A 72089-nucleotide genomic window follows, 5' to 3' on the forward strand; every position below is an offset into this window, starting at 1 on the left:
AGTTTCTGCTTGTAAGCCAGGAGGAGGCGTACAGCCTGATGGTCCGCTTTTCCGAAGTGAGGTCGTGGGATGGAACGGTAGGCATCCAATTATTCCAATTATTCCCAAACACAAAAAAAACTGTAGATGCTGGAAAACCAAAGCTTTGGCCTTCCAATTGTTCTGTTTGCAATCCTCCTGCGCTGCATGGGAAATAGTGAAACTTCCAGTGTTGGAGTTGACTTTGTCTGTAGGAAATGTCTGCAGATACAGTTGGTGGAGCTGGGGCTGTGAAGCATTTGTGATGCTGAACATCAACAATTAAAGATAAAATATCTTGTAGGGTGATGAAATAGGTGACAAATGGCACATACTGTTCATGCTGTACTACATAATAATCAAACACCGCCATTGAGTTATACTCGTTTTTATGAGACGGTGTCTGACGTAACGACGTCAGTGTAAAGTGACTGCTTTTGGTTTGTTTGCAATGGCAGTTGTGGAGACCAAGTCTTTATGTATATTTTAGGCAGAGGTTGATAGATTCTTGATTGTTCGGGGCTTGATGGGATACAGGGCGAAGACAAGAGATTGAATCAACCATGATGAAATGGTGGAGCGAACTGAGTAGACCAAATAGCCTAATTCTGCCCCTGTATTTTTTGATCTTATACTACCCCCAAATCATTTCATCTCCCTGTAACCCCTCCCATATCTGGTTCCACTTTCACCTTCAGTAACTACATCCTCTCCTGTTTCTAATGATCACCTTCCAGCCTCTGTCTCCATCTCCCCTTCTGATCTCCCCCCTCCACCACCACCTAGCTCCATTTGCTCCTTTTTCTCGTTTGTTTTGAACTCTGACCCACCAGCTGCTTCACACCTCTCCATCTCTACTTGGCTCCATTTGGCTATCATTACTACCTATTGCCTGCTAAACTTTGCTATACTCTCTCTCACACCCCTTTATATGGCTATCTCTCCTCTGAACCTTCAGCCTTGATGTAGAATCTTGAGTGGAATAATGAACATCTCTGTAGGGCAAATTCAAATCTCCTGTCAAAACTTGATATAACTGCTATGTAAGAGTTCATGTGCAAAATTAAAACGACAGAATTGAGGATAATGTACAGCCGTGTAAATGATTAGGGTAGCCTCCAACCTGATGGCATGAACATCGACTTCTCTAACTTCCGCTAATGCCCCACCTCCCCCTCGTACCCCATCTGTTACTTATTTTTATACACACATTCTTTCTCTCACTCTCCTTTTTCTCCCTCTGTCCCTCTGAATATACCTCTTGCCCATCCTCTGGGTACCCCCCCCCCTTGACTTTCTTCCCAGACCTCCTGTCCCATGATCCTCTCGTATCCCTTTTGCCTATCACCTGTCCAGCTCTTGGCTCCATCCCTCCACCTCCTGTCTTCTCCTATCATTTTGGATCTCCCCCTCCCCCTCCAACTTTCAAATCCCTTACTCACTCTTCCTTCAGTTAGTCCTGATGAAGGGTCTCGGCCTGAAAGGTCGACTGCACCTCTTCCTAGAGATGCTACCTGGCCTCTCTTTACATTCATCTCTTTTGGAAATTATAACCCATTTTTGACTGTCTTTGAATGCTGAACTTTTAAATTGGAAAATTTAATTTATTTCCTACTTGCTGTTTTGTTTACTGTTAATCTTTAAGTTGCATATGCAGATGTCTCTCTTTTTAACCAATTCCTACTAAAATAAATTGAATTCATCTTTTCAATCTTCCAACACTGGTGCTAAATAATACACTATTTATAAATGTTCTAAAAGGAAATTATCTCCATGCACATTCTCATGGAAAAAAATTGATTTTTTATTCTATTTGGTACAGTTTTCAAAATCTAAATGTAATTCAGGTTTCCAGGGAAAATAGAATTTCTTCTGTGAAAATAAGATATTTTAAGTTTGAAAATAGTGGTTTACAAACTTAATTCAAATATGGCCTTGTTAAAATAATTTGATTAATATTGATGTTTAAATGTAAAGTAATCACAAAGTGAATGTAATATTCCACGAATCAATTTTTAGGTCATGAAGAATCCACATTTTATTGTATTCAACATAACACATAGCTGATTATAGAAACATAGAAACATAGAAAATAGGTGCAGGAGTAGGCCATTCAGCCCTTCAAGCCTGCACCGCCATTTATTATGATCATGGCTGATCATCCAACTCAGAACCCCGCCCCAGCCTTCCCTCCATACCCCCTGACCCCCGTAGCCACAAGGGCCATATCTAACTCCCTGTTAAATATAGCCAATGAACTGGCCTCAACTGTTTCCTGTGGCAGAGAATTCCACAGATTCACCACTCTCTGTGGTGATTATGCCATCATCTGTATAGTATACAAGATCCTTTTCTCGATATACTTTTGATCAAGTTCATACAGGATTTGGTAAAAAAAAAAGTTCTATGAACAAGACTGTTCACAGTAATATGCAAGAGTTTCTGTTGATGTGCCATTTCTAGTTTCCCCAGATTACAATCACAGCTTCAATCTCTCATCAGTCTTATTTGAATATAAACATTGAACAAATGTTTCTTCCCTGCAAAAGTCTGTGGTGAACATGATCATAGTTTAATCTGTAATAGATAAAGATTCACACCACGTCACACTAAGCTGCTAATTAAAGTTAGCTCATCACATTATTAGCCAAAAACATTCCCTTGTTCATTTTAGAGGGTATTCTTGAAAAGCATAATGCTTTATAAAAAGTAGACGAAGCAGCAATATCAATGTAGTAAGATGTTACACCTACATGTAATGGCAACACAAAGTATAAGTCAAATACAAAACTAAAAAATATCTTAAAGTAGCAAATTTAATTTCATCAGCATGGCAATCTTACTTCTATTTACATTGTGCACAGAACTTGAAATATTCATATTTAGACATTCTATTATTTCATTTGTTCTGCTTTTGAAAGATCAAGTGAATCTGCTTTCATGTAACTTTCAGTCGATGCAATCTAGTTCACAGCAAGTTAGAAACTAATTATCCTTGTGTTGCTCTAAAGGCATTTATTCGACTTTGTTGAGTCTACGCTTTAAATTATTTGCTTGTAACTATTTTCTAGTGAAAGTTAAAGGTTGATAATTAAGTTACAGTATAACAAAGGTAAATTCATTTACTATGGCATATCGCGGCAAGTGATGACGTCCCCTCCGGTTTTGCCGCGTCTGGTGTGGAACTTCCGGTTCGGAGAGGGTGAGAAGGCGGGTGCCATGCGTGCAGCATGATCAGGAAGAGCTCCGTGTCCACCCAGAAAGAAGTGTTATAGAAGCAACGCCGTAAGTTCCTATGAAAGTATTTGAAGTAACAATATTAACACGGTAGGGGCGGTCCGGGTGGCACGTGTGTTGGGTTTTCAATTTCAAACGCGGGGTGGGCTCGGGCCCGGCGGTGGTTTGATGCGACCCCTCCCTCCCTACTCGGGGCGGCTGGAGACACTCGCTAAAAGAAGAGAGCGTGAGTGATCTCCAGAATGAAACAGACCCTGTATATATTTGTATTTTTGTTATCAACAGTTTTCACCATATGATGTTAATGTGGAAGAGTGCACAGTAAATGGTTAACCTCACTACGACTCTGTCCTCATTGGCTCCGGTTTAACTTGGTGTTTAGTCAGAGTTTCAACACGCTGCACAAGAACACCACAATCCTCTTATTATTTATGTGTCTTTTTCCAATTATTAAATCTCGGGGTTTCATCATCAATATACAGAGGGAATACCAACAGTCCCAAAACGAATCCTGTGGGATACCAACAAACACCACTGTAAAAGTATACTTCATCATATTTTAACATTTCCATTGTAGCTCATACTATGAAGATAAGGTAGATCGAAATGTAAATTTAATTTGTAGCTATGTGCCACCATGTTTTGTGACTAGACAGATTCATAAATTAAATGTATATCTGTCAAAATGCATAATGATCAAAACACATTCTCTTAAGCACCTTCCATTCCATTCCCTGAGTACAGAATGGCAATTGAAACCGCTAGGAACATAATCAACACCTAATCTTTCTAAATAGATAGTCAAAATAAGGGCTACAAAAACACAACTGACACAGAAACAGAAAATAGGTCAGTGCTTCCTGTAAAGAGAATAAAAGGATCAGTTCCAGAACATTCTAAAAGTTTATGAAAACTCATCTACCTGAGCATCAACTCTGCTTTTGTCCTGTAGATACTGCCTGACCCCTGCTGTACACTTCCACAATTTTACTGTTTTGTTTTAAGGTGCTTCAATATTTAAAGTTTAAAGGTTAGCTTTATTTGTCACATGTACTTAGTGAACTGTGTCATTTGTGTCAAAGGAAATCAGCGAGGGTTCTGCTGGTGACAGCCCACAAATGTCAGCATTCTTCCAGTCCCAACATTGCATGGCCACAACTTCCTCACCCTCACCGTACAGCTTAGGAACGTGGACAGAAAGTGGAACATGCAGAGGAAACCCACACAGTCGCAGGGAGAATGTGGTAGGGATCGAATCCCATCAGTATTCACTGATGCTGTAAAACTGGTGCTGTAACTGCATATTAAATTTTACATTTCCAGCACCTGTATTTTTATGTTTTTCTAAAGTACTTCAGATGCTGGAAAGCTAAAATGAAAAATACTGAAGCGCTCAGCAGGTTGGTAAACTAAAAAGAAGTGTTAATGATTCATAGAAACATAGAAAATAGGTGCAGGAGTAGGCCACTCAGCCCCTCAAGCCTGCACCGCCATTCAGTACGATCATGGCTGATCATACAACTCAGAACCCTGTACCAGCCTTCCCTCCATACCCCCGATCCCTTTAGCCACAAGGGCCATATCTAACTCCCTCTTAAATATAGCCAATGAACTGGCCTCTACTGTTTCCTGTGGCAGAGAGTTCCACAGATTCACCACTCTCTGTGTGAAGAAGTTTTTCCTCATCTCGGTCCTAAAAGGATGTCTTTCCTCAGATTAGGGGACCACAACTGCACACAATACTGCAGGTGTGGTCTCACCAAGGCCTTGTACAACCGCAGTAGTACCTCCTTGCTCCTGTTCTAGAATCCTCTTGCTATGAATGCCAGCATACCATTCGCCTTTTTCACCGCCTGCTGTACCTTCATGCCCACTTTCAATGACTGGTGTACAATGACACCCAGGTCTCGTGGCACCTCCCCTTTTCCTAATCGGTCACCATTCAAATAATGCAAACAACAGAAATTCTGCAGATGCTGGAAATTCAAGCAACACACATCAAAGTTGCTGGTGAATACAGCAGGCCAAGCAGCATCTGTAGGAAGAGGTGCAGTCGACGTTTCAGGCCGAGACCCTTCATCAGGACTAACTGAAGGAAGAGTGAGTAAGGGATTTGAAAGTTGGAGGCGGAGGGGGAGATCCAAAATGATAGGAGAAGACAGGAGGGGGAGGGATAGAGCCAAGAGCTGGACAGGTGATAGGCAAAAGGGGATATGAGAGGATCATGGGACAGGAGGTCCGGGAAGAAAGACAAGGAGCGGGGGGGGGGGGGTACCCAGAGGATGGGCAAGAGGTATATTCAGAAGGACAGAGGGAGAAAAAGGAGAGTGAGAGAAAGAATGTGTGCATAAAAATGAGTAACAGATGGGGTACGAGGGGGAGGTGGGGCCTTAGCGGAAGTTAGAGAAGTCGATGTTCATGCCATCAGGTTGGAGGGTACCCAGACAGAATATAAGGTGTTGTTCCTCCAACCTGAGTGTGGCTTCATCTTTACAGTAGAGGAGGCCGTGGATAGACATGTCAGAATGGGAATGGGATGTGGAATTAAAATGTGTGGCCACTGGGAGATCCTGCTTTCTCTGGCGGACAGAGCGTAGATGTTCAGCAAAGCCGTCTCCCAGTCTGCGTCGGGTCTCGCCAATATATAAAAGGCCACTTCGGGAGCACCGGACGCAGTATATCACCCCAGTCGACTCACAGGTGAAGTGTTGCCTCACCTGGAAGGACTGTTTGGTGCCCTGAATGGTGGTAAGGGAGGAAGTGTAAGGGCATGTGTAGCACTTGTTCCGCTTACACGGATAAGTGCCAGGAGGGAGATCAGTGGGGAGGGATGGGGGGAACGAATGGACAAGGGAGTTGTGTAGGGAGCGATCCCTGCGGAATGCAGAGAGAGGGGGGGAGGGAAAGATGTGCTTAGTGGTGGGATCCCGTTGGAGGTGGCGGAAGTTACGGAGAATAATATGTTAGACCCAGAGGCTGGTGGGGTGGTAGGTGAGGACCAGGGGAACCCTATTCCTACCGGGGTGGCGGGAGGATGGAGTGAGAGCAGATGTACGTGAAATGGGGGAGATGCGTTTAAGAGCAGAGTTGATAGTGGAGGAAGGGAAGCCCCTTTCTTTAAAAAAGGAAGACATCTCCCTCGTCCTAGAATGAAAAGCCTCATCCTGAGAGCAGATGCGGCGGAGACGGAGGAATTGCGAGAAGGGAATGGCGTTTTTGCAAGAGACAGGGTGAGAAGAGGAATAGTCCAGATAGCTGTGAGAGTCAGTAGGCTTATAGTAGACATCAGTGGATAAGCTGTCTCCAGAGACAGAGACAGAAAGATCTAGAAAGGGGAGGGAGGTGTCGGAAATGGACCAGGTAAACTTGAGGTCAGGGTGAAAGTTGGAGGCAAAGTTAATAAAGTCAACGAGTTCTGCATGCATGCAGGAAGCAGCGCCAATGCAGTCGTCGATGTAGCGAAGGAAAAGTGGGGGACAGATACCAGAATAGGCACGGAACATAGATTGTTCCACAAACCCAACAAAAAGGCAGGCATAGCTAGGACCCATATGGGTGCCCATAGCTACACCTTTAGTTTGGAGGAAGTGGGAGGAGCCAAAGGAGAAATTATTAAGAGTAAGGACTAATTCCGCTAGACGGAGCAGAGTGGTGGTAGAGGGGAACTGATTAGGTCTGGAATCCAAAAAGAAGCGTAGAGCTTTGAGACCTTCCTGATGGGGGATGGAAGTATATAAGGACCATGGTGAAAATAATGGTTACCATTCAAATAATAATCTGTTTTCCTGTTTTTGCCACCAAAGTGGATAACCTCACATTTATCCACATTAAATTGCATCTGCCATGAATTTGCCCACTCACCTAACCTATCCAAGTCACCCTGCACCCTCTTAGCATCCTCCTCACAGCTAACACTGCCGCCCAGGTTCAGGTCGATGATACTGGTGGCCCTGTTAAGTGATTCCACCGACACTGGTTCTCATTTCAATTGTCATTCCTAGCTTATTCTCAAAGCTATTAATACAGTTTTATAATTCCTGAGACAATATTACTATGTGGAATACAATTTGGTGTAAACTCCACTTCTGTATATTGCAAGCTACATGTAAAGATTGGAAACTAGTTTACAAGCTTGTTCATGTGCATGAAAAACTGCCTATTTTAGCAAACCAGATAGAAACATCTATTACATTCCAGAAACTTATCGCCAACTCATTGCACATTACCAACAGTTTACACATAAAAAGCAAACTAAGGCTTCATGTTGTAAGCATTACACATAATACTTCTGATTTTAAAAAGGTTATGAACACACACAGATCAGTTGAGGTCTCTCCGCATGACAAACTGATTCCAATGTTAACCCTGCCTATTGTCCAATTCAATGTACTTAGATCCAGGTGGTCTAGCATTAACACAGCATATTTATTCCAGACCAACTCTTAATTTTGTCAAACTAAGCGTTTATTTGTACAAAAAATAACTTAAGATTTGCTCATGTACTATTTCCAACAAAAATTAATTTATTTAGAATTGGGTATTTTTGATGAAGTTACACTACTAAAATGAGTTCCTGTACTAAATGCACTTTCATTACACTATATCTCTATTACTATGATCGCTGTATTTGCACGATGAGAGTTAATCTGAGATTCCTGAAGCTGACAGTTTGCTCCATGCTGCAGTGTGCTGAGAGCCAAGATTTGACATGCCTGTCCTCTGGTGAGTTGCGTTCAGCAGCTCTTGTAAGTAATTATTGGAGGATATGATGGCTCTAAAAAACAGATAACAAATAAATGAACAGAATAACAAAACAGAAAGAGCACTGATATGAGAAACTTATAACTGTAGTTCCAAATATAAAGTTTAATCAGAAAAGCTGAAGCTGATCACAAAAGGGGTAACAACACCAGCTGCTATTCAATTCGTCATGTTCAGTGGTGGTTCTACATAACAGCAATCCGATTTATCCGGATCTCCCATCCTTTATTCCAGTCCTCTGGAATCAATGGGCTTGACCCTGTTGACGATGGTCTTCAACAGCGTCTTGCAGTCTACATATAACAACAGGATGGGTCTCCAATTCCTGATGCTATCCCTGCCCCCCTCCTGCTTGTAAATGAGGGAAATGGAGTCTGGTACGCTGCCAGTCAAACACATAACATCGTACACTTCCAGCAGCTCTGGAGTCATCCAGTGCCTCTGAGCCCAACATAACTCAGCCAGTCAGCCATCGCTTCCGAGAGTTTTGCTCAAATTGTAGGATGAGATGGAGTCAGTCAGTTCCTCCAGGATCAGTTGCTAGTCCAGACTCTCCTATCTGCTGTCATCCAAGACCTCCATGATGGAGAATGAAACACTCAAATATTCCACATATACCCATAAGATTTTGGAGCAGATATAGGGAATTTGGCCCAAAGAGTCTGCCCCACCATTTCATCATGGCTGATCCATTTCCCTCTGTCATGCTGGCTCTCCTGATCTAAGTATGGATTTCCAAATACTCATATACCCTATCACAAAGAATATTCTCCAGCAATTTCCCAACAACTGACCTGAGACTGACCTATAGTTCCCAGGATTTTCCCTTGTTACCTTAAATAGAGGGACAACGTAAGCCAGTCCTCCGGGACCTCTCCTGTGGCTACAGAGGACACGAAGATAGTGGTTAAAGCTCCAGCAATCTCATCCCTTAATAATAAACTGGTGAAAAACCCACCAGACCCTGGGGACATTTCCACGTTTATACTCATTTGGAGGAACAACACTTTCTCCTCCTTGACCTCTAAACAGCCTAATGTGCTGATACACTCAGCACTGATCTCCTGGTCCTCCATATGCTTTTCCTTGGTAAATACTGAAGCAAAGTACTCATTAAATCTTTCACTCACATTCTCCAAGCAAATGTTCCCTCTTTATCCCTGAGCCTGCTAGATTTTCCTCGAAGAAGACCACAACCTCAATTACCCCGAGGGCTACAGTATGTTGGCTGGGGTCGGAGATTTAAGCTTTGGCTTTTGGCAGGATTGTCCAGGCCAGACAGGTCAAAAGACAGAGTCCAGACTAAGAATGGTCCACTGGTCCTCCAGGGTGAGGAATTCCACTCAGATCTAACACCCTGACTGGTAAAACATAATTATTATGGAAACAGCAATGAAGAATCCTCCATCTGAGTGTAAAGGTATTCCTGAGTCTCCACCAGGGACTTGAATGACTGTCAGTAGTGAAAACCAGAAGGAAGCTTCTGCTGTGATGAAGGAAGCCATGAGCACCCCAGAGATGAAGGACATTCATTGCTGCTCTAAATGCCAGCGATGTAATAGCAAATGAGATGAGATTAGATTTTTGGTTCCCCTTTAAGCTGGAATATTCTACTTGCTTGTTCTCCTACTCCTGTCTTATTTTCATTTTCATTTCTACAGTTTATTGTACTCAACCTGCCTTAAAAATTACTCTGGTGGGACTGCTGCTTTCTGTAAAGTAAATGCTTTGAGGAGAAAGGCGTTTCAAAATAGAATAGCACCTCTGATTAGAATTTAAATAGCAGTGATGTCTTCACATTGTTGATTTCAACTTTTTAAACAAGCAAATTATACCATTTCGGGGTGATTTTCTGCTACAGTATGAAAGAGCAGTTTTAAATTATTTTCACAACACTGCAGGTAACAAAAATATTACCAGGAAATTTTGAAATATAGGAATTTGAATAGTTTTTAGGTGCGGTATTTTAAGTAGCAGAGAGGTTAAGAAAACATAAGGTAATATATATTGACATGCCATTACATTGCTTGCTAAATTTGATACACTAGATTCTGAATGAAATATTAGATATTAATATATCTTCTGATTTTCAAATAAGATGGTTTTGCTGACATACCACAATAGTTTTCTATGTTTTTATTACCTATGGCTCTCTTGTAACATCATGACAGTCCTTTAATTTGTTGCGTTGTTTAATTTCCTGATTCAAATATTCCACTAGCAAATTTAGTCTGTCGTTTTCTCTGTGAAGTTTCTCTAAGAAAACAGATAAACAGAAAATGCTTCATCATTTTACAAGAATTATTGAATATCTTGGTTTATATTCAGGTTAAATCTCTGTCAAGCAACTTTGATATTTAGTGGGTAAATATTAAAATAACAAACAGCATCAAAGGTTTTGAAGTGACAGGGTTATTATACATTAACATTTTTACTGCAATAATTAGCTCCTAAATCCTTAATATTTTAAAATTTTCCCTGAATATTCCAATTCCTGAGTAGGTGGTTGACAAAACCAAATGGGATATCTGGATTTATATATAAGATCATCAAAATACAGGGATGTAATATGTAAGTTCTGCCAGCTGGTGGTGTGGTGGCGCCAGCCTTCGAAGCGAAGGCTCCCGAGTTCGAATCCAGCCAGCTCCCTTGCTCGCTTTCCATCCATGCTGGGTTGAGCGTCGAGATAGCAACTCAGCCTCGTAAAAATAAGAAAGCCTGCTAAAAAAAAAAATGCCATCATGACGGCGTCCCGATAACTCCACTGAGAGTTAAGGGCTTTCTTCTTCTTCTAATATGTAAGTTGGCAAACTTTTGCAAGTGAAACATTGCCGATGTTTGAAAGCTGAAATAAAAACAGAGTAGAAAAATCTGCTTGTACGAAGCATCTGTGGAAGGTGGGAAAAGGGTAAATATTTAATCAAATCAGGTAATCACCTGTAAGTTTAACTTGTTTTACCTCCAGAGATGGAACCTGACCTGCATATTTTCACCATTTTCTGATTTTATTACAACACAAACTGTTAGAATATCAACTTTGCATAATTGAATAATCTCTTAATATTCAATCTTCATGCTCTTCCATCGCGCACCTATCATGTGATGGTGTGAAGATGTATGCCATTTACGTACTCTTACTGATAATTTGCAATGCATTATGTAAGCAACAAAGAATGCTTAATTAAACAATATATGTACAATATTACTCAAATCTAATGAAATTTTAAATAAGCAACACATATCACCTGCATCAAATATATTTTATGCTGCATAGAAAGGCAGGTGGTGAGAATAATTTGTATGATAGGATGGGGACCTGTATTCAACCTCTCACAACTTGCCAACAATGCCAATTGAAAGCTTTAAAAACAAATCATACCACCTTGCAACTTGGTATATTGCAACCTTAGGATTAACACTGAATTCAAAAGAGAATTTTTCATTACTAGTCATCAAATGGAATCATTCGCTCAGTGTATAACCATAAACCCTCCACAAATACTGTCTGAATGGTGTGTATTTGCAGCATTGTTTTCCTCAACTGTCCTTCACTTTTCCTCATTTTCCATTGTTACTGGAATATTTATTGTCCGGCAGCCAGATCTGTTATTAATGAGTTTTTACTGCCTTTTCTCAGATGACATCAGCAATAATTGTGTCACTTCAGACACTTTCCATCTCCACCCAAACACAAACACTTCCTTTAGCTCCACCCATTCATTTGCTCCACAACTTAAAACATATGATTCCACAATTTTCCAATTATAATGATGAATCATTAGCCAGTATGACTCCTCCTCTCTATCCATTGAAGCTGCTTAACTTGCTGAGATATTTCCTGCATTTTCTATTTTCATTTCATAACACATCTACGGAAACATGTTAAGAAGAAACCTACCGTTACGTTGTTGATGTCCAGCACAATTCACAGGTTCTAAACTCTTTAACTGAGAGTGCAGCTTGTTGTTTTCCTTGATCAGTTTTTCAAACTTTCCATTTAAAGATTCCTTCAAAAAGTATTAAAACAAGATGTCACCATTCCCTTCGTCAACAGCAAATGTCAAATCAATCTTTAGAATTTTTTCTAAAGTGATTGGACAAGCTTGAGATATGAAAAGAAACACCTTTTTGCAGTGCAGAAAAATATATATTTTCATTCTTCTCAATGACATACATACTTTATCAATATTTTAAACATCAAATAGATTTTTTTTAATAAGTGCAATTGTGAACAATAGCCAGATCAGAAATGCTGATCAAGTCAACTAGTTCCCAAAGAGAACCAATCAGATGGTTCACTGCTGCTCAGCGATAGAACATAAAACAGGCACAAGGGTCGCTAGCCCCTGTACCCCAGAAACACACCTGAGTGGTGCGGCGGAGGTATGTGCTATGCATGACCTGATCTGAAAGCATCATGTTGACTCATAACAGATTATGTTCACGGTGGAACAGCTTAGTCAAGGATGGGGTGATCGGCACAGATGGACAAATTATGCCTCCACTACCCTTTAAAATTTTGGTGCAAATCCTATATAATTTGCTTTACCACTGTGCCTCAGATTGCAAAGGAGATTTCTGAAAGAAGATTTGAAATTAGCATGCTTCTTGGGAAGTTTAAGCTTTTATGAAATAAAGTAGTTTCAAAGTTGAAACATTTGTTTCATAACAAGTTGAAACTACACCACAATAACACATCCCAAGCCTCTTAAAAGGAGCATTATCAAACAAAATTTAACCTGTAGATGTTTGACAACAGACCAAAAGCTAGGTCAAAAGGTAGATTTTAGAGAATGTGGTTACGAAAGAAATAAAAAGTTAAAGGTGCTGACAAGCTTAGCGAGGGAGTTCCTGCATTTTTGCAACAGGGAGCTGAAAACTACTAATGGAATGAATGAAGAAGATATTGCACAAGGGTCAGAATTACCACAACACAGGGATCTCAGTGTGGAGAAAGAGCTGAAGAATTTTAGAGGTTGACTGAAAAATCTCTCCCTAAAAATTATCCATTGTTTTTTCTGCAGAACCACTCTTGGACTTATTGCACATTTGTTTTAAATAAGATGAGTTAACAAGTTTCTGTAACATCAGATTATATTTTACAAATTGATTTGTGGCAATGGAAGTGGTAGACGCAAGATTAAATGATGCTCACCAAATCATCTTCTTTCTGAGTCAATTGATGTTTAATATGAAGTAACTGCAGAATCTAGGCCAGACACTGTTCTGGTCAGCAGAGATCTGTTCTCTTCTGTTAATACTTTAACCTTTTCTTCCAGGCTTTGAATTTTTGAAATTGCCATTGTGTCCAGCGCATTGAAGAATAGTTCTTCAACAGAATCTATAGGAGAGTTTGTTGCAACAAAGAAAAAATGAATTACTGGTCCAACATAAACTTGCAGCGGTTTGGAAGTTCTGGGATAGCACTTCAGTTGTCATTCGATACATCCAGTATCTTTTAAGGTTAGCTGATAAATAAGATATGGAGTAGCATTATAAATGTTACTTAGTTGCATCAATGAGGCAAGATAATTGTAACTCTAACCCTAAACCTAGCATTTTCTTTTTTTCTCCTTTTATAAGTTTTTCAAAAAACAACCATGAACAAACTTCTGGTCATCTCTGGTTTCTCCTTATCATCTGCTTACCCAGTTTTAGTTTGCTGAATGAACTTTACAAGCTATTTTTATTCAAATATTCAATAAAAATTTGTTGCCTCAAAATCATGCTTCATTTAAGGTCTAATCAATATTACCCAGAATTGATAACTTGTGAATTTTATCTCTTGATCTCAACCCTGGGGGATTGCCTCATGGTTCATTAAGGAAGACAACTTACTAAGAAACCTCTGGTTTGTGTGGAGTGAACTTGAATCACTCCAGTATCGGTCTACCAGATCAAGTAAATTCTGCAAGTGTGGGGAAACGTTTGCAGAACTGCCAGATCTGAGACCCAATGGAATTCGAGGATGATAATCACCACATTGATCTACTTCAAGCAATTTATCCAAAGTTGCCTGCTGGTAAGAGGAGAAATATAGTTACAATGTGTTTACATGTACAACAGATTCAGAGTTCATTTAAAAATCACCATTTCTAATTTATGTTAGATCATTTGGACCTTTTTTGCAAATGTGAGGAATAGCCACAGTTGATAAGCCTGTCAACTGATGGAAATTACCCATTCATTTTTTTTTGTAATTTATTTTTTATTGAATTTCATCATCAAACAAACATTTCCGTAAGATGTATTTCAGATACTGTACATATATATCATATAATCATATTTGTCACAAATCTCCACATAATATTTATCTGAGGTATACACTTATAGAAAGGAGAGGAAAGAAAGAACAATCGAAAGAAGAAAACTATGTACAGAGTAGGGAGTGATTTTTTTTACAACATATTCATTGACTTGTGAGAATAAACTCAGGCCTATGAGGTGTTATGTAGTTAAACCATTTTTCCAGTATGAATAAAATTGTTCCAACTTATGATTAACAGATGCTGTTATCTTCTCCTTTTCATAAATGTCCATTGTAATTTCCATCCATGCATTTAAAGTTGGGCTCTCCTGTGATAACCATTTCCTGGTAAGGGTCTTTTTACCAGCCACTAGCAGTACATACATTAAAGATTTATCTCTTTTCAAACATTCTTTAGGTATAAACCCAAAATATATGGTCTTACTCTCTAAGGGTATTTCACATTTAAAGATGTCTTGTAGGGCATTATGTATCCCACTCCAATAGTCTTTGATAACGGAGTATTCCCAGAAAATATGATAATGGTTTGCATTTTGATTTCCACAATTTCTCCAGCAGACAGTGGGGTTACTATCACAATGGGATTTCTGAGAGGGTGTAATAAAATATCTTATCACGTTTTTCCACCTGAACTCCCTCCATTTCTGTGAACTGGTACACTTCCATTGATACCTCCATATTATTGTCCAGTCTTCCTCAGAGATTATTATCCCTCCTTCCTTCTCCCATTTTGTTTTAATGTATGAAGTTGAATGTGTTTTAAGATTTGACAAACCTTTATACACGCTTGAAATTATTCTACTACCGTTGTCTGAATTATATGCTTTTCTAAATAGCTCTATCAGACATGTACTTGCCTTGGTTACATTTTTAACTGTCCTATTAACATACTATCGCATCTGTAAATACCGGCAAAAGTCTTGTTTTTCTAATAAGTGTTTCTCTTTGAGCATTTCAAAACTGAACAGTGTTCCTTCTTTCATTATATTGCAAATAGCTGTTATTCCTTTAGCTGTCCAATCCTTAAATCTAGCATCCAGTTTGTTTGGCGTAAAATCTGAGTCATATGCACACCATTTAAGAATTGCAATGTCTCTCTCTAGTTTATATTCTTTTATAATAGTTTTCCGTATTTTAAGAGTCCATTTCACCCACGGGTTGCTAATATTATTTATATAACTTTGTAGGTAGTTATCAGCCAAAATTGCCTGTATGCGGATGGAAAGTATCCTCTCCTCAATGTTGTTCCATTGAGCATCATAACATGGGTTGCACCAGCATATCACGGCTCTCAACTGTGCTGCAAAATAATAATATCTAAGACAAGGTAGGCCCCATCCCCCCTTTTCCTTGGCTAATTGCAACGTTTTGAGATGAACCCTAGGCCTTTTACCTTGCCATATATATCTTGATAGCATCTTGCTCCATTCATTGAATTGATTTTGGTTAATCTCTATTAGTATAGTTGTCTGGGCAGTATATTCATTTTAATAGATTCAATCCTTGAACTGAGACCAAGACAAGGAATTAGGTTCCATCTTGTTATATCTTTGTTAATTTTTTATATATAGGCTGATAATTGCATTCTGATAATCTTGCCAAATCTTTTGGCATAATGATGCCCAAGTATTTGACGGACTCTGTTTGCCATGCCCAAGGATATCTACTTTCAACTTCACTTGGTGGGCTATAGTTATATGAAAGTAGTTGGGTTTTATCTGTGTTGATTTTGTATCCTGATAATTGGCCATAATGTTCAAAGGATTGCATCAATTTAGGTAAAGAGTATGTTGGTTGCCCTAGTTAGATCAAAATGTCATCCTGTCATGGTCTGGTCCGTGAAGTCAGCATTCCGGTTCACGGTCCGGTCCATGGACCCTTGCTCTAGGTTTTCCTGTCTACCCTGCTTCTGTTCCTGTTGAGCACTAATTGAGGCAGCCTGTTCTCGGGGCTGGCTGCATAAATACCTCCAGAGACCAGGGTGTGGCTGCTGGATTGTTCTTGTCCTTACTCCTTGTATCCCTTCCCCTGTCTTCTGTTTCCTTGACTGAAGCCTTGCCTTGTCTTGCCGGTAACTCTCGCCTCGTCTCGCCTGAAGTCTCGTCTTGGAGCCACCCTGTACCTAGCTCCCTTCCTGTCCCTTGCCTCCGTTGGGTAAGCCAGGCCAGATTGCCATTACCCTGTGGTGGGTCCTGTCCCTTCCTGTCCCTTGCCTCCGTCGGGTAAGCCAGGCCAGATTGCCCTTACCCTGCGGTTGGTCCTGTCCCTTCCTGTCCCTTGCCTCCGTCGGGTAAGCCAGGCCAGATTGCCATTACCCTGCAGTGGGTTTGGTCCCTTCTTGTCCCTTGCCGTCTGTTGGATAAGACAGGCCAGATTGCTGTTACCCTGCGGCGGGTTCTGCCCCTTACCTCTGTCAGGTGGAGATCCGCTCCCTGCCCAGGAGGAGCTTCAAGCCCCCAAGCCTCTAGCCAAGCCTCGTCTCAAGTCACGTGCTGAGCCTTGCCCCAAGCCAAGCTTCAAGACCCCAAGCCTCAAGTCTCTGGTCTCCAGCCTCGCCTCAAGTCTCTGGTCTCAAGCTTCGCCTCAAGTCTGAAGACTGCAGCCTCATCCTGCCTGCCAGCCCAGTGATGTCCTTGCCTAGTTCTGAGGTCCAAGCCAGAGGCAAGATCCAGGTTCTGGGTCCTTGTCCAGTCTCTGGCTCGGAGTCCAAGCCCTGGCTCCTAGCCCTCTTGTCCAGTCCTGTTCCAGGTTCCCGGTTTTTGTGTCCATGTCCTAGCCATCACCCTGTATCCTGGTCCTGTCCCTAGTACTTCAGTGTCTGTGTCTTGCACTCGGGTCCATTCCCAGCCTCCCCCTTATGACACATCCGCATGACAGGCCAATTTATGCTCTGTCCCTTTAATAGTAATTCCCATGATATCTTTATTTTGTCTGATGTGTTGAGCTAATGGTTCCAGATATAAGGCAAAGAGTAGTGGTGACCATGCACAACCCTGTCTCCTGCCCTTTTCTAGGGTAAAACTATTAGATAAATATCCATTGATTTTAATCCTGGCAGTAGGACTGTCATATAGTGTCTGTATAGTTTTAATAATTGTGTCCTGTTAACCAAATATATGTAAAACTCTGTAAAGAAAATTTCAATTAACTGAATCAAATGCCTTTTCAGCGTCCACGTTTCTCACCATTGCTTCAATTTCATTTTTTTTATATGATCCATAATGTGAAGAGTCCTTCGTATATTGTCTTGTGTTTGGCTTTGTTGTGTAAAACCTGTCTGATCATTATGTATCAGTGTGGGTAGAAACTCTTCTAAACATTTGGCCATGATGGAGGTAAATAATCTATAATCCACATTAAGAACAGATACTGGTCTAAATGACCCACATTCCATTTTATCCTTACCTTTCGGTATAGCTGAGATTATCGCAGCTGGGTGGCATTTGCACCTTTCTTAGAGCCCAGTTCAGTGTGGGGAGCAAAACAGGAGTTAACTCATTTCTAAATTCCCTATACAGGTTTCCCCCACCATCCGAAGGTAGACCGTTCCTATGAAATGGTTCGTAAGCTGAAATGTCGTAAAGCGAAGAAGCAATTACCATTTATTTATATCGGAAAATTTTGTGAGCGTTCGCAGACCCAAAAATAACCTACCAAATCATGCCAAATAACACATAAAACCTAAAACAACAGTAATATATAGCAAAAGCAGGAATGATATGATAAATACACAGCCTATATAAAGTAGAAATACTTTTCCACAATCATTACTGCACTGTTCTCTGTAGCGAAAATCTCATGCAAGCACCGTCGGCAGAAAATCTCATGCAAGCACTGTTGGCAAAAACACTCTCTCCAGTAACCTTTAAGCTATGAAGCTGCCAAATCATATCAAATAACACGTAAAAATACACAGCCGATATAAAGTAGAAATAATGTATGTACAGTGTAGTATCACTTACCGGAATTGGGACAGCGCCGAACACACTGATGATGGTGTGTTAGACTGAGTCGTGGCAGGTTGAGGTGGTGCAGTGGCCCCCACCCTCCGGGCCACCGACTGATACATTGCCGCGAAGCACGCAGGGGTCCAGAGGTAGCCAGGAGGCACACAGCACATCTTTAAGAAAAAAGCCGAAACAAACATGCTAATTAATTAGGTGCCGCCCAACAAGTAATTGTCGGCCCAGATCAGTGTCGATTTCTGATTGCATCGTCTCTGATCTGGGCCGAGAATTATGTGTTGGGCGGCAACTAATTAATTAGCATGTTTATTTCGGCTTTTTTCTTAAAGATGTGCTGTGTGCCTCCCGGCTACAGCTGCATTTTCTGTGAATCGGTATCTGTCCGTGGCCTGGGGGTTGGGGTGGTGGGACGCTGGGATGTCATCTCGTCATCGTCTGTTTCCATTAGGGCAGGTAGGTCATCTTCTATCTCTGCCCGCCTCAATGTCGAAGGTGAGGTTCGTCGTCTGCTGTGGCTGATGTGGAAGGCTTGCTTGACTGCTCAGCCTCGCACATTTTTCCATCACGCAGTTCTTTGTAAGCACTCAAACCATCCTGCAAATATCCCCTAAACCTACGTACCCTTTCAAAATTAAAGTCGTACTTTATCATTGCAGCGTAAATCTCATGCAGTTGCTTCGCGTTCAGTTCCTGGACGACTTCACTTTCGGTCCATTCGCTACTGCATTCGGTTTCGATTGTTATCCTTTCCTCTTCCAATTGCATCAGCTCTTCATTTATCAGTTCTTGGTCATGGGATGCCAAAACCCCTTCAACATCATCTTCGTCAGCTTCCACAAGTCAAACTCACTTTGTCCTTACTTCGTTCACCACGATCGAAATGCTTAATTATGTCTAGTTTTACGCTAAGTGTAACACCCTTACGAGCTCTTTTAGGCTTTTCTGATACCTTAGAACTCATCTTGCAAATGGCTGCTCACAGGCACGTGTTTAAGCAATGCCGTTCCGAATCCGGGGGAGAGTGGCTGCTTTTTTTTCGTAACAGTGAAAACATCTTCTGAAAGCGAAAACAGGGTACTAATGTAGGTCTTTCATAACAGTGAGGTTTCGTAAAGCGAACGTTCGAAAAGCGGGGGACACCTGTACCACTTTGCTGTATATCCATCTGATCCTGGTGACTTGCTTAATTTAAGCCCACTAATTGCAGTTTTTAGTTCAGCTTCAGTTATGTCAGCAGTCATCGTTCTATTTTGTTCTTTGCTTAAAGTGGGTAACTGTAAAGAATTCAAGAAGGTGTCAATTTGGGTTATGCTTCCTCCGGAACTTTGGAATACAGAGTTTTGTAAAACATTTCAAAAGCTTCTTGAATTTCACTTAGCTTATTTTTTTTTTATCACTTTTGTTCTTGGATCCCTAATTCTGTGAATTGTATTTTCTGTTAATTTTTTTTCAGTTTCCACACCAGTATTTTCATAGATTTAGATCCATTTTCATAGTGTCTCTGTTTCAGAAACATTAATTTTTTTCTAATTTCTTGTGTAACCAAACTATTAATTTCATTCCTAATTTTTAAAAATTTCCTCTAGTGTATCCTGTGCCAAACTCAGTTTGTGTTTTTTTTCTAGTTGGAAATTACCCATTCAAATCAAAATAATATCACTGTGAGTGGTGCTCACAATATAGATCAAGTATACTTAGTTTGCCAGATACATTAAAATAATATCAGTTTTGAAACATGGCAAATTTTAATTTATATGACCACTGTGAAGAAAAGTCTATCTTTATTAGCAATATCAAATATTCACTTTGTTCCCATGAGCTCATGGACAGTAAGATATTTTAAAAGTGGGAAAATCCAGCACAATATGGACTCTTGGCATTTATGTCAACAGACCAAACATTGTTTAACTCCTGAACCAATCGCACTGAAAAAGTAGTTAAATAAACATCTCAGGAAGAGTAAGTCAGAATAGTGAAGTCATTGCAAAATCAAGTACAGAATGGATTTAGAAAAGGAAATGAAATACATTTTCAGTTGATTTTTAAAGTTCTCCAAAATGAAGAAAAGAATTTCTCCATGAACTGTTAAGTTTTAAGCAAGAGGCAGTCTGTTTGACAATATACTGTCACACAGCATGGAAATAAGCCCCTTCACTCATCATGTCTATGCCAGTCATTACTTTCCCATCTTTACTAAACCCATTTCCTAGCATCCAGTCCGTACCATTCAGTGCTATGATGGCTCAAGTGCCTATCAAAATACCTCCTATACGCTATGATTGTACTTGCCTCTATCATCCTCTCAGGTGGTGTGTTCCAGATTTCGGGTAAAAGTTCTTCCTCAATCCTGTTATCCTTGTTCTTAAATCAATGCCCTCACACCTCTCCAAAGATTAAAAGTTCTTCATATGAGCTATAGTCTTTTAATTTTAATTTACCAGCAACCTACTCCTTCAGCCCAGCCCTTGCCCTCTTAAGAAAGCAAACCTAGCCGATTCCATCCGACAATATCCCAATGGATTTCCTTTGCACCTTCTCCAGTACAATCACATCCTTCCTTAGTTGTGGGAATCAGACCCATGTACAGTAATCCACTAAAGCTTCACACACAGGTTCGTGAACCAAGTTAACTGGAAGAACGGACATGCTAATTTAAATTTGTGACTGATGTGCATTTGGGTGTGTGTAATACAGGTGTGAACAGGGAGTATGTTGGTGGGAAGATCCAGGTATTTGAAAGTTAAATGTAGTTCAAAGGAAGCATTGTAAATAGCGATTTGTTAGAATTGTCCAGAAATTTCTTTGATGTTTGGCACATAAAATGTTGTGTATTACTGGGTCAAGCAGATCTCTTGCTCCGAAAGGGTCTCTCTCTTTCTCTCTCTTCTCTCTCTTGTGACTCCAAAAGCTGTCAGCTTACTTGTGATAGTTTATCAAATAAAGCAACTGCTTCATACCGACCAGTACTTCCCTCTGGTGACGACATTTACGCAACATTTGGTGTCAGGAGAGGGATTCTTTCTTGCAGCCCATCGTGTGGACCAGCAATCTCTGCAGTTGAAGTGGGTGAGTAATTTTAAAATTAGCATTCACACTTGGACCTGTTCAGGTCAGTGGTTATGGAATTGCTAGGCATGATGAACACGCCGAAGAGGTGAACTGGTAGATATTAAAGTAATGTTTGAGTGTGTGCTTGTGTGTTAATGTAAGAGTCTAAACTTTGTGTGGTAATTTGGTAAGGTGGGACCACCAGTTACGGAGGGTGGTTTCTGAAGGTTCAAGAGGCTACTGGGGTTGTGTATATTGAATCCAAGAACTGTAATTTAGCATACGCATTTGCGAGTGTGTATGCCTTAGTGTAACAGTTACAGGCAAAGGAATACAGCAGGCATTATGAGCTTAGATGCACATTGCATTGTACTTACTCTGCAGTTTTAAGTGTGTACTGTTTAACTTGTATCCGTCACTTATGTTTTATGTTGTGTGGGAATTAGAGAGGAGATATTTCAGGGTGAGGTTTTACAGAGATGTATCTGTCCGGAGAGCAGCTGTTGAGGTCAGGCAACATCAGGTCATGAGCCCTGGAGACCCAAGCCAGTCCTCAACCGTGACTACAACCATTCATGAACCCATCACCCCCGGGGAGAAATGGCACATTTTGTCAAAAGTTGCACTCACTGGAAGTTGCATGTGGCAATTCAGAGAGAAGAAGCAACAGAAATTACAAGTGCACAGAAAGCTATGAAAAGCATGTTAAAGTGTAATGGGATCAGTACTCTGTAATGAAGGCTGTTTGCTGAAGTCACTTAAAGTTCTTTAGCACATGTGCTAACCCCAGACATCACTCTAACAAGCCCTCTGCCTTTCATATACAAATAAAGTGCTTGAGGATCTCACCTATGAATGACATTTCATGGCCTCTTCTTACCCTCTGTTTCCTTTATGAAACCCCCAATACTTTTCTTCTTCTTTGAAAAGCCTCTGATTTTTAGTTCTCTATACTTGCCACAGACTTTCTTCCTATTGCCATTTACCACCACAGGTTCAACTTCACAAGATCAACATTTAACTCTTCCTTCCCTTTCTGAGTCTTTCTGTCTCAATTTCTGGAGAAAAACCATCTACTAACATCAATCAGAAGCCTCCTGACTCCAACAGCTACTTTAATGATTCTTCACCTACCCCGTCTCCTTTAAGGACTATAATCCATTCTCCCAGTTCCTCAGAATCCATCATATTTGCTCTGGTGATGTCATGTGAATTTTCAACATTTCTTGTTTTCACAAAAGGGAGTTTAAGGAATTTTTCATGACATCAACAAGTGCCAATGAATATCAGCCAATCAAGTTTTTGCCTAAAGTCACCTTTGAAGTTTTGTTGAAAACAAAAATCACTAGAATCAGTCCGACCTGTGGCTTTGGTTATGTGATGTACACAGGTTACCTTCTAGTTTCAAAAACTCTCCAAGTTATTGTAAAAACATGATGAGAAGTGTAGTGCCTCACATTGTCTGAATTGAGGGACTGGGGTACGAACATGAATACAATCAAATCTTGGAGTATTTCTCATTTACACAACACCACATCAGTCTTCTAATGTTGAAGACAACCTTATTGTCTAGTATAGGCTGAAGACAACTGGACTTTTGAAAAATTAACTTTGTTAAATAAACTGTGTTTGTTACCTTTCAATTATGACTTGGCTGCAAGGAATTTAAACTGCTTGTTTTTGTCACTTCTAATTTATAGTCAATAAACTTGTAGCCTTGTGGCTCTGGTTAATTTTGATTGTCTTTCTGAATTCTTATTCCCCATAATTTCTGTATTGATGTGCTCAGTAAAGCCGGCTGATGCTATGCTATGTTGGTCACAAGATGATGTTTCTTGGTGTGGCATTTGGCTGGAGGAAGGCATTCTCAATCTGTGACAGCTGGCACTGTCGTCTTCAGGGATACTTCTACTGCTTAGCTTATTATTTTTAATCGGAATTTCATCTGAAAATGATACTCCTGATCCTCCCCTGGATCGATTACAAACATTCTTCCCAACAGAACAGAAAGAGGATTGGTAAATTCTGTAATCACCTGAAAGGCAAATATGTTACAAAATAGTTGTGTTGAAAGTAAACACACTTTGTTCAATGTCTAACTCCTGAGAATGATTAAGTAGGTTAATTGGATATTTATCTTTAATATTGTCTTTAAAAATGTAACTGAAACTGCAAAGGAATATTGTGTTTAACTATAAAACTTCATCATTTTTTCTGATAAAGGATCATCACAAGCATAATGTGTAACTTCTGTTATGTATTTAATATCTCAATAATATTTCAGTGACCTTGTATATACATTGTTTAATTAAGTATTCCTGTTTATTTAAGTAATTAATTTATATGAAAAAATATGCAGACCTCATCACGCTGCATGATACACACACGCCTCACTCAAAGTTACACCCGCATTTTCGGATTCCATGTTTTTCCTTCAATGAGTTTAATGTTTCAAAGCTACGAAAGATAGAAACTTCCCTTTGGATTTGGAGACTTTTCAATGCAACAGAACTGAAGCGAGGTGAGGCAGTGGGTCGATCACCGAGGGCAAGGAAGGACTGAAGTTCGATCGATTGAAGCTCTGTGCCAAATCGGAAAGGTCGGGTACTGACCTCATCAAGGTGGCCGGATATCGGATCCTGGATTCAGGTTCCGGAGCAACAGAACCTGATGTTTGGATGATGATTGAAAAGGTCAGGGTGCAGGACCGGAGACAAGGGACAGGCCGGTTCAGCTCACTGTTCTGCTCTGTGTTGAACGAAGGCTCTCATCATGGACTTCAGTTCAGGTCACTATTTGCTCACATTTACCGTTTGCATGATTTTCTTTCATCTCTGTACAGTGTTTGACAGTCTTAAAATTTTTTGGGGGGAGATTTCTTTCATGGCTGCCTGTTAAAATATGAATCTCAAGGCTGAATAGAGTATATATGTTTTAACAGTGCAAATATACCTAATATATAGTCAGTGCCACATGGACAATCAATTAAAATAATTGGAAGTGATACTATTCTTGTACTATTTAATCAGACCCTTCATTACTTTCACATTTCATGCTGATGGGGGCAGAGGATGGATACTCAGTTATAACGGATCTTGTGCTTTACAGGCCAGAACTTTGGGACTCCAAGTATTACAGAGGTTCTTTTTCATTAGCGAGGTGCAGCTTCGACATTTATCATTCCACATCCATTTGTTTCTGACAATGAGGATAACACTACTTTGTTTATACATTCACATTCAAGAAGAGATCATCATGAATTCATATTTCTGGATGATGTATTTGGCACATCATCAGTGGCCGTGGACTGAATTTTTGGAACCCTTATTCAGTGAAGTGGAAAAAATACTTGAGGTGCAGGAATTAAAAACACTTCCCAAAGTGAGCAGAAAGATCCTTGCTACCACTTGCTTTGTTTCTTCCTCTCCTCCTCCTCGTCCTTTCCCAGGAGTTGTTGTGTGGCGATGCTCCATGGAGTTTGCGCTGGCTCTAGTGAAGAAACATCTGACAGCGCTTTGATGGTTGCTTCCATAATTGCCAAGAGGCTTTGGGTTAAATGTGTCCTTTAGACTGTCAGAAACCTTTTCAGTAGAGAGGAGTTATGAATTCGGTGACAGCATTTGTCTGCAAGGAGCCATATGCTGCTTCAGTATGGTGACTGAAATATGACAGCACAGGCCTATTTCTGAATGAATGGGTCTTGAAAACACAGTGCAAGGTTTTGTCAGGGAGGATATGTTGGTGGTAGTTATAAGCATATTTTCTGGTTGTTGGTGAAATGACATCAGCACTGGACTTCGAGGCGAATGTTCCCGGGATTCAATATGGCCGGCTGCTTGCACGGTTTCCATCCCTATTGGGTTGAATGTCCAGCTAGCAATTTGGCCTCGTAAAAAGACGACAAGTGCTGAGGAAACAGCAAACAATGTCTCCCAATGTGCCACAAGGCGTAAAAAGGAACCACCACAACAACATATGCATATTTGCAAATGCAGGAGAATTTTTTGGGAGATGTTAGGTATTATTTGTAGATGCAGAAACGGACAGCAGTTTTAGTAATTTAGCTCCTGGTTTACACATTGTCAGTAGCACACTCCAGGCATAAGCATTTGACCTGTAACAGACAGGCAGATCTCAGTGACCATTTCTTTATTGAAAATTTTTGCCTCCGATGTGCTTCATATCTCGGCTGGATGAAGAAAGGAACACTGCTCCTGGGTGTTGCTGCGGAGTTAACCCTCCAGCTGCCAATTAGAATTCAAGCTGTACCAATACTAATGTACATACATTTTTAAATATAAATCCAGAAGGCTTTACCTTCACTGAGATGAATGTGATTTTGTTCACTTCTCAAATGTTTAGTTTCCTAAAGGAAATGATAATTTTATTATAAAGATACTGTTCCAATATCGCAAGTTAAGAAAGAACATCTGACAAGTGTATAAAAATTAGTACTATTTTCCCAGTTTTAAATCCACACAAATAGTCCCAGTTACACTGTATGTTGGCTTGATTCACATAGCCCCAGACAGTCACCATTCAAAATTTAGTCTGCTTGAATGCGTTCATGTAATTTCTAAATGTAGAGGTAGATGCAAGTAAAACAGACTAATTAATATTTATAAGTTAAGATCTATGTTGTATTAACAAATTAATTAAACTGAATAGAAAACACAATTGATAGAAAACATGAAACAAAATTTGACAGAGGTTGAAGGGCAGCCGATGTGTGGCAGCTGTTGTAGTGATATAGCAAACTGATACAGGTAGGAAAGGGAACTCACTGAGATACATCCATGAAACTGGAACATCCAAGGTCGGGATTTGGGCAGAGGGATAGGAATGCAATTTGGAATCATATGCAAACAAGAGGAATTCTGCAGCTGCTGGATATTCAAGCAACACACTTTATCAAAGTTGCTGGTGAACGCAGCAGGCCAGGCAGCATCTCTAGGAAGAGGCACAGTCGAATTTTCAGGCCGAGACCCTTCGTCAAGACTAACTGAAGGAAGAGTTAGTAAGAGATTTGAAAGTGGGAGGGGGAGGGGGAGATCCAAAATGATAGGAGAAGACAGGAGGGGGAGGGATGGAGCCAAGAGCTGGCGTCCCTCTGACTATACCCCTTGCCCATCCTTTGGGTTCCCCCCGCCCTTTTCCTTCTTCCTGGGCCTCCTGTCCCATGATCCTCTCATATCCCCTTTGCCAATCACCTGTCCTGCTCTTGTCACTAATATTTTATTGATTTACTGAAAGACAGCCATCTAGGCACTTCATCATTCCTGATGAAGGGTTTCAGCCTGAAACATTGACTGTTCACTCTTTTCCATATGTGCTGCCTGGCCTTCTGAATTCTTCCAGCATTCCTTTGATTTCCAGCATCTTTAGCCTCTGTCTTCTTTGTAGAATACAGTGTTGCAGTTAAACACAAAGTGCAAGGCACACAACAAGATAGATTGGCAGTTCAAAGCAAGAGCTATAGCTCCACGTTGTATCTACATTGCAACCTGTTGGTTGACATCAATAAGTGCTCTAGTAACTTAACATTTAATGAACGGACATTCATTGATGGATCTGTATAAAACAGCAAAAACGAAAATTCTCTGACACTTCTTATGTCACTTTCACAAGATCCCAAAATACCTATGGCCAAATAAATACCATTGTGAGTAATGAAGAAATCTAAATCAGACTAGGAGGATAAAACTAAAGAGACAGAATGCAGATTATAAATAGAAAGGTCAAGATGGATTATATGTTGGAAACACAGAAAATTATAGCCTCAAACAGAATGTGGTCACCGTGAACCTTACAATTATGTAGAGCTATACCCTACTCTTGGTACAGAATAGATTCTTGAACAGACGCTTCCATACATATATTTTTATGATTCAAATGAGAAGGCAAGTTATCTGGAAGAACCTTAAGTAGTCCAACCACATACTTTGAATACGAAATACATTTTCCATTCCAACAAGTTTAATGAGCAAAAAGTACTTGGGAGTCACACTAGATCAAACTCTTTCATACAAGATCCACCTTCAAAATGTCACAAAGAAACTAAAATCCAGAATGGCCATGATCAGGAAGATAGCAGGAACCAAATGGGTACTAACCAGTCAGTCCTACGAACATGTAGCCTAGCACTATGTTTCTCAGTCGCTGAATATTGCACACCCATCTGAGAGAGAAGCACTCACACAAATATCATCAATATACAGCTCCATACTTCTGTGAGAATAATCTCAAGAGCCCTAAAATCCACACCTGTCCAATGGCTCCCAACAATGAATGCAATAGCACCCCCGGAGATCTGTAGAAAAACAGCTTCAACAAAATTCTACAAGTGTATCCAATGTATGCCCCAACAACATTCCAATTCATAAACTTAGTGAAAATGCTCCTTCAGCTTCTTGATCTAATCCCAAAAACCTTTCTACAACTTGAAAAATCTCGTCTCCTATGACAAACACACCGAATTCCACCAATATTGGCACACCAACACGCCCTCCGGCGGACATCTGATCAGCGACCCCACCTCACTCCTCTCGGGGGTTTCCCACAGCTACCAGAAAAAAACTGGACAGCCGCAAAGTCGACATGTGAAGACAGCAGAAACACTACACTGAAGGGATCTATTGGGGTCACATACTGTGTCTGGTGCTCCTGGTGTGGCCTCCTGCATATCGGTGAGACCTGACATGGATTGGGAGACTGCTTCACTGAGCACCTATACTTTGTCCATCAGAAAAAGAGGGATCTCCCAGTGGCCACCCATTTTAATTCCACTTCCCATTCCCATTCCGATATGTCCATCCATGGCCTCCAATACTATCACAGTGAGGCTGCACTCAGGTTGGAGAGCAACACCTTATATTCCTTCTGGATAGCCTCCAACTTGATGGCATGAATGCCAATTTCTCGAACTTCTGGTTATGTGAGGAAGAGTATTAACACCCAGTGAACCGACCCTCACTACACTGTTGGGTAGAGTATTAACACCCAGTGAAATGACCCTCATTACACTGTGGGGTGGAGTATTACCACCCAGTGAAATGACCCTCATTACACTGTGGGTAGGGTATTAACACTCAGTGAAATGACCCTCACTACACTGTGGGGTAGAGTATTAACACCCAGTGAAATGACCCTCACTACGCTGTGAAGTAGAGTATTAACACCCAGCGAACTGACCCTCACTACACTGCTGGCTAGAGTTTTACCACCCAGTGAAATGACCCTCACTACACTGGGATAGAGCATTACCACCCAGTGAAATGACCCTCACTACACTGTGGGGTAGAGTATTAACACTCAGTGAAATGACCTTCACTATACTGTGGGGTAGAGTATTAACACCCAGTGAAAGGACCCTCACTACACTGTGTGGTAGAGTATTAACACCCAGTGAAATAACCCTCACTACACTGTTGGGTTGAGTTTTACCACCCAGTGAAATGACCCTCACTACACTGTGGGATAGAGTATTAATACCCAGTGAAATGACCTTCACTACACTGTGGGAAAGAATATTCGAGAAATTCATCACGGTTTCCAAGAAAAATTTCTATGTATCACTGTTTGAAGTAACTGCCTATTAATCTTGCAACGACATACGTTTGTTGAAGACTCTTCCACGAGTGGAAATATCTCTAAGTTATGCATCCTGAATATTTTAAGTTTCAGTATGACCACCACTCATTCTTGGGAACTCCAAAATAAATATTTAATAACTTTAGCCATTTGTATTTGGACAAACCCTTCTTCTGAATAATTAGCCTAGCTATTCTCTTCTGGACTGCCTCCATGCTACTATGTCTTTACTTAAATAAGGAATCAAATTTTCACACAGTTGAAACAGTGGTTTAAGATTTTAAACATTGTTTTTTTCAAGCTGAATTGCAAGGCAACAGTACGCTGGGCTCTGCTAGTAGTTAGAAGAATCATCTCATAAAGATCCCTTGTAACCTTGCTTTTACTTGCAACTGTCAGGTGCTGGTCCAATGGGAATTTTGAGCCACTTACCTGTAGTCTGCTCCTTTAGGAATATCATCAAGCTGGCTGAATAACGAATCCCATTTTAAAAAAATGCAGAATGGAAATCAGGAAGTAATTTTAAGTAACTTTTAAAATATTAAGCAGAACTTAGATCCAATTTTGGAGCATATTAAACTTGAAATTACCTTTAAAAAGAATTGTGTGCAACTGTAACATAGCAGATAAAATGCCAGTAAATCCATACAGGATAATCCCTTTGCTTTATATGGTGCCTTGAAGCAAACTGAAAGATACCAGTTTACAAAGAATCATGTATTCGATTTTACAAATAAATCTTCATATGATTGGCACTGTTTCTGTCCGTTCCATTTTAGGCTTCGTTTTGGAACTTACGATTCTCCATCAGATGTCCCAGTATCCAGAAGCTCCCTGCAAGAAGGCCGAGTGAGTCAGTGCTACCTCCTCATACCTTAAATTACCTGATAAAAAGCAAAGACAGAGAGGCTCATCCATCCCGAATCAAAGTCCAATCCCTCTAAGATTGTTTGGAATTGAACAGACTGCTGAAAGCCTCAAATCTTTGGAAGATAGTTCTTCATCCACTCTACTGTTGCTTTTTAATTTAAGTTAGTTTCATTTAATTGAGGACAGATGTATATTTTGTAGGAGCACTGGATTAGTAAACTGTACAGCCTTTCTGGCTAAACTTGGACATGCTCTCTCTATTGTTACAGCAGACTTAAAAGCTGCTCCACTGCGGTAATACATAGTCAATTTTGCAAATGATAATTTTTAATTAGTTTTATTTCTTTAAACATGGTACATTACTCTGACTCTTTGTACAGTTTTTGCTGCCTTTGTATATATGGCAGAAAAAACTGTACAAATTTCAGTTTTACAGTCATGGGGGTGGGGTACACAAAAATTCATGTTTAAACATCTGCCAATTTTTGATCAGCACAAACAAATGTGTTCTTATCTATTTGAAGAAGGTTAACATCCCTTCACTGAATACATTTATTCTCTATAAACTGTTACCAGACAGCACACGTATTACATGTAGGACAAACCTCTCCACAATTTAATACCATCTCTACCAATGCATGAAATTCCATTTCCCAGACCTGCCATTCATGTCTTGAGTGAATCCATTTATGGACCGACAAAATAATGGGTTAAACTAAACCACCTGTTAAATTAAACATGGGTGTGGGAAACAAAATTCATACTAATTGGAAGTTTCAGCTACATTGAACTCTTATCCTATTTAATTATTTTCATTTTATTCTCTACTTTAATCTTGCATCCAGGTAGCTCCTTATTTCTCACCACTGGTTTCTGATTTAATTGTTTTTAATTCATCACTTATTTCAAGATTTTATTGAATTCAGTATTGTACACAGTTAACTAGTGCTGTGTTGGATCACTCACATGAGAGGAAGAGAGTCTGGGCAAACCAGTGTACCTCAAGGTCCTAGGCAGGCTGCAAACCAGTGTATATTGTGTTTAAATAGCTCTGGGATAAGCATGCTTTGCAAACTAACATGTCTTAATAAAAGCTTTAAAACAGATGTTTTCCTACTATCATTAAACATTTGGAGGTTGGAAAGACAATATAATTACATTTGTAGCGTGATAAATTTAAAATTAGAAGGGTTCTAATTTACTGTATTTTTGGGGATAGGCTTAGAATATAAAAAAAATCAAAGGAACTATGTTCTATTATTAATACATTTTCTCTTTTACTAGCAGAACATTTACAATGTCATGATCAAAAGAGAACATTTGAAATGAAAGCAGAGCAAGATTCTGTTTAGTTGAGGCAGGAATTACACATGCCCCTGATCCTTGAAAGTGCAATGGAGGTGTGAGTACAGTATTCACACATACACTGTTAGTCAGGTAACAAGAAAATTCAGAAGACTGCAATCTTTTAGCTTTCAGAATTTCATTCTCTTTCTGTCACACACACACATCTGACCTCAAAAGCACTCACATGTTATTTATGGGAAATTTGCTTAGAATCTCAAATTCTAGCCCTAGTGCTGGGTCTTCCTTTAGCCTAACTTAATTCAACATTTCCTTTTATTTGTCATAACGTTACTCTTCTCAGTTTCAAGTTTAGGGTCTTTTGAACAATTTAAGGCTTATTTTAACACCAACCATGTACTCATTAAATATCAGCACAGACGAATAGCTTCTTAAGTCTGTGCTAAATCATGGCATACTGAATGTGCAACTTTGCTTTACATTTTAAAAATATGTTTAGTTACAGTGGCATTACAATTACCATTTTAAATTCTAAAAATCCTGCTATTATTCCACAGTCCTGGAAATGAACCACGGCGTTCAATATTTCACCTGCTACCCCACCAACCTCTGTGTCCAGCACACAATTCTTTGGAGTTTCCAGTGTTTCTCTCTCCCCTCCACCACCTTTTAAATCTACTCATCTCTTTTTCTCCAGTCGTGCTGAAGGGTCTCAGCCTGAAACATCGACTGTACTTTTTTCCATAGATGCTGGCTGGCCTGCTGAGTTCCTCCAGCATTTTGTGTGTGTTGCTCGGATTTCCAGCATCTGCAGATTCTCTCTTGTTTGTGATTTGTCCAATATTTCTTTCCACTTCATGACCATTAGCTCACCCCTAATCTGTCCAAAACACTTGCCCTTATTTAATCTCTGTTACTCATTGAGTAAAACAATTGTTGTAGTCACCACAGGTCACAGTAAATTAAATCATTTTTACCCACAATTTCTTTGCCCTGTACTTTTCTTCACCACTAAATAAAAACTAATCTATTACGCTTGCTATAGCCAATTGCTACCTAAACAGACTATTCTGGAATAATAGGCATGGCCATGTTTAATTCCCAGTCTTGCCTTAATCTATACAGTATATGTAGTAATAGCTGAAATTCTCTCGTTCCGCAAAATAGACATAATTAGACATTAGTTATTCAGAAATGTTTTTCAAAGAGCATTATTCATAATCACATTAAAGGACAGACCAGGTTAATGTTCTGAAATGTACGTTGCTGTACATTATTTGGTTGTGTCCTTAATCCAACAATCCACTGCATATAAATGGATTGTGGATTAAGGACGCAACTAATTTTTCAAGATTAATTGTCTTCAGAATTGCACCCCAGTTCTGCAATCTGTCCAGTCCTCAATAAAATGCACATAAATATTTAAAGCCCTTATTCAGAGCAGACGTAAGTTATAATGATAACTATTTCGGCCTCCTTCCTATTATTTTATTAAAGTTACCATTTTTCATTTTGCTATTGACAGTGTTCTGTAATCAGCTCAATAAATGTTTCATTTCAAATGTTCCTCCTTTAAATTGCTTCTCATGCTTGTTGTCTTCCAGTTAAAATGAGATACAATTAACAGAGCATTCACAGTATTTAAAAGGTGCTGAGTTTATATACAGATACAATTAACAGAGCATCCACAGTATTTAAAAGGTGCTGTGTTTATATACAGAAAACTAAGAGGAGGTACTTCAGAGGAGAATTGCTGCTCTTTCACTTGCTATATCATTGCAACAGCACTAAGGACTCTGCGGTTCGATGCTTAGTATTCTCTTGAGTTATTTGCTCCTTTTGTGCCATTTGCGTGATTTGTTCATTTTTTTTTGCATGTTGGGTGTTTGATGCTTTCTTTGAATAGGTTCCATGGTGTTCCTTTGTTTCGTGGCTGTCTGCAGAAAGACGAACTCAGGGCTGCGTACTGCATACGTACTTTGATAATAAATCTACTTTGAATCTTTGAAGACAGGCAAACTAATACAGGGAGGATCGGCATTGCTATTTAGACTATATAGAAATTCCCATGGCTTATTAATAGCATGAATCAGTCACACAGAATGTGCATTAGAGATCAGAACAAATAGAGCTGTGAGTGAATAACAAATGTACAACTGCACTTTTAAAAAGAAAAGCAAAAAAAAAATTACAAATGCTCACGAATGTACCTCTGCAGTTACAACACCAGAACAAAAGCACTTAACAACATGAAATTGCCCAGGCACATACTGACCTTAAGCAGAAGGACAAATTTAAGAGAGCTAATCATTCTCAACCATGAACAAAATAATATAAGGTAGAATGTTAATGTACTATGGAGAAGCACTCATCAATAAATTAAACAGCCCAGGCATGCAGCAAGGCCCAGAATAACATTCAGGCTCCAAGTTCAAAGTTCCAAGTAAATTTTATTACCAGAGTACATATACAGTATGTCACCACATACTGAGGGCATACTCAGCAAATCTATAGAATAGTAATTATAATAGGATCAATAAAAGATCAACCAGAGTGCAGAAGACAACAAACTGTGCAAATGCAAATATAAATAAATTAACGAGGACATGAAATAACCAGGTAAAGAGTCCTCAAAGTGAGATCATTGGTTGTGGGAACATCTCAATGGATGGGCAAGTGAGTGTAATTATCCACACACAATGCTGGAGGAACTCAGCAGACCAGGCAGCATCTATGGAGAAGCACAGTCGACGTTTCAGGCCGAGACCCTTCATCAGGACTGGAAAAATGATGAGGAGGCAGAGTTAGAAGGTGGGGGGAGGGGAGGAAAAAACACAAAGTGACAGGTGAAACCGGGAGGGGGAGGGGGAGGGGGTGAATAACGAGCTGGGAAGTTGATTGGTGAACGAGATACAGGGCTGGAGAAGAGGAGATCTGATAGGAGAGGGCAGAAGCCATGGAAGAAAGGGAAGGGGGAGCCCCAGAAGAAGCTGATAGGCAGATAAGATGAGAGAGAGAAATGGGAATGGGGAATGGTGGGGTGGGGTGGGGGGTATTACCAGGTTTGAGAAACTGATGTTCATGCCATCACTACACTAAACTGATTCTACAACTCACTTTCTCAGTATTTTTATTTGCATAACAGTTGGTCTATGTATTCTTTAATATAAAATTCTATTGTGTCTTTTTCCTGCAAATGCCTGCAAGAAAATGAATCTCAAGCAAGTATATGGTAACATATATGTGCTCTAATAATAAATTACTGTAAACTTCTGATGTTGCTATACTGTAGCGAGTTACTGAACCTACATCTGCCTTTCCCTGACTCTTCAATGCCTTATCACCACCTACAAGCACAAAAGTGATGTAACACTCTCCTCCTGCCTTGGTAGGTCCAGCTACAACAGAATTCAATACGAAGTATACTATTTGATTGATATTCCTAAACATTCAGACCCTCCAGCACAGCACAGGGCTACAGTATGTATGATATAAATAATGACAGCACCTCCCGCACACTCAACCTCCAAGGGCTCTAGCCTAAGGGCAACAGATGCATGGGAACACAAGTACTTACAGATTCTCCTTTAAATCATATGTTATCCTGACTTAAAAATAATACTGTTTTGTTCATTACCGCTGGACTTAAATCCTTGAATTCACTACCCAATTGGAGTATAATAATACTGTCGCCAGTAAGACTTGAGGCTAAAAAAATGTGCTTGCCACCACATTCTCCAGGGCATTTTGGAATGTCAGCAATGCATGCAGAGTGTAATAAAGTTCAGCATCCTGTTTTGGATAAGTGTTGGCTGACTGAATATGGGAATGTCTTGTGCACTTAACATTTAGCAAAGTGTAATAACATTTTAAAATAATGAGTATAGCACTTTATGTTACAAATGTTATCAGGAACAATGTTCATTGTTTAATTACTTAAATTGCACTCTAATGCCACAAAGCTTGCTGGCTAATGATTACTTAACATCAAAAGACACAGTTTTGATAGAAGTAGCTTAATTAATTTAAACTAAACATGCAAAATTAAGACAAAACAAGAAAAAACCCATGCAACTTACTAAATTTTATATTTGGTTGCTCAACTTTCCCATAGCAATGTGCAAATGTATCTTGATAGATATTGTTATCTTCGGCTCTTTTATTCCACTTCATCATCAGCGGAAATGAATAAAAGAATGAATCCTTAATTACCTCAGTGGGTAAAAATATTAATAACCTACAGGGATCTTTCAGGTGGAGACAAGAGGTTCCACAGACCTATTCAAGGAGACATTCTTCCAAATGCCCCTGCCAATATCAATCTTTAATTCAGTCCACTTCAAATCACAATCGAAGCATTACAACCATGGTACCTTTCAATGTACTGGTCCCATTCAAAATGCAGGAGTGCACCACCTTACAAAATTACCTATCTGCTTAGCTATCAGCAGCCCCATCTGTTGGTCATCAATTCTCCCATTGACCTTATGAACACCAGAGAACAGAGTGGAAGCAAATCATCCTCGATCCCAAGACACTGACTCAGGTCTCCTCAGATGAATGGCACAATTCACAGGCTGGGAGGCCTGGCCCTCAAACAAGTCTCAGGATCAGAATCAGAATCAGGTTTAATATCACCGGCCTACGTCATGAAATTTGTTAACTTTACGGCAGCAGAACATTGAAGTACATCATTAATAAATATAGAGAAAATAAAACTTAGTTACATTGCCCAATGTCCATTTAGAGATCAGATGGCAGAGGGGAAGGAGCTGTTCCTGAATCACTGAGTGTGTGCTTTCAGGCTTTTGTACCTCCTACCTAACGGTAACAATGAAAAGAGAGCATGTCCTGGGTGATGGGGATCCTAAGTAATGGACGTCGCCTTCGTAAGGCACCGCTCCTTGAAGATGTCTTGGATACTACGGAGGCTGGAGCCTATGATGGAATTTTACAAGTTTCTGCAACTTATTTTGATCTTGTGCAGTAGTTCCCCTCCAATACTAGATGGTGATACAGCCAGTCAGAATGCTGTCCACAGTACATTTGTGGAAGTTTTCGAGTGCTTTAGCTGACAAACTAAATCCTGTCAAACTGCTAATGAAATATATCCGCTGTCTTGTACCCTTCATAGCTGCAACAATATGTTGTATCCAGGTTAAATCCTCAGAAATATTGACACCCAGGAACTTGAAATTGCTCACTCTCTGCACTGCTGATCCCCTGATGAGGGTTGGTTTGTGTTCCTTCATCTTACCATCTCTGAAGTCCACAATCACCTCTTTGGTCTTGCTGACATTGAGTGTAAGATTGTTGCTGCAGCACCACTCAGCTAACTGCTCTTGTACGCCCTCTCGTCACCATCTGAGATCTTGCAATGGTTGTATCATCAGCAAACTTATAGATGCTGTTTGAGCTATTCCTAGCCATGCAGACATGGATGTAGAGAGAGTAGAGCAGTGGGCTAAGCACACATCCCTGTGGTGCACAGTGCCGATCGTCAGCAAAGAGGAGATATTATTTCCAATCCACACAGAAAGAGGTCTTCTGGTTTGGAAGATGAGGATCAGTTGCAGAGGGAGGTTTTCTGTTGGGTTTATAGCACATTATGGCAAATAGGATTATTTATAAGCTCTGCAGGTATGGCCCATTCTACGTTAATGGTATCTTGCTCACACTGCACCAGAATGGATTATTTTTTGTCATTGCAGCACAGATGGTTGATCAAAGATTCAGAGGTTTGATACAGGAAAGGCCAAAAATCAGAGTTTAATAAGTGACTGCCAATTCTTAATTGGGCAGTTATTGAGGGAAAAAACAGTTAAGTAGATTATTTATAATATTGCTTTGAACTAAATTTTCACTCACACTTTCTATTTTGTAATGCAAACTCTGAAAGCAAAACTGTTAAAATAGAAATGCCCATCATCCTCAATAGATAACATTGGGAATTTGGTTTTGGTTTCTCTTTATAAATGAATATCTTAAATTTCTAATTTTCCCGCACGTCTTCCCCTTCAAAACAAAGTTAATTTTATTGCATTATAATGAAGTTGCATGATCATGCAATTTGAAATATTCTAACAAAATCTGAAAATATTACCAAACATCTGCATCCATTTCTTACCTTTAACAAAGCAAAATATCCTGAACTATTTCATGTGATTGCTCAACAATATTTGATACAAACCACTTAACAATGACAAAAAACCTTGGTTAATGTCACAACAGGTCAACAGCAGATGCTATTTCATTAGCTCTTCACTCAACCCTGGATCATATAGACAGTGAAGATGCAAACATCTGGATGCTTTTCATTGACTACAACTCTGTATTCAACACTATCATCCCTTCAAAACTAATCAATGAAGTAATCTTTGTACTTATGATTGTGAGTCTAAGTACAGCTCGAATGCCATACTTAAGTTTGCTGACAACACCACTGTCGTTGGCGGAATGAAAGGTGGCAATGATTCTGCATATAGGAGGGAGATTGAAAACCTGGCTGAGTGGTGCCACAACAATAATCTCTCAGTCAATGCTGGCAAGACCAAGGAGTTGATTATTTACTGCAGAAGGAGAAGATGGGGCGTTCCTCATCACGGAATCAGAGATGGAGATGGTGTTATCATTTCAGAGGATCTGTCCTGGGCCCAGCACGTAATGCAATTACAAAGAAAGCATGACAGTACCTCTACTTCCTTGGAACTTTGCTAAGATTCAGCGTGAGATCTAAGAGTTTGACAAGCTTCTATAGATGTGTGTTGGAGAGTATATTGACTGGTTGTATCCCAGCTTGGTATGGGAATACCAATACCCTTGAACAGAAAGCCTACAAAAGTGGTGGATACAGCCCAGTCCATCACAGGTAAAACCCTCTCCACATACGTATACAAGCAGCGGTATCACAGGAAAGCAGCATCCATCATCAAGGATCCCCACCATCCAGGCCATGCTCTCTTCTTGCTGCTGCCATCATGAATGAGGTACAGGAACCTCAGGACCCACACCACCAGGTTCAGGAACAGTTATTACTCCTCAACCATCAGGCTCTTGAACCAGAAGGGATAACTTCACTCACCCCAACACTGAACTGTTCCCACAACCTACACAACTCACTTCCAAGACTCTTCATCTCATGTTCTTGATATTTATTGCTTATTTATTCTTTTTTTTTGTATTTGCACAGTCTGTTGTCTTTTGCACATTGACTGTATGTCCGTCTTGTTGTGTGTGGTTTTTCATTGATTCTATGGTGTTTCTTTGCACTTATGTGAATGCCCACAACAAAATGAATTCCAGTGTTATATTTGGTGACATATTATGTGCTTCAATAATAAAATTACTTTGATCTTTGAACATCTTACTTGAAATATTTATCCCATCCCAAATGCAATGATGCACAACTCTGCACCAGGCCAGTGGCTTAGTAATAGCAACTTCAAACTCAAACTATTGTTGTATGAAGTCTTAATTTACAACACTAAGCATACAAGCCAGACTGACATTTCAAAATAACAGAGAGGAACATCTTTTTTGGATGAGACATGAAAATCCCCATCTGCTTGTTTTAAAAAAGAGCAGAGAAGGGGATTCTCCAGCTGTTCTTGCCAACCTTTCCTGAGCCAAAATGAAAAAAATTAGAGCCATCTGCACATCGATTTATCTGATGTTTGCGGTATGTTGCTGTAAACTATACTTGAAAGTGCAGTACTTGGTGTTTAGAGACAGCAGATATAAATACAATATAGATGGTAAGGCATGAGTATGCACAGAAAATCCACAGACACCATTGTGACACCAGGGACATGTGGCAAGGTAGACGAACCATTACCGATTACAAGTCCACCCTGTGCATCAACAACTGTAACACCTGCCTTCACAATAGGCTAAATGCTTTCTATGCTAATTTGGCCAATTGAATGATATGACCAGCCTCCACTCTTCCTGAGGAACAGGAACCCACCCTGTCTGGCAGCAGCTAAGGTGGGGAGGACCCTAGCCAGGGTAAACCCACGCAAAGCTGCAGGGTCAGACAAGGTACCTGATCAGGGGCTGAGGGATGATGCAGCCCAGCAAACAGAGATCCTTAATATCTGTCTTGACCCTGCCGGTGTCAAGGTTGTGATTATCATTCCACTGGCCAAAAGAGCAATGGTAACTGGCCTAAATGATTACCATTCAGTCACACTGACTTCAACAATCACGAAATGCTTTGAGAAACTGATCATGATCTTTTAAAATCCCACCTTTCAGCTACATTGGACCCTTTCCAGTTCACCTGCTGCTCAAACTGGTCCACTGATGATGCCATAGCCTCGCTGTCAGCTCTGTCTTGACCCACCTGGAAAATGAGGCCTCATACGCCAAAATGTTAGACATCGACTTCAGCTCAGCAGTTAACACGATCATGTCTCAGAGGCCGGTGAGTAAACTGTCCACATTTGGACTCAGCACTCCTCCCTGTAACTGGATCTTGGGGTTCTTGACGGAAAGACCCCAGTCAGTCCGAGTTGGCAGCAACACCTCAAGCTCCATCACCCTAAGCACGGGTGCCCCTGAAGGCTGTGTGCTCAGTCTGCTACTGTCATGCTGTGGAATCATGACTGCACTGTCTGACTAAGCTCAGATCACACCAAGTTCACTGATGATACTCTGGTTGGCCTCATCAGCAACAATGATGAGTCGGCATACAGAGAGGAGGGAGAGAAGCTTGTCAAATGGTGTGAGAACAACCTGAGTCTCAACATGCACAAGACTAAGGAGATGATTGAGGACTTCAGGAGGGCACAGGTCAACCACTCTCCTTTGCACATCAACGGCTCTGCTGTGGAGTTCCTTGGTGTACACATAACGGACAATCTAACCTGGACCCACAACACCTCTTCACGAGTCAAGAAAGCACTGCAATGTCTACACTGAGGTGTGCAAGGCTCCTCGTCCCCTTTCTACCAACTTTCTCCAGGAGCACCATCGAGAGTGTCCTGACTGGCTGCATCACTGTCTTGTCTCCCTTTCTCTTCACCACTTACACCTCGGACTTCAACTACTGCACAGAGTCTTGTCATCTTCAGAAGTTTTCTGATGACTCTGCCATAGTTGGATGCATCAGCAGGGGAGATGAGGCTGAGTACAGGGCTACGGTAGGAAACTTTGTCACATGGTGTGAGCAGAATTATCTGCAGCTTAATGTGAAAAAGACTAAGGAGCTGGTGGTAGACCTGAGGAGAGCTAAGGTACCGGTGACCCCTGTTTCCATCCAGGGGGTCAGTGTGGACATGGTGGAGGATTACAAATACCTGGGGATACGAATTGACAATAAACTGGACTGGTCTAAGAACACTGAGGCTGTCTACAAGAAAGGTCAGAGCCGTCTCTATTTCCTGAGGAGACTGAGGTCCTTTAACATCTGCCGGACAATGCTGAGGATGTTCTACGAGTCTGTGGTGGTCAGTGCTATCATGTTTGCTGTTGTGTGCTGGGGCAGCAGGCTGAGAGTAGCAGACACCAACAGAATCAACAAACTCATTCGTAAGGCCAGTGATGTTGTGGGGATGGAACTGAACTCTCTGACGGTGGTGTCTGAAAAGAGGATGCTGTCTAAGTTGCATGCCATCTCGGACGATGTCTCCCATCCACTACATAATACATTGGTTGGGCACAGGAGTACATTCAGCCAGAGACTCATTCCACCGAGGTGCAACACAGAGCGTCATAGGAAGTCATTCCTGCCTGTGGCCATCAAACTTTACAACTCCTCCCTTGGAGGGTCAGACACCCTGAGCCAGTAGGCTGGTCCTGGACTCATCTCCTGGCATAATTTACATATTACTATTTAATTATTGATGGATTTATTACTATTTAATTATTTACGGTGCAACTGTAACAAAAACCAATTTCCCCTGGGACCAATAAAGTATGACTATGACTATGTGTTAAGGAAGTTGCAAAACATCAGACCACAAGATCCTACAGAGGACAGTAAACACTGCCAAGAGGATCATCAGGGTCTCCTTCTCCCCTATTTGTGACAGTTACCAGGAGTGTTGCTGATGAAGGATTGTTGAGGACCCCTACCACCCATCCCACAATCTCTTTGGCCCACTACTGTCATGAACGAGGTACTGAAGCATCAGGACCAGGACTACCAGACTGGGTAACAACTCCTTCCCTCAGGCTGTGAGACTAATGAAACCCTCCCACCACTGGGCTCTCGTCACTTGGACAGCGAGCTGTTCGCTGTTTACCTGTGCTGCCCTTTACCACGTGCATTTTGAAAATTATATTTTATTAACATAAATAGTGTGATATTTTGGTTAGTGTGCTGTATATATATATTGTGTGGGTGCACCGTGGTCTGGAGGAACGTAGTTTTGTTTGGTTGTATGTGTATAGGTACAGCCAGATGACAATAAACTTGAACTTGAGCTACAAGTCCTGTTTTTGTTTCATTCCCTTCCTCCACCCCCACAACCTCACTCTGTTGAATCCTGCTCTCAGAAACAAGAACACAGAAAAAGCCCTTCACATCATCATATCTCCCCTGACATGACAGCAAATTTAAAATAGTCCTATCTACCTGCTCATGTTCCACACTCCTCTGATCCCTGTAGGTTCATGTGCCTGATTAAATGCCTGAATATGCCAGCCTTGATTGCGAGAGACTTCCTGAAGAGAAGGAGAAAGTAAGAGCTCATTGTATTTTTCCAAATGTTTGATTCAAGCATGACATTCCAAAAAAATTCATCATTAGTTTCCTTTTTTAAGAGTGTTACAGTACTGCTGAATACCTAGAGAGGAAGGGAGAGGTGAACAACAGTTTAGATAAATACTGTCTCCCTTTTGTTTCCTTTCACCATCCTTCTGATCCTCTGGTCCTCCCATTTTTATTCCCACCCCCACCCCAACCCAGTCCCCTTTACTCATCACCCTCCCCGTCCCCCGCCTCCATTCACCATCTTCACAGGCTTTTTTCTCCCTCCATATGGTTCCAAATGTGATTCACTTCTCTGTTCTCCTCTACTGGTTCCCATTCTCGCCTCCTTTATTTATCGGCATCCAGCACTGGTGTTCCTACTCATTTCCCTCCAGCCATCTTCACCCCCCCCCTCCTCCCATTCTGCACTACCTGTTAGTTGGAGACACAGAAGATCCTGCAGATGCTGAAATCTTGAGCAATACACTCAAAATGCTGGAGGAACTCAGCAGGTCAGGCAGCATCGATGGAGGGAAATGAGCAGTCAACATTTCAGGCCAAGACCCCTCATCAGAGCTGTTGTTTCTTTTTATTTCTTTTCCCTCTCTCTTTGTCTGCCTCCATCTATCATTTACCTGTCACATCACTGTTTTCCAACTCCATCTCCCACTCACCTCCCCTTTCTTGCACCACTTGCACCTCTTACCCCCCCCCCTCAGCCCACCAATCACCTTGCAGCCTTTCCTTGCCACTCCCCCTCTCCTCTCTTTGCTGGCCATCTCACCTCTCCACCCTCAGTCCAAAAACTTGGTGATTTCTTCCCTCCCACTGATGCTGCTTAACACAATATGAAGCCTTTTGTGAAAAGGCTGGTCTTAGTCATAGTCATACTTTATTGATCCCGGGGGAAATTGGTTTTCGTTACAGTTGCACCATAAATAATAAATAGTCATAGAACGATAAATAGTTAAATAGTAATATGTAAATTATGCCAGTAAATTATGAAATAATTGCATATCTTATTGCATATTAGACTATTAGTACATTTTCAGGCACAAGATGATAATAAATGTGATGTGTCCATTTCCCACAGGAGGATGCCTAGAGCTAGGAGCCCGTCACTTTCTTCCTGAAGGCATCAACTCTATCCCACTGGAATTACAGAATTAAGCGGCAGCTCCAATGGAGAAACAAACAGAAGCTATTTTTATGCTGTGATACAATCTCAGTCATTTAAGTAGAGCGTCAACCTCTGCTATTTGTGAGTTTTCAAGAAAAATTGTGTCTGAAGATGTGGTCCTTGCTGAAAGATGCTATCCATGAGTACTTTTCTCTTGAGAGGAGCATGTAACTCAAAGGATAGAGGAGGATAAAGTAGTGGATATTGTCTATAACAGCAGGCCGGTCTGCCAGGTTAGACATCGCAGGATCCAGGAGGAGATGGTAATCCATGGACTCCTTGTCTGCCATGACGAGGCCACTCTCAGGTTGGAGCAACAGCACCTCACAGTCCATCGAGGTAGGTTCCAACCTGACAGCATGAACATCGGTTTCTCCAACTTCCAGTAACTTTCCCCTCCTCCTTCCCTCTTTTTAATTTCCCCACTCTGGCCTCTTATTTCTTTTCCTCACCTGTCTATCACCTCACCCTGGTGCCCCTCCTCCTTCCCTTTCTCCCATTTTCCACTCTCCTCTCCTATCAGGCTCCTTCTCCAGCCATTCACCTTTTCCACTTATCACCTCCCAGATCCTTACTTCACCTGACTTCACCTATCACCTTCCAGCTTGTCCTCCTCCCCTTTCTCCCACCTTCTCATTCCAGGCTCTTCCCTCTTCCTTTCCAGTCTTGATGAAGTGTCTTGGCCTAAAATGTTGACGGTTTGTTCATTTCCGTGGATGCTGCCTGACCTGCTGAGTTCTGCCAGCATTTTGTGTGTGTTGCTTGGTAAGTACAAGAATCGGGAAGGTTTAGAGGGCTATTGGCTAATGTGGACAGATGAGACTAGCTTGCTGGGCAATGGTCGGCATGGATAAGTTGGGCTGAAGGCCCTTCTCCATGCTGTATGACACAATGACTCTATGTGCAGATTATTGTTCTCAAAGGACAGAGTGATACTGACCAGGAACTGGGAGATACTAACCAGGAACTGGGAGATGCTAACCAGGAACTGGGAGATGCTAACCAGGAACTGAGAGATACTAACCAGGAACTGGAAGATACTAACCAGGAACTGGAAGATACTGACCAGGAACTGGGAGATGCTAACTAGGAACTAGGAGATGCTAACCAGGAACTGGGAGATACTAACCAGGAATTGGGAGATACTAACCAGGAACTGGGAGATGCTAACCAGGAACTGGGAGATACTGACCAGGAACTGGGAGATACTAACCAGGATCTGGAAGATACTGACCAGGAACTAGGTGCTGCTGAGAACTTCCAGACGGCTGACTTCATGGATACATCTAAAGAAGGTAGGAAACATATAGCTGTGAACTCCCATGACTGGCCATGGGTATTGGCTACAGGATGGAAGTCAAAACAATGAGAGGACAGACTGAGTTGTTACAGATTGGGGCACCATTAGCTGCCCTGCCTCTTGGAGATCAACTTAATACTGTAGTTCCTGCCATCATCCTTCACCTGGTCAGAAGTTAAACCCCCATCTCAGGCTTCATGTTCAGATTTGCTCCACAACCAACGATCCCCATCAATTTCCCATGGTGGAAAAGGGGGAGTCTGCAGCCAGTTCAAAGAAAACAGTTCTTTTCAAACAATTGCAGATCCTCCAGATGAAAGGTCTACCTAAGTCTGGTTTCAAACAAAGGGGCACAGCTCACTGAAGCAAGGCCAGCAAAGATCACATTCCAAAATGTTCCCCAAAGGACATTACATAGGTGCTAATTCTAGAAAGCTGGTGTTAATATAGTATATTTCATCATTTGAAGATTTATTCAAATCACTTTGATGATACCAATTTCTCTCCCTGCTCAGGAAATGATCCATCACCAGTTGAAAATCATGCGAGGCTTCGTGCTGCTGCTGCACAGTAGATGACACTGCAAGGCCAGACAGATAATTATTCAGCAGAAAAGATGCAGGCATAAGGGAAACTGACAACATCTGTTATAAAATTAAAAAGTCAAATCAGATTACGAAATCTGACGTAAAAACAGAAAACTCAGATCAGGCATTATCTGTGTAAAGAGACACAGAGTTAACATTTCAAATGAAACATCTTTTGTCAGTACAATTATTATAATATTCATCCCATCTTGAATGAACATCCCAGCTGCCATCTCAATTGTTTACTGTAAATCACTTTCCCATCGATCCTTGATGAGGGAATAGAACCTTATGAGAAAGCAATAGATTTAAAAACGTTTAAGGAAATTTTGTGTTAAAAAGAAAAGAACAATTGGTGAGACTTAATTGCAGATGATTAATATCACCTCTCTGAACAAGAAGGCACAGAAGTTTGAGGCAGGCAAGTCTGCCCCTCCCCTCCCTGTCTTAACTGCATTTTATAGGAGCACCCTTGAGAGAGTCCTGGAAAGTTGCATCTCCATCTGATATGGGAGCAGTCAAGCATCGGACCAGAAGTCCCTACAAAGCGCTGTGAGAACAGCTGAGAGGATCATAGGGGTCTCCCTACCATCCATCGGGGAAACTTATCAGGAGCATCGCGTATGCAGGGCCCGGAGTATTATTAAGGATCCCACCCATCCATTCAGCATCCTCTTTGACTTTCTACTATCAGGCAGGAGACTACGAGGCATAAAAACGAGAACGGTCAGGATGAGAAACAGGTTCTTCCCCCAGGCCATTAGGCTTCTGAACTCCCTGCCACGTCACTGGTTAATCTGTTCCGTACCTTACAAAATTTAATATTAATGCACTTTATTTTGTTATTTATGTCTGATTCATCTGTAGATTTTATCCTTAGCCTCATAAGCTATCATGTGCTATAAGTTTGATGTTTGCTACTGTGTTTTACACCCTGCTTCAGAGAAACGTTATCTTGTTTTTAGATATTATATACGTTATATACATGTATATAGTTAAATTACAATAAGCTTGACTTGACTACTTTTTGCACTTGCTTATTGTTGATTGACAAAGTTGAATGACAGTGGCTCTTGATGTTTGTTAAGTGTCCCTTTTATTGTCATTCCAATGAAGACCCACTTTTACTGTTATAGTCACAAAATGGTCAATATCTAGAAATGAGAACTCCAGCTTCCACCAGCAAAAAGTCAAAGGGACCAAACAACAAATACTGTACACCATTAAGATTGCTTTTCCATGGAAAAAATTCCAAAGGCTGTGGCATGGATCCTGGCTCGAAGCATCCACATCAACTTCACAAAAATACATAGAACAACCTGGCTTTAAAAAAAACTTTTATTTATTGTATAGTATTCAGGGGAAAAAGTATTTAGAATTTTACACATGTTACACTTCACACACTCTTGACCACTTCAACCATTGTTAAACAACACACATCAAAGTTGCTGGTGAACGCAGCAGGCCAGGCAGCATCTCTAGGAAGAGGTACAGTCGACGTTTCAGGCCGAGACCCTTCGTCAGGACTAACTGAAGGAAGAGCTAGTAAGAGATTTGAAAGTGGGAGGGGGAGGGGGAGATCCAAAATGATAGGAGAAGACAGGAGGGGGAGGGATGGAGCCAAGAGCTGGACAGGTGATTGGCAAAAGGGAAATGAGAGGATCATGGGACAGGAGGCCTAGGCAGAAAGAAAGGGGGGGGGGGAAGGCCAGAGGATGGGCAAGGAGTATGGTGAGAGGGACAGAGGGAGGAAAAGGGGAGAGAGAGAGAGAAAAAATTAATAATAAATAAATAAATAATGGATGGGGTACCGTTAATGCCCACCTCCCCTTCGTACCCCATCCATTATTTATTTATTTATTATTATTATTAATTTTTTTCTCTTTCTCTCCTTTTTCTCCCTCTTTCCCTCTCACTATACCCCTTGCCCATCCTCTGGCCTTCCCCTCTCCCCCTTTCTTTCTGCCTAGGCCTCCTGTCCCATGATCCTCTCATATCCCTTTTGCCAATCAACTGTCCAGCTCTTGGCTCCATCCCTCCCCCTCCTGTCTTCACCTATCATTTCGGATCTCCCTCTCCCCCTCCCACTTTCAAATCTCTTACTATCTCTTCTTTCAGTTATTCCTGACGAAGGGTCTCGGCCCGAAACGTCGACTGTACCTCTTCCTATAGACGCTGCCTGGCCTGCTGCGTTCACCGGCAATTTTTACGTGTGTTGCTTGAAATTCCAGCATCTGCAGATTTCCTCGTGTTTGGGAAATCAAGAGTTCATTTTTAAGAGGTCCATTTAAAACTCATAACAGTGGGATCAAAGCTGTCCCAATATAAGAATTCTTAATTTCAATAATCTCATTTCAGTGAATTATTGAAGTAATTTCCACTCAAATTCTTTGTCTAGCTTTTTTATAGAAGTATTTAAGCTACTTCCCCCTAGCACACAAAGACATTTATCCTAATTTCCCTACAGAATTGTATATTTTGCCTTTATGGCCCATAGATCAGGGTTTTTGTACAAAAGACAATATTCTTCCTCCATCTACCTAATGCAACACAATCATATTTTAAAGACCGCTATTAAGTCTCCTCCAAATCTTTTCCTTAAAGGAAGAATTCCAATGTGTTCACTCTTTTCAACTGCGGTAATCTCATTTCTGGCACTATTTTTGAAAACATTTTTGCACCTTGTCTGAACATTTGTCCTTTTTACATAATAGGGATTGGAGCTATGTTTTTAATGCAGTTTGACCAGGAGCTTATTCAAGTTTTAAATCACTTTGTTTGCACCAAGATATAAACGTGTATTTTGTAAGCATTTTACACTGCAATGATTTAATCATCTGTATTGCTTAGCTTTCATCCCCCCCATTCCCTGAAAAACTGTAATTGATGTTTCTGTATGCCCCATCAAAACACTTCACAATTACCCTGATAAAAATTCACTGTTTCTTAATTCAGAAAAGGGGCATATTTTTCATCTAATTTATATTAATGCAACATAATATTCTTCCATAGTTTTAGTTAAAACCACCAGTTTATTAACAATTATATTTTTCATTTGGAATAATCCCCAAAACAAAAGTCAACTATATACAATTTGTCATTGCAGCTAAGATCAATATTCAATTTATTTCACATCTTGAGTGAAACTTATAAACTTATACAAATGCTTTAGGAAGCACAGAAAATGCTAAAATGAACTTTAAATCTGTATGTTTCGATGTAACAGTCTGCACCATTTCTTATTTTGACAGCAGCATCCATTGTTCTGATCTCTCACGAAGCTTTAGTTGGCAACACCGAAAAGGAATCCACAGGGCTGCACCCCTAAGGCGGATGTGTTCCAGGCCGCTCCTGGAGATATGGAAGGCGGATGATGTGCTCCAGGCCGCTCCTGGGGATATGGAAGGCAGATGATGTGTTCCAAGCCGCTCCTAGAGATATGGAAGGCGGACGTGTTCCAGGCTGCTCCTGGAGGTATGGAGGGTGGATGATGTGTTCCAGGCTGCTCCTGGAGATATAGAAGGCGGATGATGTGTTCCAAGCCTCTCCTGGAGATATGGAAGGCGTATGATGTGTTCCAGGTTGTTCCTGGGGATATGGAAGGCAGATGTGTTCTAGGCCGCTCCTGGAGATACGGAAGGTGGATGTGTTCCAGGCCGTTCCTGCAGATGTGAAAGGTGGATGTGTTCCAGGCCACTCCTGGGGATATGGAAGGTGGATGATGTGTTCCAGACTGTTCCTGCAGATGTGGAAGGCGGATGTGTTCCAGGCCGCTCCTGGAGATATTGAAATCACTGGGCCACTCAGTGAGTTCCAAGAGTGGGAACCGACTGCCGTGAAGAAGAACCACAGTTTGAGTGCAGCTGTAGATCACAGACTCTGGCAGGAGTCACCTTGAAAAGGAAAGAAGAGACATTAAAGTTAGGAATTTATACTGTTTCACAGATAAACTGGAAGAGGTCGCCCTCCAGCACCACCTTTAGCTCCACAGTGCTTGCCAGAATGAGCAATTTAAAGGCCTCCTCAACTGCAAATGAGCATAGTGGTTCGTGCAGGAGGTTTGATTTCTGCTATGGTCAGTAAGGAGTTTGTATGTTCTCCCCAAGAACACAAGGGCTTCCTCTGGGTGCTGCCATTTTCTTCCACGTTGCAAAGAGGTTTACTTCGTGTTCGGGCTAGTGAATTGTGGGCATGCTATGCTGGTGCCTGAAGTATGGTGATACTTGTGGGCTGCCCCCAGCACAATCCTCAGACTATGATGGTCTTTGACGCAAAATGACATATTTCATTGTATGTTTCGATATACTGTGACAATTAAAGCAAATGAGCTCCTTGGACTCCTTCCCAAAACCACCTATTTGGGCCAGCCTTGCTGTTACTCCTGGCTAAAAAGGAGTCATTTCAATAAAAAAAAAGGCCTCAGGAGTGAATGACATTCCCATTGATATCCTAAGGTACTGAGACATGGAGTGAAACCTTAAGTCACATATCCACAATCTTGTCATGAACAACATGTAGCACCTCACAAATTTCAGGAACCACCTGAGCAACGAACAAGATGCCGGAGGAGATCAGTGGGTCAGGCATCATCTGTGAAGGGAAATGAACAGTTAACGTTTCAGGTCAAAACCCTTTCTCTGGACCATCCAGAGTCTTATGAAGGTAGATATTGATGGTGAAATTTACCATTACCTCAATGTATCAGGACAGCTTTCGGTCAATTGCGGAAGAGATGATATGAAGATAAAAACCTTAAATTGAGGCATAAAGCTCATGGTTTATTTTGCAGCACCTCCTAAATGCTTTTGAGGCATGCACGACCTTCAGTAGGCATCAAGGCAGTATGTTATACTGCATATTGACCAGAAGGATAGGAGAATCAATATCAGCACCCTCGGCCAGACAGCTCTCCAGCATTGAATCCTTGTTACTCTCAGTTTGCTACTCTGGGCAGGCTGTTTGGCTTGTATGCTGGAACACCAAGACTCGAGAAACTGACACACTGTTTGAGCTATTGTGGGTGAAGACTGCCAGGAGAACAGAGAAAATGATTCAAGTGTTTAAAGTTTCCTAGAAGTAACATTTCCAATGAGTCCTGAAAATCTCTGGACCTTGACAATTCAAAATAGAGGAGACTTGTAGTGCACCTGTGCTGATGGTGATTGTGAAGGAAATGTTGTTGCCAATCTGAACTGACTAGAGTCTGTAAGTGAGGAAATCAAGGATCCAGTTGCACAAGGAGGTATTAGGACCTAGGTATTGGAGCTTACTGATTAGTTTTGAGGGGATGATTGTACTGAATGCAGAGCTGTAATCAATGAGGGGCATCCTGTTGAATGTGTCTTCACTGTCCAGGTGCTGCAGGGTTGAGTGAAGAACCAACGAAATAGCATCTGTTGCTGACCTGCTGTGATGGCAGGCAAATTAGAGGTGCCATAGTCTGCTGAGTCCTTCAGAAGATCATGAAATCATTAGTTTGTTAAGCCAGTTCAAATGCATGTTTATTAAAGGGAAATTACAGACTGCAGTTTGCACTGAGTATAGTTGGGAAGTATATTTAGAAGTTAGAAGTATATTTAGAATCAAATGTGAGATGGATCAGAAAATACCTAGGAGGTAGATTGAAAATTTGGCTGAGTGGTGCCACAACAACTTCTCACTCAATGTTATCAAGACCAAGGAGCTGATAATTAACTTCCAGAGGAGGAAAGCGGAGGGCCATGAGCCAGTCCTCATCAGGGGGTCAGAGGGTGGAGAGGGTCAGCAACTTTAAATTCCTCGGTGCTATCACTTCAGAGGACCTGCCCTGGGTCCAGCACATTAGTGCCATTACAAAGAAAGCAGGGCCGTGCCTCTACTTTCTTGGAAGTTTGCATAGATTCAGTATGTCATCTAAAACTTTGACAAACATCTATAGATATATTGATTGGTTGCATCATGGCCTGGCATGGGAACATCAATGCCTTTGAATGGAAAAGCCAACAAAAAGTAGTGGATACAGCCCAGGCCATCATGGGTAAAGCCCTCCCCACCATTTAGCACATCTACATGGAGCGCTGTCGTGGGAAAGCAGCCTCCATCATCAAGGATCCTCACTGTCCAGCCCATGCTCTCTTTACACTGCTGCCATTAGGAAGGAGGTACAAAAGCAAGGACCCAAACCACTAGGTTCAGCAACAGTTGCTACCCCTCAACCATCAGGCTCTTGAACCATAGAGGATATCTTCACTCAACTTCACTTACCCCCAACTATGAAATGCTCCCACAACTTAGGAAATGAATTTCGAGGACTATTCATTTCATGTTCTTGATATTTATTGATAATTTATTATTATTTTTTTTTAATTTACTGTGAATACCTGCAAGGAAATGAATATCGGTTGTACATGATGACATATGTATTTTGATAATAAGTTTTGAACTTTGAATATTACCCATCACAATTCTTACTTCAGCCCAGACATGCTTTCAATACCTTTGCACATGACAAGTCCAACACTATCTTAGACAGATGTTCAACTTCTAAGATCCTTAAACTGGAAGCCAAACACCACAACCCACGTCTTAACCAGCACCACCAAGGTCTTAGTAGTCACATTCATGATCTATGCATGATTTATCAACTCTTTCGGGTGTCCAGATGACATCTGTCTGCAATGTTTCTCTTTCCACTGATGCTATCTCTCCTGTTTGGGATTTCCAGCATTCTGGTTTTTTTTTGTAGATTCCCAGCATCTGGAATTTGTTGTTTTATGTTTCCATTGTCAATGCATCTATTCATAATGGCAGTGGTGGAAGTAATCATCTCACAGTACCCATTCAGCCAAAATTCCACCTTGCTACTGAAAGCAACCATTGTGTGGTCCTAATCTTACACAAAAAGGAAAAGGTGAATTAATCTGTAAACTCAAGACAGAACTTCCCTGAGCTACTAACAATAGAATAAATATTTCTAATGGTCCCATTCTAATGGCCACATCCCCCCATTTTATCAAGATGGGACCAAGTCTTGTTCAATAAATGTTTCTGAAAAGTTAGCAAGCAGCAATACTTAGTGTACCTAAAAATGAGGTTTTCAGCCCTGTGAAAGTACAGCAAAGAATATAAAAAGGCATCATGCAATAGACCTACTTGTGGTCCAACAAAATGGATTGGATCTAAGCCCTTCAATACTCATTCCTGAGCATTCACAACTGCAAACAGGCCGTGTGAGGAGTTGATTCACAAAAAATTTCCCAACCCGAACAAGAGCAGAGCCTGCTTGTGTGCCAAAGGGATCTTTGACTACCTTCAGCAAGATGATTTTTCTTAGCCTCACCACAAGTTAGAATCAATACAACACAGAAAAACCATATGGATTAATTCTGTGACAAGGCATTATTGTATTTCTCTAATCAGCTCAAATAACTAGTTTTCCTCAATTACAGTTTCAAGAATTTCCCAGCAGATATCTAAGCAAATGTTTTATACAGGATCCCTTTAATCCTTCTTAAATAATGGAGTTACATTTGCATTATTCAGGGATAATTTTAATACCATTTCCTTGTTATGATAAACCTATGGCTCTCCAAAATTTCTTTGATGCAATAACCTTCAGTGTTTCTGTTTAAGAACGTGGAATCACAGAATATTTGTAACATTGGAGATATTTGCCTTATCACATCAGCTCTGGATGAAGAAGTTACTTTACTTAAAATCATCTTCCAGTACTAGGTCCATAGCTCTTCAGGTTAGGGCTCTAAGTGCATATACAAAAACATTTGAAATTGATAGCTTCTAACCCTACTATTTCAGACACCTGCCACGCTCAGTCACTAGGTGAGAAATATATTGTACTTATCTCCCTCTAATTCTTCTGCCAAATGCTTTAAATCTATCCCTTAAGGATTCTGACTTCTCTGATGAGGAAAACAAGTCTCTCTTATTTAATCTGTCTTGCTTCCTCAATTATATACATCTTAATTTAATCTCTTCTCATGCTCTTCTACCCCTAAAGAAACAATCCCACCCTATCCAATCTTCCCTTAGAGCCACAATTTTACAGCCTTGGCAACAACCTTCTAAATCTTCTCCGCACATCTGTAATGAGCAGTTTCTTGACGTGTGGTGTGGTGATCAAAACTCAACACAGTACTCATGCAGTGACTAACAGCTCTAGCATAATCAGTTTACTCTTAGGCTCTGTGTTATGTTACTTCTGTTTAAACGTACTGTGGGTTAACAGTAAAGAATCATAAATTTACAGTAATAAACAAACACGTCTTAACCCAGCCACGTGCTGGAACATTCTGGAAATCCCACGCATGCTCAGTGCTCTGTCCAATCATGTACTGGCACATCATTGCAGGTGATATCACCATACCCTGTGCCTTGGAAGGAGAGCTATCGATGTGTTTGCATGTTTTACCACCTCAGATCAACAGATCGTGCAACCTGTAGGGAAAGTGGACAAACATCTAGGATCCTCTGTCCCTCTATACCTCAATGGCCACTCATTAATTTTGTATTCCCTTACATTATTGCACTTACCCAAATGCATTACATTATCATACTTCCGCTAAATGCATTATAGAAAGTGACAGGGCCTTCAGACCACGATGTTGTTCCAACCCTTTAACCTATTCTAAGATTGATTTAACCCTTCCCTCCTGATAGTCCTCCATTTTTCTATCATCCATTTGCTTATTTTAGGCAGAGCTTAGGAGGGACGATGTCGCCTAATGGCAACTCCTTTGTTTGCATCTTCGGAAACAACTCTATTTCTACCTTTAATATCTTTATTTTTCCCTTTTAGTGTTCTCTTGAAGACCCTGACCTGGAGTTACATGCAGGTTTCGGTTCTTTGCGGGAATGGGACCTGTTCTCGGGGTTCCAGGACTGGTTGTTATTCAACATACCAAGGATTTGGCCTGAGAGCCCAGCTCGTGTTTGGAAGCCTAAGATCTCAGGGCTCTGGAGACGGGCGGATCGAGGGTCAGTTTCACGGCAAGAGACTCATGTGTCGTTGGGGAGGCTGGAAATTCTTTCGCTGTGGGCCTGAAGACCCAAGGTCTTTGTGCTCTTCGGACACAGAGCTCGAGAAAAGAGACGAAATGGATTTTTAACATCGTAAACCAGTGGGTTGTTGTTATGTTTCCCGTTCGCTGCGAAAATGTGGGACACCTCCCTCTCCCTTGCCAGAGAGAGAGAGATATTGTGGTTTGTCGAATGTCGGATGAAATGCGAAGCCTTTGGGGTAACTTTGCTCTGTATCTTTGCTATTGCTGAGCACACGCTGGTGCTCGGTGACGGTACCGATGCACTTTTTTTTGCTGGTGGGGGGGGGAGATCGTTGCTCGCTGCCGCATACGTGCGGGAGGGAGGGAGCTGGCGGGAACTTTGGGGATCTCATGTTTAACTGACATTCATTCTTTGGGGCACTTTTCTGTTTTTGTGGATGTTTGCGATGAAAACCATTTTAGGATGTATATTGTATACATTTCTCTGACATTAAATTTGACCTTTGAACCTTTGAAGAATTTATTAAATGCTCCTAATGTATCTGCCTCTATCACCATCCCTGGCAAGGCATTCCACGCACCCACCACTCTCTGTGCAAAAAAATTTACCTCTGACATATCTCCTAGATTTTCCTCCAAACACCTTAAAATTATCCCCTCTCGTATTAGCCGCTTCTGCTCTGGAATAAGTCCCCGGTTATCCATTCGATCTATGCCTCTAATCATCTTGTACAGCTCTATCAAGTCATCTCTCATCTTCCTTCACTCCAAAGAGAAAAGCCCCAACTCACTCAACCTATCTTTATAAGACATGTTCTCTAATCCAGTTCGCATCCTGGTAAATCTCCTCTGCATCCTCTCTAAAGCTTCCACATCCTTCCTGTAATGAGGCGACCAGAATTGAACACAATGTTCTGAGTGTGGTCTAAGCACAGTTTTATAGAACTGCAACATCACCTCACTCTTAGCTGGATTAAATTAATTTGCCAGTTTACTGTACAACTGTCGATCTGCACCCGCGTTAGGACACAAGCAACGTTATTTCAGCTCAGGGCGTCGGAGTTCAGAGCTCTACCCCAGCATCCTCTGTAAGAAGTTACTGTATGTCCTCCCTGTGGAATGTGTGGGTTTTCTCTGGGTCCTCCCATTTCTTCCCACAGTCCAAAGACATACCAAGCAGGTTAACTTGTCATTGTAAATTGCCCCATGATCAGTTTAGTGTTAAATCGTGGTTGCTGGTTGGTGCGGCTCAAAGGCCAGAAGGGCCAATTCTGTGCTGCATCTCTAAATAAGATTTATAACCTGATGCAATCTTAAAGCTTTTTTTCCCCTCATCATCAACATGCAACCAATTTTAACCATAGCTTCACCTCCCATTAATCCGATTTTAATTCAAAATGTCATTCTCCCTTGATACCATGGGCTTTCATTCTTCTGATTAGCCCGTCATGTGGAATCATGTCAAAAGCCTTGTTAAATTCTAAGCAAACAGCATCAAGTACATTGCCCGCTCTCAATTTCCTTGTTATCAAACAATTTAAGGGGAAAACTATGGTAACTGGCCTTATGACTTTCTAAGAAATGATCCCAATAATTTACCCATGAAATTTAACCTAACCAAAATTATCTAGTTTATTCCTTCATCTTTTATTTAAAAAATAAATACAATTTTAACAAATCTTCAATCCTCTGGGACCACTGTTGTAGCCAGAGAAAACTGGAAAATGACGGTGAAATTCTGGAATACGTTTCAACTAGATTTGGCAATTAATCTACTTCCAAAAGTGCTGTACCCTTCAATATTTCCTCACATACCAAGTTAAGCAGAAAGGAAATTAGAGTAACAAGAAACATTTCTTTGTTACAGCCCAAGTTATTTACTATATTACAACAACATGTAAAAAAGTATTAATTGAATATCGTTGTCCGAAACTGTATTTCATGATCAAAATAAGAATTGGTAATTGGCATTTGTAATCAAAGAAAAGTAATTGGTAATTAGTTTATTATTGTCATATGTACTGACGTGTACAGCTTTTCTTCGCATGCTATCTGGACAGATCATTGCAAAGATATGCACTGTCCATTGAGGGAATACAATAGGAGAAGCAATAACAGAAAGCAGAATACAATAACTCAGTATTGTGAAGCATTTTGACCCGTTTTAATCATTTGATTAAAATAATTGAGGTTGGGTGGGACTCCAACTAGAGGTCATGGGTTAAGGGTAAAAAGTGAGAAGTTTAAGGGGTACTTCTTGACTCAGAGGGATCGACAGATGACGCAATAGCCACTGCTCTACATACCATCCTTACACATCTGGAGAAGAAGGATGCTTAGGTGAGAATGCTGTTCTTGGACTACAGTTCAGCATTCAACACCATAGTTCCATCCAGGCTCGACAAGAAGCTCAGAGAACCTCAGCCTTGACCCTGCCTTGTGCAGCTGGATCCTGGACTTCCTGTCAGATTGCAGCAAGTTGTAAGAGTGGGCTCCCTCACCTCCAACCCTCTGACTCTCAATACAGGAACCCCTCAGGGCTCAGTCCCCTCCTTTACTCCCTGTATACCCATGACTATATCGCCACCCACAGCTCCAATCTGCTAATTAAATTTGCCAATGACATTAAATTGATTGGCCTTATCCCAAACAATAATGAGGGCACAGTGGTGTCAAGAAAACAACCTCTCCCTCAATGTAACAAAAACAAGGGAGTTGGTTGTGGACTACAGGAGGAATGGAGATGGGCTAACCCCTATTGACATCAATGGATCTGGGGTTGAGAGGGTAAACAGCTTCAAGTTCCTGGGCATCCACATCACCGAGGACCTCGTGGTCTGTACACACCAGCTGTGTGGTGAAAAAGGCACAACAGCGCCTCTTTCACCTCAGATGGTTGAGTAAATTTGGTTTGGGCCCCCAAATCCTAAGAACTTTCTACAGGGGCACAATTGAGAGCATCCTGACTGGCTGCATCATTGCCTGGTATGGGAACTGTACCTCCCTTAATCGCAGGACTCTACAGAGAGTGGTGTGGACAGCCCAGCACATCTGCAGTTGTGAACTTCCCATGATTCATAGAAACATAGAAACATAGAAAATAGGTGCAGGAGTAGGCCATTCGGCCCTTCGAGCCTGCACCGCCATTTATTATGATCATGGCTGATCATCCAACTCAGAACCCCGCCCCAGCCTTCCCTCCATACCCCCTGATCCCCGTAGCCACAAGGGCCATATCTAACTCCCTCTTAAATATAGCCAATGAACTGGCCTCAACTGTTTCCTGTGGCAGAGAATTCCACAGATTCACCACTCTCTGTGTGAAGAAGTTTTTCCTAATCTCGGTCCTAAAAGGCTTCCCCTTTATCCTCAAACTGTGACCCCTTGTTCTGGACTTCCCCAACATCGGGAACAATCTTCATGCATCTAGCCTGTCCAATCCCTTTAGGATTTTATACGTTTCAATCAGATCCCCCCTCAATCTTCTAAATTCCAACGAGTACAAGCCCAGTTCATCCAGTCTTTCTTCATATGAAAGTCCTGCCATCCCAGGAATCAATCTGGTGAACCTTCTCTGTACTCCCTCTATGGCAAGGATGTCTTTCCTCAGATTAGGGGACCAAAACTGCACACAATACTCCAGGTGTGGTCTCACCAAGGCCTTGTACAACTGCAGTAGTACCTCCCTGCTCCTGTACTCGAATCCTCTCGCTATAAATGCCAGCATACCATTCGCCTTTTTCACCGCCGGCTGTACCTGCATGCCCACTTTCAATGACTGGTGTATAATGACACCCAGGTCTCGTTGCACCTCCCCTTTTCCTAATCGGCCACCATTCAGATAATAATCTGTTTTCCTATTTTTGTCACCAAAGTGGATAACTTCACATTTATCCGCATTAAATTGCATCTGCCATGAATTTGCCCACTCACCCAACCTATCCAAGTCACTCTGCATCCTCTTAGCATCCTCCTCACAGCTAACACTGCCACCCAGCTTCGTGTCATCCGCAAACTTTGGAGATGCTGCATTTAATTCCCTCATCAAAGTCATTAATATATATTGTAAACAACTGGGGTCCCAGCACTGAGCCTTGCGGTACCCCACTAGTTACCGCCTGCCATTCTGAAAAGGTCCCGTTTATTCCCACTCTTTGCTTCCTGTCTGCCAACCAATTCTCCATCCACATCAATACCTTACCCCCAATACCGTGTGCTTTAAGTTTGCACACTAATCTCCTGTGTGGGACCTTGTCAAAAGCCTTCTGAAAATCCAAATATACCACATCCACTGGTTCTCCCCTATCCACTCTACTAGTTACATCCTCAAAAAATTCTATGAGATTCATCAGACATGATTTTCCTTTCACAAATCCATGCTGACTTTGTCCGATGATTTCACTGCTTTCCAAATGTGCTGTTGTCACATCTTTGATAACTGACTCCAGCAGTTTCCCCACCACCGACATTAGGCTAACTGGTCTATAATTCCCCGGTTTCTCTCTCCCTCCTTTTTTAAAAAATGGGGTTACTTTAGCCACCCTCCAATCCTCAGGAACTAGTCCAGAATCTAACGAGTTTTGAAAAATTATCACTAATGCATCCACTATTTCTTGGGCTACTTCCTTAAGCACTCTAGGATGCAGACCATCTGGCCCTGGGGATTTATCTGCCTTCAACCCCTTCAATTTACCTAACACCACTTCCCTACTAACATGTATTTCGCTCAGTTCCTCCATCTCACTGGACCCTCTGTCCCCTACTATTTCTGGAAGATTATTTATGTCCTCCTTAGTGAAGACAGAACCAAAGTAATTATTCAATTGGTCTGCCATGTCCTTGCTCCCCATAATCAATTCACCTGTTTCTGTCTGTAGGGGACCTACATTTGTCTTTACCAGTCTTTTCCTTTTCACATCTATAAAAGCTTTTACAGTCAGTTTTTATGTTCCCTGCCAGTTTTCTCTCATAATCTTTTTTCCCCTTCCTAATTAAGCCCTTTGTCCTCCTCTGCTGAACTCTGAATTTCTCCCAGTCCTCAGGTGAGCCACTTTTTCTGGCTAATTTGTATGCTTCTTCTTTGGAATTGATACTATCCCTAATTTCTCTTGTCAGCCACGGGTGCACTACCTTCCTTGATTTATCCTTTTGCCAAACTGGGATGAACAATTGTTGTAGTTCATCCATGCAACCTTTAAATGCTTGCCATTGCATATCCACCATCAATCCTTTAAGTGTCATTTGCCAGTCTATCTTAGCTAATTCACGTCTCATACCTTCAAAGTTACCCTTCTTTAAGTTCAGAACCTTTGTTTCTGAATTAACTATGTCACTCTCCATCTTAATGAAGAATTCCACTATATTATGGTCACTCTTACCCAAGGGGCCTCTCACGACAAGATTGCTAATTAACCCTTCCTCATTGCTCAAAGCCCAGTCCAGGACACTTACAAGGATAGGTGTGTAAAAAGGGCCCATAGGATCATTGGGGACCCAACCATCCCAACTACAAACTATTCCAGCTGCTACCATCCGGGAAGCGGTATCGCAGCATATAAGGCAGGACCAACAGGCTCCAGGACAGCTTCTTCCACCCATGCTGACTTGAGTGTACTCTATATTACATTGACTGTTCTATTTATTATAAATTATTATAAATTACTATGGTTGCACATTGCACATTTAGATGGAGACGTAACATAAATATTTTTACTCCTTATGTATGCAAAGAATGTAAGAAATAAATTCAATTCAATTCAATTTGCGGGAGTGTGGAACGAGCTGTCAGCATAGGTGGTGCATGTGAGCTTGATTTCACGTTTAAGCAAAGTTTGGATAGGAACATGGCAGTGCTATTGAGGGCTATGGTCCTGGTGTAGGTTGGTGGGGAGATGGAGCTTCAATGACTTGGCGTGGACTAGAAAGACTGAGTGGCCCATTTCTGTGCTGTACTTCTCTGTGATTCAATGATGGGGGATTAAATTAAACAAATTTCGTCCCTGAACCATTTTTTCCTGAAATATCAGACAGAATAATCTCTCCCTTGGTAGTGAAGACTGGTACAAAGTACTTATACATCCAAATCTAGTCTTTACTTGGTTTTATTTTCAATGTCATGCTATCTGATTTTAAAAAAACACTTTATCTTTGACTCCCCTATCACTTTTAATTTATATGTAAAACCTGTGTTAATGTTATGTATAATCTTTCTTTAATAGCTCTTACAAGATGTTTTGTGTGATTCTTTAACTCCTTCTCAGTCCTTAGATTTATACTATTCATTTCACTCAGTACTATTTCATATGGAAAGTGAAAATCTCTCTTACAGAGATACACATTGGCTCCAATGTGTATCAAAATGATTTTTCAACATCTCCCATTATTCTTGTAAAGTTCTAACAGGAATTACCCTAGACCACCAGGTGTCACTCATTTCAGGTCATTAAATTGAGGTTTATCACAATCTTGAAGCATTGTGATTCAATCAGTTTCTCGCTTTTCAAATCCAACATCGAATGCAATCACATTAATGTTTACTTTAGTTTACTAGCCAGAGAATAAGGGAACACCTATCCAGGTCTGACTCATCTGCTCACTAGTGAGTATAACTTGCTCTCTTGTATCGAGATAAATTACTTTGTAAATCTTAGATTACAGAAGTGTGACATTTCAAATAAACAAAGACTGTGCAGTCCAAAAGTGGAATGTACCAGATCGTAGAAATCTGGAATTAATCAGAAAGTGCAGGAAATGTTCACCAGGTCAGACAGTATCTGTGGACAGTAAACTTGTGCTATTGCTCACACTAGTCTTTCAGCAGAATTGGAAAAACCTGTGACATAATAAATGTCAAACATTCAAAGGGATAGAGAGGTTCTGTCAATGTCCTGGTAGAGTTGAGGGCAGAAGGGATTAAATGGCAACAGAGAAACTAGAGTGAGGCGAAAGTTGATTGTAAAATAATTAATGATAGAGAACGAGAGTGATAGATCCAGATTAAATTTGTGCAGCTGTTTTTCAGATGTAAGGCAACTTTTAGTCTTGCTCTTACCAGTTGTTTCAATGCAAATGAGTGCAATGTCACGTAATCGAAGGCTCATTCAATAGCTACTAAATAATCTTGACTCAAAACCAACCATCCCTCTGCCTCCAGCTATGCTGCCTGACCGAGTTCCTCCAGCAGGTAGATTCCACTGCAGTGAGACTGTTGTGAAAGCAAATTACCAGAGCTTTCTGAAATGATAAAAGATTGCTTAACAGAAGTACACGAAAACAATTGGTCAGCAATTTGCGTAATGTCAAACCATGCGAATTAACTGCATCCAGTTACATCAAATTAAAATCTCTATTTCTCCAAAAAGCTATGATTTCAAAGGTTCCCAAATCCACAATATACCACTTCAGTTCCTTCCAGATTAAATCAAAATTCATTGAGGTTTTCCTAGCAGTGACAAATAAAGCAAATCAAAATAATGCTGGTGGCACTGAAAAATCAAAAGGAAAATCTAGACTTTTAATTAGTGTATCCTTATCTGTAAACCTGTTGATGAGGTAATACTGCCAAAAGTTGGTGACTGGTTTAACAGGGATGCTTTGGGTTGGACTTTGGGTTGGACGAAGTAAATTGTAGTTCATTCGTGAATTGATTTCAGAATGAAACATGGCTAGAGATCTTCACTTTGCTCTTTAATGGAGTCAGATTAGGTACATCGGCATCAATTCTCGAATGAATTATTACACTCTCCAATAAAAAACTGAGAAACAGTTTTTTTAAGTTAGTGTCATTGCTATACGTATTGAGTTTTGAGAAATAATTAAGTCCAAATCAATGATGTTTAGAAGGTTGAGTTTCCCTCAGTGAGTTCACCACCAGATTTGTGTGGATGACTGAATTGTCTGCAGCCCCTATGTTGTATTTCTGTGTGAACATTCTGTGTGTTGTAGTGAATGATATTAGTCAATGTCAAAAACCATTGATTTGGTGTGGATTTCAGGGTTGTGAATTTAGCTAGCCACCAAGACATTTGGAATTAATGCGAACTTCCCAGAAAGATCGGAATCAGAACCATGTTTACTATCATTTGGTGTATATCTTTTCCGTAAGAAGTTGGCGTCAGCAAACAATGCAACCAAGGGCGACACCTTCCAGATGGTTCATGACACTATCTCTTTCACTTCTTTTTCTTCCAAATGCGGTTCTGGTGGAACCTACATTTTGGTGGTGTGTTTTCGAGCTGATTGAGGGATCTGGTGTTTTGCTGTCTCCAAGGGGTTTCGGTGAGGTTTTAAGCAAAGAATGTGGCCTGGAGGCTAAGAAGCCTGATGACAGGGCATGAGCCCCTGATTGACTCCATTTCTTGCTGATCTCACCGACTAAAGAGTTGAGGAAGATTGAAATCATCAAGGCGAGAGTGGAAGGTGAGCGGGTGTTCAGCTCTGTCTACTAGACTCTCGTTCGCTGCTGCTTCAGGAAGGTGTCTATGTGTAATGGTCTCTCTCTCTCTCTCTCTCTCCCTCTCGCTCACTGCTCCCAGAGGAAGGTCTCTGTGTTCGAATGGTCTCGCCCTCCCTCTTGCTCAATTCTGCTAGAGGATTGAGCTGGAGTCCTAGGCCTTGGAAAGGTCTAATCGATACGGTTTGTGGACTGGACTCTGTAGTTCACATTATGATGTGTCTGGTTTCTGGTCCCCCTTTTTTGTTGCTATTTTGTGTGATTTTGATTGGGGATTTTGAAGATAATGACAGAGCGCTGGATGGGGTTGAACTGCGCTGGGCTGGACTCTTTCGATGACTTTGGTGGTTTGGTGTCTCATATTCTTTGTTTGTCCCTCATTCTTTGCTGTTTGCATGATTTGTTCTTTTTTGTATGTTGGGGGCTTGATGTTTTTCTTTGAATGGGCTCTATGGTGTTTCTTTGTTTCATGGCTGTGGGAATACAGATCACAGGGCTGTATACTGCATACATACTTTGATAATAAATGTATTTTGAATCTTCAAATCTTTGAAAATTGAATTTTTGAACACACACAAAATGTTGGAGAAACTCAGCAGGAGAACTGAGGCAAACTCCTGATTCTCAGCAATGGACAGAATCAAGTGGCTTCATGGTTACCAATATTGAATCAAGTGCAAGATCCTTGTACCTATTGATTTTTTTAAAAAAATGCCACGTAAGCCTCTGTAGACACCATTGTGTGATCTGAACTTGCCTCTCCAGATCAATATTTCAAACTCTGGCTACAAGCCCTATAACTTTTGCCACTAGACTAAAGTACATACTTTACCAGCAATAAAATGACTGTGTTGTCTTAAGAAGGTACACCATGGGCTGTTCAATATGATAACTGCTGCACTGATCCAGTTAACATGAACAATTCAGATAAAATTACGACTTGTTATTAACCAACTGGAATTTATATTACTTATAGAGCTATGTCAGAGGTTTCCGAAAAAGAAGTCAGGTTTTAATCTTTTTTTTCTACTGCGAAGTGGAAGAATCACTTCATAAAATGAAGTGGTATACAAGAGCCGTGCATTGCTAACAGATGGCTCATTATCAACCACAATGAGATCCCACAACTGACATCAAATCAGGTGACAAAAGCCACGCCAAAGTGTAAATGTAAACATCATAAATGTGACATCAACAAAAAGTCACTGAAGTTATCACAGTACAAACAGTGACATTTCCACTCAAAAATTAAACACTAAAGTTTCTTATATCTTTTTCTCATAGCTCAATGGGTCACCACCACCCCATTAAGAAGAACCACAGGATTTGCATTTTGCTATTCCTCTATAGGTCTGATTACCCCAGGCATTCTCTGCAAGGCCATGATTAAGGAAAAGCTGACGAAGGGTCTCAGCCCGAAATGTCGACTGTACCTCTTCCTAGAGATGCTGCCTGGCCTACTGCGTTCACCAGCAACTTTAATGTGTGTAGCTTGAATTTCCAGCATCTGCAGAATTCCTCGTGTTTACGTTAAGGAAAAGCTATTGGTTATTAACAAGTTTCATTGATACCACGTGTTTCTAATAATATGGGAATAAAGGACTAAAAACAACACTCTTAGTCTTGTGATAAAGCTTCTACAACTAAGTTACATATAACATGGAACAGGCCCTTTCACCCAACATTTTTACACTGACTATGCTGCCAAATTAAGCTAATCTGACCTGCCTGCAATATTGCTCGTATTCCTCAAAGCTGGTGCTGCTTAGGCCCAGTGGGCCCTTTGATACAGCAATTCATATGGTAGTGTAGTGGTTAGCACAACGCTTTACAGTACGGGTAACCTGGGTTCAATTCCCTCTGCTGCATGTAAGGAGTCTGTACGTTCTCCCCATGACCGCGTGGGTTTCCTCCGGGTGCTTCAGTTTCCTCGCATGGTCCAAAGATAGGTTAATTGGTCATTATAAATTGTCCTGTAGTTAGGCTAGGGTTCAGTCAGGGGTTGCTGGGTGGTGCGGCTCATAGGCCAGAAGGAGTTGTAAGGTATTAAATTAAAAATAAAAATAAGTCATAAATAATCTCTCTGGTCCGCCATGCCCACATAGCATTGACAAAGTAAATCACTTGAGTCGAGTATCATGTTCTCCTCAGGGGTTGTCTGTTGGTAGGTCCTCAGGTGGCTGTAGGGGCCGATCTGGGGCAGCGTGGGTGGGTATGGTTAGTGGTTGAGTCTTTTGGTTGTTCAGTCTCTTCTTTTGCAGCAGCTGCTTGTTCTCTGTGGCATGCTGGAGGCTGATCTCATGTTGTGCAGCTTCCACTTAAACATATTTCCTCCAAGCGTATCAACTGAGAAGATAGATGAGAATGGGAAAGGAACACAGGGGGATTGGGTTGGATGAAACCGGCGAATTCACCTCTGATAGCATTGGGTTGTAATCTACCTAAGCAGCAGAATACAAAGTGCTGTTCTAGATTACATTTGAGGCAGTGGAGAAGGCTGAGGATAGATAGGTTGTTGTGCGAACAGAAAAAGGAGCTGAACTGGTAAACTCAAAATGGCCACTCTGGATAGAGTGCAGATTCTCTGCAAAATGGCCGCTTCATTCATGGTTGATCTTGCTGATTCCACAACATGAGCATCAGATGCAGTAGACCAAGTCGGAAGAGGTTAAAAAAGTAAGAGCATCCTGAATTTCAGCCTCATCTGGAAGGGCCATATGGGAGCTTGGGTGGTGACAAGGAAAGTGGTGAAGTGACAACTGCTGCAACTCCTACTGTGGTAAGGGAAAGAGCCATTCTCCTCTCTCCAAGGGACTGTTGGATTAGGAGGAATGGGTGGATGTGGGAACTATGGACAAAGCAGAATAGCTAGTAAATGGCAAAGAATGGTATGAATGTGGAAATTCCTTAACTTGCCCTCCCTCACCTGCTTCATTGTTGTTCCCTCCTCTGTTTCCACCCACCACCCACCAGCCTTTGTCTCAACACTTTCTCCTTCCCTTCAGACCCCATCTGCCCATCACCCTCCACTCTCTGTCCCACCACTCAGAATCAGGTTTAATTATCACTGACATATGCTGTGAAATGTGTTGGTTTACGACAGCATCACAGTGGAATACATAAAAATTAGTGTAAGTTACAACAAGAAGTATAAATTCAATAAATAGTGCAAAAAGAGAGGCAGTGGTCATCGGTTTGTGGTCCATTCAGAAATCTGACTCACTTTTTCTCTCATATATATTGGCCATCTTTCCTCATCCCGACTCCAGAGACAGGGTCTAGACCCAAAATTTCAACCACCCCTTTGCTCCAGCAGCTTAACATCTGGTGAAACTTCTGAAATGCCTGTTTTGCTGCTGCTGCTACTGTGTGGTCCAGAATCTCTGGAGGAGAAGGCCCCGAGTCCCCGGCTTTGCTTGTTGCTCAGCGGCCGGGGCAGGGTCGAAGCACTCGGCAGAGAATGGTGCCCGGAGAAGCTGTGTCGGAGGGGCTGGTCGGAGGCTCGAAGTTTTCGTATGGACTTGGAGTTCGCTGCGGTCAGGTGCTTCCAATGGTGCTGCATCAGTAAGTTGGCGGCGCTTGAAGGTTCATGGCAGGGAGAGTTTCTCCCTTCTGCCGCCTGTGTGAGATGATGAGTCTATTGGGATTTTGAGACTTTTTTTTACCGTGTCCATCTGCTCTTTATCAGATTATGGTATTGCTTTGCTGTTGTAACTATATGTTATAATTATGTGGTTTTGTCAATTTTAGTCTTGGTTTGTCCTGTGTTTTCTTGTGATATCATTCTAGAGGAACGTTGTATCATTTTTTAATGCATGCATTTCTAAACGACAATAAACGAGGACTGAGTGTCCTCATAATCTAATCTAATCTAATATCCTGAAGTGGGAAGGGGAACAGCCAGATGTCGTGGTACATATTGGTACCAATGATATAGGTAGGAAAAGGGAGGAGGTCCTGCAAACAGACTACAGGGAGTTAGGAAGGAAGCTGAGAAGCAGAACCTCAAAGGTAGTAACCTCGGAATTACAGCCTGTGTCACGTGACAGTGAGTATAGGAACAAAGTGAGGTGGAGGATGAATGCATGGCTGAGGGATTGGAGCAGGGGGCAGGAATTCAGATTTCTGGATCATTGGAACCTCTTTTAGGGCAGGCGTGACCTGTACAAAAAGGATGTGTTGCACTTGAATTTGAGGGGGACCAATATTCTGGCAGGGAGATTTACTAAGGCTATTGGGGAGAGTTTAAGCTAGAATTGTTGGGGGGTGGGAACCAAACTGAAGAGATGGAGGAAGAGGCGGTTGGCTCACAAATAGAGAAAGCTTGGACACAGTGCGAAAGGAAGGATAGGCAGGTGATAGAGAAGGGATGCACTCAGACTGATGGTTTGAGATGTGTCTATTTTAATACAAGAAGCATCATGAACAAAGCGGATGAGCTTAGAGTGTGGATCAGTACTTTGAGCTATGATGTTCTGGCCATTACAGAGACTTGGATGGTTCAGGGGCAGGAATGGTTTATTAGAGTGCCAGGCTTTAGATGTTTCAGAAAGGACAGGGAGGGAGGCAAAAGAGGTGGGGGCGTGGCACTGTTGATCAGAAAAAGTGTCAAGGCTGCAGAAAAGGTGGACGTCATAGAGGGATTGTCTATGGGGTCTCTGTGGGTGGAAGTTAAAAACACGCATCCGTTAGTCTTGCAAGACCATGGATCTGTGCCTGGAAAGTCTTCACTCTCCAGGGCGCAAGCCTGGGCAAGCTTGTATGGAAGACCAGCGGTTGCCCATTCTGCAAGTCTTCCCCCTCCACAACACTAATGTTGTCCAAGGGAAGGGCATTAGGACCCATACAGCTTGGCACCAGTGTCGTCACAGAGCAATGTGTGATTAAGTGCCCTGCTCAAGGACACAACACGTTGCCTTGGCTGGGGCTCGAACTCATGACCTTCAGGTCACTAGTCCAATGCTTTAACCACTTGGCCACATGCCCACTAGGAAGGGGTCAATAACTCTACTGGGTGTTTTTTATAGACCACCCATTAGTAACAGGGACATCGAGGAGCAGTTAGGGAGACAGATTCTGGAAAGTTGTAATAATAACAGGATTGTCATGGTGGGAGATTTTAATTTCACAAATATTGATTGGCATCTCCCTGGAGCAAGGGGTTTAGATGGGATGGAGTTTGTTATGTGTGTTCAGGAAGGTTCCCTGCCACAATATGTAGATAAGGCTACAAGAAGAGAGGCAGTACTTGATCTGGTATTGGGAATGAACCTTGGTCAGGTGTCAGATCTCTCAGTGGGAGAACATTTTCGAGATAGAGATCACAATTCTATCTCCTTTACCATAGCATTGGAGAGAGATTGGAACAGACAAGTTAGGAAAGTGTTTAATTGGAGTAAGGGGAAATATGAAGCAATCAGGCAGGAACATGGAAGCATAGATTGGAAACTGATGTTCTCAGGGAAACATACGGATGAAATGTGGCAAATGTTCAGGGGATGTTTGCGTGGAGTTCTGCATAGGTACGTTCCAATGAGACAGGAAAAGGATGGTAGGGTACAGGAAACATGGTGTACAAAGGCTGTTGTAAATCTAGCCAAGAAGAAAAGAAGAGCTTACGAAAGGTTCAAAAAGCTAGGTAATGATAGGAAGCTAGAAGATTATAAGGCTAGCAAGAAGAAGCTTAAGATTGAAATTAGGAGAGCCAGAAGGGGCCATGAGAAGGCCTTGGTGGACAGAATTAAGGAAAATTTCTACAAGTATGCGAACAGCAAGAGGATAAGACGTGAGAGAATAGGACCAATCAAGTGTGACAGTGGAAAAGTGTATATGGAACCGGAGGAGATAGCAGAGGTACTTAATGAATACTTTGCTTCAGTATTCACTACGGAAAAGGATCTTGGCAATTGTAGGGATAACTTACAGCAGATTGAAAAGCTTGAGCATATAAACATTAAGAAAGAGGATGTGCTGGAGCTTTTGGAAAGCATCAAGTTGGATAAGTCTCTGGGACCGGATGAGATGTACCCCTGGCCACTGTGGGAGGCGAGGGAGAAGATTGCTGAGCCTCTGGCAATGATCTTTCCATCATCAATGAGGACAGGAGAGGTTTTGGAGGATTGGAGGGTTGCAGATGTTGTTCCCTTTTTCAAGAAAGGGAGTAGAGATAGCCTAGGAAATTATAGACCAGTGAGTCTTACTTCAGTCGTTGGTAAGTTGATGGCGAAGATCCTGAGAGGCAGGGTTTACGAACATTTGCAGAGGCATAATATGATTAGCATGGCTTTGTCAAAGGCAAGCCGTGCCTTACGAGCCTGATGGAATTTTTTGAGGATGTGACTAAATACATTGATGAAGGTAGAGCAGAAGATGTAGTGTATATGGATTTCAGCAAGGCACTTGATAAGGTACTCCATGCAAGGATTATTGAGAAAGTAAGGAGGCATGGGATGCAAGGGGACCTTGCTTTGTGGATCCAGAATTGGTTTGCCCACAGAAGGCAAAGCATGGTTGCAGATGGGTCATATTCTGCATGGAGGTCAGTGACCGGTGGTGTGCCTCAGGGATCTCTTCTAGGACCCCTCCTTTTTGTGATTTTTATAAATGACCTGGATGAGGAAGTGGAGGGATGGGTTAGTCAATTTGCTGATGACACAAAGGTTGGGGGTATTGTGGATAGTGTGGAGGGCTGTCAGAGGTTACAGCGGGACATTGATTGGATGCAAAACTGGCTGAGAAGCGGCAGAAGGAGTTCAACCCAGATAAGTGTGAGGTGGTTCATTTTGGTAAGTCAAATATGATGGCAGAATATAGTGTTAATGGTAAGACTCTTGGCAGCGTGGAAGATCGTAGGGATCTTGGGGTCCGAGTCCATAGGACGCTCAAAGCTGCTATGCAGGTTGACTCTGTGGCTAAGAAGGCATATGGTGCATTAGATTTCATCAACCGTGGGATTGAGTTTAAGAGCCAGGAGGTAATGTTACAGCTATATAGGATCCTGGTCAGACCCCACTTGGAGTACTGTGCTCAGTTCTGGTCACCTCACTACAAGAAGGATGTGGAAACTATAAAAAGGATGCAGAGGAGATTTATAAGGATGTTGCCTGGATTGGGGAGCATGCCTTATGAGAATAGGTTGAGTGAACTTGGCCTTTTCTCTTTGGAGTGACGGAGGATGAGAGGTGACCTGATAGAGGTGTACAAGATGATGAGAGGCAATGATTGTGTGGATAGTCAGAGGCTTTTTCCCAGGGTTGAAATGGCTAACACGAAAGGGCACAGTTTTAAGGTGCTTGGAAGAAGGTACAGAGGAGATGTCAGGGGTAAGTCTTTTACGCAGAGACTGGCGACTGCGCGGAATAGGCTGCTGGCAACGGTGGTGGAGGCGGATATGATAGGGTCTTTAAAGAGATTCCTGGTTAGGTACATGGAACTTAGAAAAATTGAGGGCTATGGGTAACCGTAGGTAATTTCTAAAGTAAGTACATATTTGGCACAGCATTGTGGGCCAAAGGGCCTGTATTGTGCTGTAGGTTTTCTATGCAAATATACGTTGGTTATCAGAAGGACAGGCTGTAGAGAATATTACATGGTCTACAAAGAATCATGGACATTGTTCATCCTAGCAGTGACTCATAGCTTCATATCTGATGAAATTGATTATCTAACCCATTATTTTAAATGGGTTCCCAGAATAACAATAATAGAAACTTTGAGGTAAATGGTTTGAATTGCGAGAGAACAGAAATGACACAAAAAAAAAACCACAGCATCTTAAAAGCGACCCGCCTGCCCATCTCCCTGGGCACCTTCTGCACTTTTGTGGTAGAATCTGTAGCTCCCACCTCACAGACTGAAAGATCTATATAGTACCATCAGCTCTCTGTAGAGCAAAACAAGCATCCAGGCAATCTTCATAATTGCAGGAGAATTCAATTCTGTTACTTATTGTGTTTTTTGTTCTTCATGCTTATTGTATTTTTATGCTCTATCTGAGGCAGAGTAACAATCATTTTGTTCTTCTTTACACTTGTACACTATAGAAATGACAATAAACAATCCTGAATCTTGAAGTCATCTTTAATTCTGAGGGTCCAGGTAAGAGCTATTCACAACAAGCATAAAATTCTGACTGTAAAATAAGTTCAAATAGAATTATTTTACAATATTGGTGACATTGAGTGTAATCCACGCTATGTATATACTATGTGATTTTCTTTGAAATAACACACAGATTGACCTACATTCTGTAATCTATGGTGATATTGCCACAAGAACTTGGCAATCATTGTGCATGGATTACTCGTGTCTGATCTCACATGGCATCAGTACTAGATATCCCCAGCATCCAGTAGCAGCAACGTCATCAAGTTGGCTGAGAATCTAATCAAATCGAAGAACTTCCACTGATAAGCCAGAAAGTGGAATTTTAAAAAACAGGCTTTTAACCTTTTGTTAAAACATATAGAGCTATGTACATATTCTCACTATAAAACATCATGAAGTATGCTTGATTTTAAAAGGTTTACCCATGTTTTAATCAGTGCATGAGCTTTCATATTGTTTAGCAATTTGTTTGATTACACACACACACACACAAACACATTCAGTTCTAAGATTTGAAACAGCACGAAATAACAATGGCAAAAGACATAAAATGGAAGCAAAGGCAAAAACCTTACAATTGAAATGCGTGTGAGTGTAAGGTCAGAGAAATTGCTAAGCGATATAGTGTCATTATAAATTTAGTTAAAAATTTAGGCAAACCTATTACAATAAGGCAGAGCATTTTGTGATGTTTAATGGTGAGAATAGGCACATAGCTCAGTTCTGAGTCAGTTCACAGATTTCTGAAGATTGCTACGGAGACACTTACTAACAACACACTGTGGTGGAGCAGAGAATCACTGGCAAAAGCCATAGGATTTTAGTATTTAACTGCAAGTGTGCATGATCTGAGAATAACACTATAATGATGTCAAAAGCAGGCAGTTGTACTATCATTGCAACTGTAAAATACAAAAACCAATGGCTTTATCGATCTATCAGTCTAATAGATGGGAGATATTAAATACTAAAATGATCCTGCAGAAATATTTGCTTCCTCATTAGCCACTGGTGAAGTCCCAGAAGACTGGAAGGTAGCTAATACCATTCTGCTGTTTAAGAAGGGTAGCAAGGACAAGCCAGTCAGCCAGACGCTATTCGTGGAGAAGTTACTGGAGGGAATTCTGAGGGTGAGGATCTATGAGCATTTGCGTAGAAAGAGTCTGAGTAGATGAGTCTTTAAGACTTTGTACATGGAAAATCAAGCTTGAAAAATCATTTGGAGTTTTTTTTGAAGAGGTAACCAAAAGAGTAGGGCAGTGAATGGTGCCTATTTAGACTTTAGCAAGGACTTCAACAAGGGGAGTTGGACTATGCCCTATCAATGAGCAGGAGCATGAAAAGTAGTGGCAACTTTAATTAGGTTCATGGTTGAATATTAAAAAGGGCAGCACTTTGGGGCAATTTTCAGAGTTGATCTGTACCCAATCAGTGAATGGGATTCTTTAGAAAGTGTGAATAAATATCAGCCAGGGTCAAGCTGAGCGGCCGTTGTGTGAAAAGGCCAGTGTTGGACTGGCAACACACACAAAAAATGCTGGTGAATGCAGCAGGCCAGGCAGCATCTACAGGAAGAGGTACAGTCGATATTTCGGGCCGAGACCCTTCGTCAGGACCCGAAATGTTGACTGTACCTCTTCCTATAGATGCTGCCTGGCCTGCTGCGTTCACCAGCATTTTTTGTGTGTGTTGCTTGAATTTCCAGCA

General features: G+C 41.3%; 1 long non-coding RNA gene across 3 annotated transcripts; it reads left to right on the plus strand.

The window, feature by feature from the left end:
* The first annotated feature begins 3213 nt into the window (after window positions 1–3213).
* On the plus strand, window positions 3214–54144 carry LOC140210250 (uncharacterized). Of its 3 annotated transcripts, XR_011889189.1 has the most exons (8): window positions 3214–3303; window positions 4338–4499; window positions 13296–13479; window positions 39319–39487; window positions 42852–43277; window positions 43603–43703; window positions 48077–48299; window positions 53620–54144. It is a non-coding gene; the product is annotated as an uncharacterized lncRNA (long non-coding RNA). The 3 variants fall into 3 exon arrangements; XR_011889191.1 differs by lacking the exon at window positions 43603–43703; XR_011889188.1 differs by lacking the exons at window positions 39319–39487; window positions 42852–43277; window positions 43603–43703; window positions 48077–48299; window positions 53620–54144 and having other exon boundaries at window positions 13296–14155.
* Window positions 54145–72089: the final 17945 nt, after the last annotated feature.

This window comes from Mobula birostris, chromosome 15 (genome assembly GCF_030028105.1).
Source record: "Mobula birostris isolate sMobBir1 chromosome 15, sMobBir1.hap1, whole genome shotgun sequence".
NCBI lineage: Eukaryota > Metazoa > Chordata > Chondrichthyes > Myliobatiformes > Myliobatidae > Mobula > Mobula birostris.